Here is a 72,089-nt window from a genome sequence, read left to right on the forward strand (position 1 = left end):
GTGGTGCACTCTCCCTCATTTTGGGGGTTTCAGAGGTGGAACCTGCACCTTTCTGACTTTGATGGCATATCCTAGCAATATGCCATCAAAGTCACAGATGAAAAAAAAACCTTTAACTTAAGCTAATATAAAGACATGACTTCCTCCCACAAGATCATCCTGCGCTTCTCCTGCTGCGGACATCATGACCATCGCCCCAGGGTGTTTTATCCAGACCCAGATCCAGTGAGATAAGTGGATCCTGATGAAACATGGCTTAAAACATCAGTGCAAACCAGAAGGTAAATAAGAAACCCAATATTCTTTTATTTATTCACATGTGGATTGATCTGTGCATGTTGCATAGTTGTTCCCATATACAAAAAGTCATGCAAAAGGCTCATTACCCGTCTGTATCTGTGCAATGATATATGGAAGATGCAGGTGAATGGACAAACGTCATGGGATGGGTTGACCTTGAGCACCATATAAATGAATTGTAGCCTGTCAAGTTTTTAAAAAAATATCTGTTACTGAGACAGCTGGGTGACAACTATAGGCAGCATTAAGGCTTCCACTGTGGTTGTCACCCAGCTCATCCAGACCCCAAAAGTCCCATAGCAGTGACTGGAGAGAGCCTCACACGCGCGGCCTTCTTTATGTTCCCAAACAGCGCATGGCGGGACTCCATTCTTGAAATAGAAGTGGGTCTCCGAGATGGGACCCACACCGGCTGGAAATTTATCTCATATCCTGTGGATATGCCATGAATGTCCAGATGGGACAACCCCTTTAACAGAAGAGTGTGACTTGCGATACAATAAGCTCTGCTATATGTACAGACTAGGAACAACACGTCCTCTCTATTGATACTATAATGCCATTTTGGAATGATTAAACCTACATTGTAATATTTCTTCTGACATAAATACATGTTATAAAATAGCTTAATACTTAAAAATCTTAGATTTTCTGTCTTAGGTTTTAATGCGGTCTACTGGCACCTCAAGTCCTTTTAAAGTATGGAATTACTTTAAATTGAAGGCTCTTTTAGCCTCCCTGTAACCACGAGACGCGTTCATCTCCCTTTCCTTCTGTTGACTGATCTGGGAGCGATCTTTTTTATATGGTTCTTTGAGTTTAGGTTTCTTGAAGGCAGCTTTTCCCTTGAACTTGACGACACTTTCTCCTTCTTTAACTGGAAATTAAGCTGAAGATTTAAAAGAAAGATAAGTCAAGCACACAACGTGACATAGAACAAACTAAATGGACCATTTTTGGTCATTTTTCCACCGCACAATTTTCTTGAGATGTCCCATATACTTAGTAAGATCTATAGAATTTGGTGGGATACTTTCTTTCAAAATAATCTCAACATCTACCAATCTACCCCACTATAATGAACGAATGCTTGTTGATGGTGCTGAGGCTCATAAATCTGGTCAAATATGGTTCCATGAAAATCTAATATCCATATCTATCTTTGCTTCCACAGTATTGTCTATATACTGTACTTATCTCACCAGTAAAGAACTGTTTAATCAGTGAATATTTTGGGTGTGTTATATCAGTTTGACCTCTTACTAGCAGAAGAATAAAGCTTCAACTTGAACATTTTGACCTACATGAAGACTTTCATGTCTATCAAAGGAATTACAAAATGTAACAATCAGTGGGTGTGGAACCACTGTGTAAAACAACCAGTTTGAATTTGGGCTAAACCTGAGGCCATTAACTTGGTAGTCCCCTGGTATTCACCCTTTAACCATTATACAGGGATCTGGACTTCACTGTAGGTGTGCTAGAGAGCCATGTAAGCACTGTATATGGCCATATGGAGGTGACAGACTCCATTTAAACTGTTTAATACTGTGTACCTGCATTTTATATGTTGTGATATATATCCTGTTCATTATCACTGTAATTAAATGGCTCTGTGGAAAGGGTTAATGAATACTGAGAGACTGTTAGAACTTTGATTGAAAAGCTGGTAATTTTCCACAGCTGCCATAGGGTTTAAAGAATACCATATTTTGGAGGGTGTGGGGATTCGCTCTGGTAGTTAGGACTAGCGGATGCAGTATAGAGGCAAAGTACACAGTTCTTGAATCAAACAGAGGTGTTTATTCACCCATTGGTGTATAGCAAAATGCAGATAAGGTGTATCACAAAACAAAGGTGGCTTGGTGTTTGTTCACACACAAGAAAAGTCCATAAACAATGAAAAGTCACCTTTTCTCCTGGGTGTTAATTTACACCCTGTTAGCAGTTCAACCTCATCAAGTCCATAGGCGGTCTATTCGCCTTTAGAGGGGCCTGAGTCCTCCAGCCCGGCTCAAATCTCAAATCCCAGCACAGCCCTCAGTACACAGCACACAGTCTGCTGAGCTCCACTGTCAGAGGGAGGTAAATCCACCACACCTGGCAGTGCTGGCTGGTTTTTATGCCTGGCAAAACCTGGCCTGGAACATGGGGAGTAGTCACCCACCCAGCAGTCAAACTACTCCCAGTAAGAGCCGTCCCGGATAAGCTATGACAGCTAAACTAAACAGCAAGGTGTCAAACAGCAATTGCTGCTGACACATGAAAACTGGCTCTTACTCCACCGAGGCCAGGAACCTCGGTGTCACGGATTAGAGTGGGGGTAACTCTAATCCGTGTGATGTTAACGTAAGTGGAAGCTGCTTGACCAGGACAACAGAATTAGGGAGCAGGTCACCTCCTAGCGCATCCCTAATCTGACCCTGACTCCTAGCTGTATGAGCCGACCCTGGTGGTAGGAGGGCTCATACTCAGGAACCTCGCTTCCCTACTAGCCCTGGACAGATCCCTGAGCTAGGAGCTGGGTAAGACTCCCTGTTTCTCCTGATACGGACGGACAGGAGTCTAAACTGGACAAGCTGCAAGGGAAGAGAAACATCAACAGCCTATGGATATGGCAGGAGAGTGAAAGACTTCCACCCCTACCTGCCACAGACACACTGACTGGATCCCGTGCTCAACTGCTGATGTCCACACCCAACATAAAAGGACATAGCACACACACATAAACACACAGGAACCCAGATCCATAGCTGCAGTAATAACAGACACCACATAAACATAAAATAACATCATGTAACATAAACTTATGACCACAAGGGTGGCCCTCACTGGAAGATGGTATTAGAGACCAGTAGGATGCCTCCAGCTTACTACAAGGCTGGAGTACCCCTCAGCTTCAGGTCTCCACAGAGGCTTTATAGCCCAAAGTGGCCACACCCACACACAGACACACCCAGTGTTCACACACTAAGAAGGGAGTTAACCCTTCCTACACCAGGCAAGGGAAGAAAGCCACTTAAAGGGGAAGTGCACACATAACTAAAACCCCGTGCACACCAGACATAGAAAGTGCATACATACACACACACATAGCCAGAGGCAACCACACGCATCAACAGTGAGATGCCTAGCAACCAGCTCAGGCTGCTACACTGTCAACAAACACCTGTTGTCCGCGGCAACCACACTTGAGGCAAACTACTAACAGCCCCCAGCTGCGGTTGACAAAACACCCAGACCGCGGGCAACTGCATGCGGCTCCCAAGGAGTCACTACCATAAACATGGGCATGACACTCGGTGACACATACCTGCCATCAACGACGGTCCCTTGCGCCTTCCTACATACCTCCCCCCTTTGTTCAACCCTGAGGGGGTGAACACTTGCCAGACAGTGTACCCGGGACAGGGCATCCGCGTTTCCCTGCATGCGGCCTGCCCTGTGTTCCACTGAGAACTTGAAGTTCTGTAATGACAAGAACCATCTGGTGACCCGAGCATTCCTCTCTTTAGCCTGGCTCATCCACTTGAGAGGGGAGTGGTCAGTCACCAGACGGAACTTTCTCCCCAACAGATTATAGAGACTCGAATGCCCACTTGATGGCCAGGCACTATCTCTCCGCTATACTGTACCTGGTCTCGGCTGGGGTGAGTTTGCGGCTCAGGAAAGAATGGGATGTTACTCCCCATTGATTTGCTGAGAGAGTACAGCTCTGAGGCCTACTTCAGAGGCATTGGTCTGTACCACGAACTCCCTCTTGAAGTTGGGCGTCACCAAAACCGGTAACCCGCACGGGACTGACTTCAACGCGGAAAAAGCCTCTTCCGCCTGGTCATTCCAGCGGACCATCACAGACTTCCGTCCCTTCAAGAGCCTTGTCAACAGAACTGCTAAAGTGGCAAAATGGGGAAGGAACCTCATATAATAGACCACCATTCCCAGGAACGACTTTACTTGCCTTGTAGTGACAGGTCGGGGCAAATTCCAAATCGCCTCTATATTATTCACTTTGGGTTTGATAACTCCACGTCCAACGACGTACCCCAGGTACTTAGTCTCCTCAAACCCTATCGCACATTTGTTTGGGTTAGCGGTCAGTCCAGCCTTCCTAAGGGAGACCACTACAGCCTGCACTTTTGGTAGATGACTTTACCAGTCGGTACTGTGGATGACAATATCGTCCAGGTAAGCCGAAGCGTACCGACGATGTGGACGCAGCACAATGTCCATGAGCCGTTGAAAAGTGGCGGGGGCTTTATGCAGACCAAAGGGTAACACCTTATTATAGTACAGCCCCTCTGGTGTGATGAAGGCAGTTTTCTTTTTGGCAGCCTCCGTCAAGAGTACCTGCCAGTACCCTTTGGTGAGGTCCAAAACAGAAAAATACCGGGCTTGGCCTAACCTCTCAATAAGCTCATCCACCCGAGGCATGAAATATATCTTAGAGATCTCGTTTAGTTTTCAGGAATTGTTACAAAACCAGAGTGTCCCGTCTGGCTTGGGTGTTAGCACTATAGGACTAGCCCACTCACTTTTAGATTTCTCAATGACATTTAGCCTCAGCATCATCTGCACTTCCGCTGAGATGGCTTGTCGCCGAGCCTTGGGTACCCGGTATGGTTTTAGCCGGACTATCGCCTGAGGCTCAGTGACAATGTCATGCCGAATTGTAGAAGTGCGTCCAGGGAGATCCGAAAACACATCCGTGTTCCGGCTAATCAACTCCCTGGCCTCCTGAGCTTGCTTAGAGGAGAGGGGCTGAAACCGCTTCCTCTAGAAAACACGGCCACGGGCTGTCTTCAGTACAGGTTTCCCTATCTGCTCAGGTTTAGTGCCTTTTTTTTTTTTTGTGTAAAAAAGAAATCAGTTAGTGCTAGCTAGATATATATATATATATATATATATATATATATATATAAAAAACTGAAAATATGTCATATTCTAGGTTCTTCAAAGTAGCCACCTTTTGCTTTGATTACTGCTTTGCACACTCTTGGCATTCTCTTGATGAACTTCAAGAGGTAGTCCCCTGAAATGGTTTTCACTTCACAGGTGTGCCCTGTCAGGTTTAATAAGTGGGATTTCTTGCCTTATAAATGGGGTTGGGACCATCAGTTGCGTTGAGGAGAAGTCAGGTGGATACACAGCTGATAGTCCTACTGAATAGACTGTTAGAATTTGTATTATGGCAAGAAAAAAGCAGCTAAGTAAAGAAAAACGAGTGGCCATCATTACTTTAAGAAATGAAGGTCAGTCAGTCAGCCGAAAAATTGGGAAAACTTTGAAAGTAAGGGCTATTTGACCATGAAGAAGAGTGATGGGGTGCTGCGCCAGATGACATGGCCTCCACAGTCACCGGACCTGAACCCAATCGAGATGGTTTGGAGTGAGCTGGACCGCAGAGTGAAGGCAAAAGGGCCAACAAGTGCTAAGCATCTCTGGGAACTCCTTCAACACTGTTGGAAGACCATTTCAGGGCACTACCTCTTGAAGCTCATCAAGATAATGCCAAGAGCGTGCAAAGCAGTAATCAAAGCAAAAAGTGGCTACTTTGAAGAACCTAGAATATGACATATTTTCAGTTGTTTAACACTTGTTTGTTATGTATATAATTCCACATGTGTTAATTCATAGTTTTGATGCCTTCATAGTCATGAAAATAAAGAAAACTCTGTATATAGTACAGACCAAAAGTTTGGACACACCTTCTCATTCAAAGAGTTTTCTTTATTTTCATGATTATGAAAGGATCAAAACTATGAATTAACACATGTGGAATTATATACATAACAAACAAGTGTGAAACAACTGAAAATATGTCATATTCTAGGTTCTTCAAAGTAGCCACCTTTTGCTTTGATTACTGCTTTGCACACTCTTGGCATTCTCTTGATGAGCTTCAAGAGGTAGTCCCCTGAAATGGTCTTCCAACAGTCTTAAAGGAGTTCCCAGAGATGCTTAGCACTTGTTGGCCCTTTTGCCTTCACTCTGCGGTCCAGCTCACCCCAAACCATCTCGATTGGGTTCATGTCTGGTGACTGTGGAGGCCAGGTCATCTGGCGCAGCACCCCATCACTCTCCTTCATGGTCAAATAGCCCTTACTTTCAAAGTTTTCCCATTTTTTCGGCTGACTGACTGACCTTCATTTCTTAAAGTAATGATGGCCACTCGTTTTTCTTTACTTAGCTGCTTTTTTCTTGCCATAATACAAATTCTAACAGTCTATTCAGTAGGACTATCAGCTGTGTATCCACCTGACTTCTCCTCAACGCAACTGATGGTCCCAACCCCATTTATAAGGCAAGAAATCCCACTTATTAAACCTGACAGGGCACACCTGAGAAGCGAAAACCATTTTAGGGGACCACCTCTTGAAGCTCATCAAGAGAATGCCAAGAGTGTGCAAACCAGTAATCAAAGCAAAAGGTGGCTACTTTGAAGAACCTAGAATATGACATATTTTCAGTTGTTTCACACTTGTTTGTTATGTATATAATTCCACATGTGTCAATTTATAGTTTTGATGCCTTCAGTGTGAATCTACAATTTTCATAGTCATGAAAATAAAGAAAACTCTTTGAATGAGAAGGTGTATCCAAACTTTTGGTCTGTACTGTATATATGTTAATTTTAGTTAGTACTAGTTTAGATTTTTGAACCTGCGTGGGTCCTGAACCTGCTGAGCGCCGGTCAGTACTGTCAATTACTGACTGCGTCTGCTCAGGTTTAGTGCCTTTTTTATTTATATATATATATATATATATATATATATACACACTGCTCAAAAAAATAAAGGGAACACTTAAACAACACAATGTAACTCCAAGTCAATCACACTTCTGTGAAATCAAACTGTCCACTTAGGAAGCAACACTGAGTGACAATCAATTTCACATGCTGTTGTGCAAATGGGATAGACAACAGGTGGAAATTAGAGGCAATTAGCAAGACACCCCCAATAAAGGAGTGGTTCTGCAGGTGGTGACCACAGACCATTTCTCAGTTCCTATGATTCCTGGCTGATGTTTTGGTCACTTTTGAATGCTGGCGGTGCTTTCACTCTAGTGGTAGCATGAGACGGAGTCTACAACCCACACAAGTGGCTCAGGTAGTGCAGCTTATCCAGGATGGCACATCAATGCAAGCTGTGGCAAGAAGGTTTGCTGTTTCTGTCAGAGTAGTGTCCAGAGCATGGAGGCGCTACCAGGAGACAGGCCAGTACATCAGGAGACGTGGAGGAGGCCGTAAGAGGGCAACAACCCAGCAGCAGGACCGCTACCTCCGCCTTTATGCAAGGAGGAACAGGAGGAGCACTGCCAGAGCCCTGCAAAATGACCTCCAGCAGGCCACAAATGTGCATGTGTCTGCTCAAACGGTCAGAAACAGACTCCATGAGGGTGATATGAGGGCCCGTTACAGCCCAACACCGTGCAGGACGTTTGGCATTTGCCAGAAAACACCAAGATTGGCAAATTCGCCTCTGGCGCCCTGTGCTCTTCACAGATGAAAGCAGGTTCACACTGAGCACATGTGACAGACGTGACAGAGTCTGGAGACACCGTGGAGAACGTTCTGCTGCCTGCAACATCCTCCAGCATGAACGGTTTGGCATTGGGTCGGTAATGGTGTGGGGTCGCATTTCTTTGGAGGGCCGCACAGCCCTTCATGTGCTCGCCAGAGGTAGCCTGACTGCCATTAGGTACCGAGATGAGATCCTCAGACCCCTTGTGAGACCATATGCTGGTGAGGTTGGCCCTGGGTTCCTCCTAATGCAAGACAATGCTAGACCTCATGTGGCTGGAGTGTGTCAGCAGTTCCTGCAAGACGAAGGCATTGATGCTATGGACTGGCCCGCCCGTTCCCCAGACCTGAATCCAATTGAGCACATCTGGGACATCACGTCTCGCTCTATCCACCAACGTCACGTTGCACCACAGACTGTCCAGGAGTTGGCAGATGCTTTAGTCCAGGTCTGGGAGGAGATCCCCCAGGAGACCGTCCGCCACCTCATCAGGAGCATGCACAGGCGTTGTAGGGAGGTCATACAGGCACGTGGAGGCCACACACACTACTGAGCCTCATTTTGACTTGTTTTAAGGACATTACATCAAAGTTGGATCAGCCTGTAGTGTGTTTTTCCACTTTAATTTTGAGGGTGACTCCAAATCCAGACCTCCATGGGTTAAAAAATTTGATTTCCATTTTTTTTTTTTGTGTGATTTTGTTGTCGGCACATTCAACTATGTAAAGAACAAAGTATTTCAGAGGAATATTTAATTAATTCAGATCTAGGATGTGTTATTTTTGTGTTCCCTTTATTTTTTTGAGCAGTGTGTATATATATATATATATATATATTTAGCCTTTTTTTCTAAATTTTTATCTAATTCTTTCACTTATCTTTTTCTCTTTTCTTTCTTTCTCTTTTTTTCTTTATCATACATTTTATTTTAATTAATTCTTTACAATACCCCTCACGTGTTAAATCACTACATACACCCCCCTAACACTTTTCACTTTACATACACCAATAATAAAATAAAAATGTCCAATTCATCTCAGAGAATGTACTCCGCTGAAGAGGCATACGCCATCCTTGCCTCTGAAACGGAGTCTGCAAGTGAGGGAGAAGAGGATGCCACATTACTCTATTTCCCTGGTGAAGTCCCACAAACAGCAAAGAGGGGAAAGACCCAAAAAAGATGTCGGGTTTGTTACAAAAGGGGAATACGAAAGGACACCATTTATCAGTGTGACACCTGCCCTGATAAACCTGGCCTCTGCATGCAAGAATGCTTCCGAACCTACCACTCATCCATTAATTTTTAATTTCATTCTTTTATGCTCCCTGTAATATTTCCATATCTCTGATTTAGTCCAGCTCACTTGCATACCCACTTTTCAACAACCACTATATAATCTTTTCTGTGAGACACCTGTTTGGTAAAAAGTACCCTTTACACCACTTAAAATGTCCGTACGGGGGTGCTCTTTCCAAAATGGGGTTTTTCATTTCTGGGGACCTCTGGAAATTTTTAAAATGCGACATGGCAGCTAAAATCCATGTCTGCCAATTCAGGCCTGCAAATTGTACTTTGCCTGTAGCGGCCTGCTGTGCGCAAAGTTGGGTCTGCTAGTACTTTTTCATTTTTACAAATGTGTGCTTTGAAATCCTCTCTCTAGTATTTCTGCCTTCTGTGAGATACCGGTTTGGTAAAAAGTACCCTTTCCACCACTTAAAATGTTCGTACGGGGGTGCTCTTTCTGAAATGGGGTCACTTTTGGGGATTTTTCATTTCTGGGGACCAAAATCCATATTTAGCTGTTTTACTCTAGAACCCTGCCATGCGTCCATAAATCATTTTATTAGCACATATTGGGTGTTGGCGTATTCGGGGGGGAAATGGGGAACAAAATGTGGGGTGCATTTTGTCCTGCTACCCCTTGTGAAAGTGAAAAATGTGGGTGTAAAGCAACTTTTTCTGAAAAAAAATGTAATTTTTTATTTTCACAGCCAAGCGTTTCCTAATTCTGTGAAATGCCCGATGGGTCTAAGTGCTCACTACACACCTTGAAATATTCCTTGAGGGGTGTAGTTTCCCGAATGGGGTCACTTTTTGGGGATTTCCACTCTAGGGGTACCTCAGGGTGTCTTTATATCCGACATAGTTCCCAAAAGCCAATCCTGCTAAATCTGTCCTCCAAAAGCCCTATGGCGCTACTTCCTTTTGGACCCTGCTATGCACCCATACATCATTTTATGAGCACATATTGGGTGTTGGCGTATTCGGGGGGGAAATGGGGAACAAAATGTGGGGTGCATTTTGTCCTGTTACCCCTTGTGAAAGTGAAAAATGTGGGTGTAAAGCAACTTTTTATGGAAAATATTGTAATTTTTCATTTTCATAGCCAAGCGTTTCCTAATTCTGTGAAACGCCCGATGGGTCAAAGTGCTCACTACACACCTTGAAATATTCCTTGAGGGGTGTAGTTTCCAGAATGGGGGGACTTTTTGGGGGTTTCCACTGTAGGGCCACCTCAGAGTGTCTTCACATGCGACATAGCTCCCAATTACCATTCCAGCTAAATCCGCTCTCCAAAAGTCATATGATGCTCCTTCCACTATGAAGCCTGCTGTGCGCACATACATCAGTTTTTGAGCACACATGGGGTGTTTCTGTAAATCCCAGATTCAGGGTAATAGATTTTGAGTTTTGTTTGGCTGTTAACCCTTGCTTTGCTACTGGAACAAATGGATTAAAATGAAAAATCTGCCAAAAAAGTTAAATTCTGAAAATTCATCTCCATTTGCCATTCACTCTTGTGGAACACCTAAAGGGTTAACAAAGTTTGTAAAATCAGTTTTGAATACCTTGAGGGGTGTAGTTTCTAAAATGGGGTAATTTATGGGTGGTTTCTAGTATGTAAGCCCCAGAAAGTGACTTCATAACTGAACTGATCCTGAAAAATTTGGGTTTTGGAAATATTGTTAAAAATGTTAAGATTTGCTTCTAAGCCTGCTAACGTCCCAAAAATATAAAATGTAATTTTCAAAATGATTCAAACATGAAGTAGACATATGGGGAATGTAAAGTAATTACTATTTTTGGAGGTATTACTATCTATTATAAAAGTAGAGAAATAGAAATTGGAAAATTAGCTAATTTTTCAAAATTTTTGGTAAATTTTGTATTTTTTTATAAATAAAAAATAATTTTTTTGACTCCATTTCACCAGTGTCATAAAGTACGATATGTGGCGAGAAAACAGTCTCAGAATGCCCTGTATAAGTAAAAGCGTTTTAAAGTTATTTCCCCATATGTTGTCACACATGTCAGATTTTCAAAAACTGGCCTGGGCAGGAAGGTGAAAACAGGCCAGGGGTTGAAGGGGTTAAAGATCACACATGTAAATATTTACCAACGTTTTCATAGTAAATTCAGGGCATTTAATCCCTGCCCTCCAGAATCCACAAGCCTGCCAAGAACACCCATTTCTGGGCAGGATTTACGTAAGCCCCACCAATTTTTGGCCAAGAACAGGTCAAGTTTGATGACATTGTTTCTAAAAATAAGAAAGAGTGCCCGCAAAGTCGAGAACGTTGGTAATGATGATAAATTCCCAATACAAAATCTGTACCATGCCCCACCTACCACGTGTCATTTATAATATTGGTGTTTTCCAAAGAGAGACCTCTAGGCCACCAGGACCTGCTCTACGTCCCTTATGACTGCTCCCCTGTTGAAACTTACCACAATGGCCTCATCTGGTCCAACTACTACAGTTGCGGTCTTGGCATAGTACCCATCTGCTGACACTGTTACTGTGTACGTGTCCGGTAATAACAGGCGGAAATAATCTCCTCCCTCACCTATAGGAATAACAGAGGTACATGTCAATTCCATTAGAAATTATGTTTTGGAGAAGGTATAAAGTCTGAACCTGGACTTACCTGAAAAGATGTTATGGTTTATGCCTGCAACTGAGACGACCGCATTGGCTATACCATTATTATTCTCATCTGTCACCACCCCTTTAATTCCTTTGTGAATCTAGGAAAACATAACAATAAAGTCCATAAAGTCAATAAAGTCTTTTTTTCTTTACAGTCACTTTAGCTGGGTGACCACAACACCATAGGGTGGGGTACTCCTGTACATTTTGTAAAGGTCCTCATACATGGGTCCGGGTCACAAAAAAACATAAAGAAGGATAACACCAGTAGCATGTTGTGCAGCAAGTTTTGATTTATTTATTTATTTTACAATAAATCATACCTCTAATCCCACCTAATATCCTTTCTGCTAACCACGCAGTAATAGTGCCCCCTTAGTCCCTCCCCACAATGATCCCCTTAGTACCCACCACACAGAATGATCCCTTAAATGCCACCAGAACAAAGTCATGTCCTGTAAATTCACACAGTATGATGTCCCCTTTTATGATTGCCTCACAGGGTGGCTCTCTTAAGTGGCCTCCTCCTAGTATGATGTCCCCTTAAGTGCCCCCCACACAGTAAGATGTCCCCTTAAGTGCCCCCCACACAGTATAATGTCAACTTAAGTGCCCCCCCATCCCCCCACAGTATGGTGTCCCCTCAAGGCCTCATGCACACGACCGTATGTATTTTGCGTCCACAAAAAACGGATCTGCAAAAAATACGGGTGACATCTGTGTGCATTCCGTATTTTGTGAATGGAACAGCTGGCTCCTAAAAGAACAGTACCATCATTGTCTGTAATGCGGACAATAATAGGACATGTTCTATCTTTTTGCGGAACGGAAATACGGAAATGGAATGAACACCGAGTACCTTCCGTTTTTTTGGGCGGACCAATTGAAATGAATGGTCCCGGATACAGTCAGCAAAAAATAAAGGAACGGACACGAAAAGAAAATAACGTTCGTGTGCATGAGGCCTAAGTGTCCCCGAATACAGTATGATGCTCCCTTAAGTGTCCCCACACAGAGTGATACCCTCTGATGCCCCCTCATAGATTATGCCCCCTTAGATGGCTCCTCACACAGTGATGCCTTCCTCATAGGTTATGCCCCCTCAGATAGCCCACCTCATAGTTATGCTGTCTTAAATGGCCCCTTCACAGAGTTATGCCCCCCTCAGATGCCCCTCACACACAGTCATACCCCCTAGACAGGCTCCCTCAGAGAGTTATGCCCCCTTAGATGTCCCCCTCAATTTATACCCTGTTAGATGCCCTCCACATAGGGTTATCCCTCCAGTTTTCCCACATTCCCTCAACCACATGGTGAGCATGGTGACGTCATCGCTGGTCCTTTGGCAGGTCCGGCTGAATCAAGATAGAAGAAACTGCGGCAGCGTGATCAAGTGGATCAGGTGAGTTGCTTTGTTTGTTTGTTTTTTTACCCCTAAATTGCCATACTCTTAAGAATGCTATTATTTTTCGCTATAGCCATCTTATAATGGAAAATAATAAAGTGAAGTTCAGGTCCCCATTGACTACAATGGGGTCCAGGGTCAAGTTCGGGTCCCGAATCCGAACTTTGACCTGAAGTTCGGCTGAACCCAAACTTCCACGGGTTTACTCATCCCTAACAGGGTGCTGATGGCTCCCTGCTTCACAATTGTGTTGAAATGTATCTGCGTCCTGAACAGGTTGAGTACCTCTGCCTTAGTGTATACATTCTCAGACTAAATTATCTGGGGGTCAGGGGGTCCAAGTTCAACACCCCTGCCTATCAGCTGTTCTGCAGTAGCTCCAGAGCTAGAACTCCACAGCTCCCTCCATCGTATAGTGGACATAGCTGGTCACTGCAACCCTGCTCCCATTGAAGTGAATACTGCAGTAACCCAGCTGCATTCACTACAAAATGGAAGAGCTCTGTAGTTCCAGCGCTGGAAGATTAGATGTCTAGTATCTAAATAGCTTCAAAATTCTGTGCTAATTCATGTAATAATAAATCTGCAGAGGGATTGAAGATCCATTAATACAGCCCTAAAATTCAATAGTAATAATCTACAGCCATTTCTAGATAGAGCTTACTGTATACAACCCCTCACTAAACACAACAGTATATCTGCATGCAGTAAACACCTAATCTAATGCGGATTGAAGCCATGTTAGACATTTCCTGCAATTCACCTTTTCCACTTTGCTGTGCAGACTGAGGCAGAGTCGGCAGAGTCACTTATCTAATTTACATTAGAGAGTTGGTGATTTAGTGACATCTCTGTCACCCTGCTGGAGGCCTAGATAAGGCAGGATAGCAACACTATACAATTGCAATAAAAAGTATATGAACCCTTTGGAATGATATTGATTTCTGCACAAATTGGTCATAAAATTTGATCTGATCTTCATCTAAGTCACAACAATAGACAATCACAGTCTGCTTAAACTAATAACACACAAAGAATTTTACCATGTTACCATGTTTTTATTGAACACACCATGTAAACATTCACAGTGCAGGTGGAAAAAGTATGTGAAACCCTAGACTAATGACATCTCCAAGAGCTAATTGGAGTGAGGTGTCAGTCAACTGGAGTCCAATCAATGAGATGAGATTGGAGGTGTTGGTTACAGCTGCCCTGCCCTATAAAAAACACACACCAGTTCTGGGTTTGCTTTTCACAAGAAGCATTGCCTGATGTGAATGATGCCTCGCACAAAAGAGCTCTCAGAAAACCTACGATGGAAGTATCTCCAAAAGCCTTGCTGTTTATCAGTCCACGGTAAGACAAATTGTCTATAAATGGAGAAAGTTCAGCACTGCTGCTACTCTCCCTAGGAGTGGCCGTCCTGTAAAGATGACTGCAAGAGCACAGCGCAGACTGCTCAATGAGGTGAAGAAGAATCCTAGAGTGTCAGCTAAAGACTTACAAAAGTCTCTGGCATATTCTAACATCCCTGTTAGCGAATCTACGATATGTAAAACACTGAACAAGAATGGATTTCATGGTAGGATACCACAGAGGAAGCCACTGCTGTCCAAAAAAACATTGCTGCACATTTACAGTTTGCACAAGAGCACCTGGATGTTCCACAGCAGTACTGGCAAAATATTCTGTGGACAGATGAAACCAAAGTTGAGCTGTTTGGAAGAAACACACAACACTATGTGTGGAGAAAAAGAGGCACAGCACACCATCATGGTCACTTTATGGGGGGCATCATGGTTTGGGGCTGCTTTGCTGCATCAGGGCCTGGACGGATTGCTATCATCGAAGGAAAAATTAATTCCAAGTTTATCAAGACATTTTGCAGGAGATCTTAAGGCCATCTGTCCACCAGCTGTAGCTCAACAGAAGATGGGTGTTGCAACAGGACAACGACCCAAAGCATAGAAGTAAATCAACAACAGAATGGCTTAAACAGAAGAAAATACGCCTTCTGGAGTGGCCCAGTCAGAGTCCTGACCTCAACCCGATGGAGATGCTGTGGCATGACCTCAAGAAAGCGATTCACACCAGACATCCCAAGAATATTGCTGAACTGAAACAGTTCTGTAAAGAGGAATGGTCAAGAATTACTCCTGACCATTGTGCACGTCTGATCTGCAACTATAGGAAACGTTTGGGTGAAGTTATTGCTGCCAAAGGAGGTTCAATCAGTTATTAAATCCAAGGGTTCACATACTTTTTCCACCTGCACTGTGAATGAAGTTTAGGCAGACTGTGATTGTCTATTGTTGTGACTTAGATGAAGATCAGATCACATTTTATGACCAATTTGTGCAGAAATCCATATCATTCCAAGGGGTTCTCATACTTTTTCTTGCAACTGTATATTATACACACAGATAATGATATGTATGCTACTCTGGTGTCTGGGGGGACGGGAAGTACTCCGTCACTTCCTGGAGAATAAAAAGAAAAAGGTTTGGTACCTACCATGTTTGAGGTTATAAGGCAAGTTTTCCAGACTCTGAGGTCCCTTCTTTAGGCCTCAGAGTCTCGAAAGCTTGCCTTGTAACATAATTTCTTTTAGTTAGCCATTAAAAGATATCACATTACAATGTTTTATATTGTTTCTCTTTTGGAGAGTGTCAAGGCTTCCTGGAGAATGTGTTTTTCTGTTCTGCTGACTCTTTTCTATCTATTATCTTCTTTTGATTGCTGCTGTCATAAAGTAGATATACATCACTCAGACATCATATAGTACATGATAATAGCTTCCTAAGAAAGCTAGAACCAGTCCTGTACCTCACATGGATCCAAGAGATCTCCTCATTCATTGCTCCAATTGCTCTGCTAAATTTATTTTAAGCGGGAAGTGCGGGGGGGGGGGGGGGGGGGGCTTTTCTGCTGCAGCTCTCCCTATCGCAGCTAAGGGACCATGTCCTTTCTGCTGAAACTCTCTATTACCACTCAGAGTGTGTCCTTTCTGCTGCAGCTCTTCCTATTACAGCTCAGTGATGTGTGTCCTTTCTGAGAGGTGTGGCCCTTCTGCTGCAGCTCTTTTTCTATCACAGCTCAGGAAGTGTATATTTTCTGCTGCAGCTCTATCCCTATCACAGCTCAGGGGATGTGTCCTTTCTGCTGCAGCTCTTTTTCTATCACAGCTCAGAAAGTGTATATTTTCTGCTGCAGCTCTATCACAGCTCAGGGGATGTGTCCATTCTGCTGCAGCTCTATCCCTATCACAGCTCAGAGGTTGTTTCCTTTCTGCTGCAGCTCTATCCCTATCACAGCTCAGGGGATGTGTCCTCTCACTGCAGCTCTCTCCATATGACAGCTCAGGAAACATGACCATTCTGCTGCAGCTCTCTCTCAATCTCACAGCTCAGGGGATGTGTCCTTTCTGCAGCACTCTCCTTATCACAGCTCAGGGGCCACAGAACAGAATCCCTAACACTTGCTGTTATACTGCTATTACTCTTGTTTATTTCACAGCATCTAGCAAGACGCATTTCATCCCATCCCAAGCCTTTTGCAACTTCTATGAATCATGACATAATCATTAACTCACTTATCTAGTCACAGGATCACGACGTCCGATGTCTCGGAACTCTGGGTAACAGAAGTGTATTTTGTAAACAAAAATGTGAAGGGTCCATTCACACGTCCATAGTGTATTGCGGATCCGCAATACACCCGGCCGGAACCCCAATAGAACTGCCTATTCTTGTCCGCATTGACAAGAATAGGACATGTTCTATTTTTTTCCGGAGCTGCGGACCAGAAGATTGTGGGCGTGCTCCGGAAATGCGGATGCGGACAGCACACTGTGTGCTGTCTGCATCCATTCCTGCCCCATAGAGAATGAATGGGTTCGCACCTGTTCCGCAGAATTGCAGAACGGATGCGGACCTATTCTACGGACGTGTGAATAAGGCCTTAATCTACAATCATTACATAGTAACACAATGGCAGAGAGAACTATAGGACATAATATACCCAAAAGCTTTCCCACATCATATCAATAGCATCATATACTTATCATTTAATATCCTCTATTTAACCCTTTAGATTCTAGAGTATTTTATGCATGGATCCAATAGGCTAGTCATTTTTTTTATATCTCCCTCTCTTTTTGGCGACTGTACTTGTTGAATAATTTGGAACTTTAATTGTGAGATTGAATGATTCTCTTTATGGAAATGATAGGGTGGTGGCCACAATAAATATTTAGGGGGTCATGTATTAATAAGGCCCTGCGCTGGCGTTGGATCCGACGAAGTTATGTAGAGGCACTGGCCACCCACGCCCAATTTTTTTTAGACCAGACGAGAGAGGGGTAAGGTCACCGATGGGTGGTAGAATGAGTGCCCCCTGATTACATGTGAACACTGCATACATTGTAAACATGGGACTGTCCCATTCCTCCTAGTGGCTAACACTGCTTGTTATTCTTTCCCTTCATACTGCCCAAATCTGCCCTTACTATTTTGTCCCTGAAATTTGGAAATTTGGAAATCAATCGGTCGTGTGCATGAGGCTTTAACGTTTCAAATTATTGTACAAGTACAATCACAAAGAAGAGAGGGAGATATTTAAAAAAAATTACGAGCACGTAGGAAAGCCTACTGGGTCCATACATTAAATATTCTGACTAGAAGGGTTACATAGAGAATATGACATGATGCGTATATGAAGTCATAAGTAACTAAGGCTATTTTCACATCTGCGGCAGAGAACAATCTGCCGGAGTTCTCCAGATCTGGCATTGCCGGACACTGCCTCCTGGCCCCGTTGTCTATAGTGGGGTCCGGCAGAGATCAGGCTGATACCCGACAAATATGCCTACAATCGGCCGGAAAAAAACGGTGCAGGCATTCTCCGCTGGAACAGCCTGCCGGAGGCTCTGCCGCGGATGCGAAACTAGCCTAACAGTTTTTCCTTTCCCTTCCAGACACAACATTGAAAACAATGTGGGAAACATTTTGGATATATTATTTCCTATGATGTCCTATGGTTCTCTCTGATATAGCCATTCTGTTACTATGTAACGATTGTATATTTACTTTCAAATTACACCCGGACATCTGACGTTGTGATCATGGGATTGGATATGGGAGTTCATGATTATGTATATTTTATCTTAGTTGATGGAATGATTCAGGGCAATTGAAAAAGGCTTGGGACGGGCTGAAATGCGTCTCGTTACATGCTATGAAATAAAGAAGATTAATAGCAGTATAACAGCGAGTGTCGGAGATTCTGTTCTACTACATTGGCTTGTACCTGCCCACATGCGCTGTGCTTCTTTGGGACCACAAGTGCTGAGTATATATTACTTACCGAGGGGTGTGTCCTTTCTGCTGCAGCTCTCTCCCTATCACAGCTCAGGGGGTGAGTCCTTTCTCCTGCAGCTCTCACCCTATCACAGCTCAGGGGGTGAGTCCTTTCTGCTGCAGCTCTTTCTCTCTCACAGCTCAAGGGGCATGATCTTTCTGCTGCAGCTCTCTCTTTATCTATCACAGCTCAGGGGGCATGTTCTTTCTGCTGCATCTCTCTCTCTCTCTATCACAGCTCAAGGGGCATGTTCTTTCTGCTGCAGCTCTCTCTCTATCACAGCTCAGGGGGCATGTTCTTTCTGCTGCATCTCTCTCTCTCTCTATCACAGCTCAGGGGGCATGTTCTTTCTGCTGCAGCTCTCTCTCTCTCTCTCTCTCTCTCTATCACAGCTCAGGGGGCATGTTCTTTCTGCTGCAGCTCTCTCTCTCTCTATCACAGCTCAGGGGGCATGTTCTTTCTGCTGCAGCTCTCTCTCTCTCACAGCTCAAGGGGCATGATCTTTCTGCTGCAGCTCTCTCTCTCTCTCTCTCTCTCTCTCTCTCTCTCTCACAGCTCAGGAGGTGAGTCCTTTCTGCTGCAGCTTTCTCTCTATCATAGCTCAGGGGGCATGTTATTTCTGCTGCAGATCTCTCTCTCTCTTAACAGCTCAGGGGGCATGTTCTTTCTGCTGCAGCTCTCTCTTTATCTATCACAGCTCAGGGGGCATGCTCTTTCTGCTGCATCTCTCTCTCTCTCTCACAGCTCAGGAGGTGAGTCCTTTCTGCTGCAGCTCTCTCTCTCTCTCTCTCTCTATCACAGCTCAGGGGGCATGTTCTTTCTGCTGCAGCTCTCTCTCTCTCTATCACAGCTCAGAGGGCATGTTCTTTCCGCTGCAGCTCTCTCTCTCTCTCTCTCTCTCTCTCTCTCTATCACAGCTCAGGGGGCATGTTCTTTCTGCTGCAGCTCTCTCTCTCTCTATCACAGCTCAGGGGGCATGTTCTTTCTGCTGCAGCTCTCTCTCTCTCTCTCTCTCTCTCTCTATCACAGCTCAGGGGGCATGTTCTTTCTGCTGCAGCTCTCTCTCTCTCTCTCTCTCTCTCTCTATCACAGCTCAGGGGGCATGTTCTTTCTGCTGCAGCTCTCTCTCTCTCTATCACAGCTCAGGGGGCATGTTCTTTCTGCTGCAGCTCTCTCTCTCTCTCACAGCTCAAGGGGCATGATCTTTCTGCTGCAGCTCTCTCTCTCCCTCTCTCTCTCTCTCACAGCTCAGGAGGTGAGTCCTTTCTGCTGCAGCTTTCTCTCTATCACAGCTCAGGGGGCATGTTCTTTCTGCTGCAGATCTCTCTCTCTCTTAACAGCTCAGGGGGCATGTTCTTTCTGCTGCAGCTCTCTCTTTATCTATCACAGCTCAGGGGGCATGTTCTTTCTGCTGCATCTCTCTCTCTCTCTCTCTATCACAGCTCAGGGGGCATGCTCTTTCTGCTGCATCTCTCTCTCTCTCTCTCTCTCTCTCTCACAGCTCAGGAGGTGAGTCCTTTCTGCTGCAGCTCTCTCTCTCTCTCTCTATCACAGCTCAGGGGGCATGTTCTTTCTGCTGCAGCTCTCTCTCTCTCACAGCTCAGGAGGTGAGTCCTTTCTGCTGCAGCTCTCTCTCTCTCTCTCTCTCTCTCTCTCTATCACAGCTCAGGGGGCATGTTCTTTCTGCTGCAGCTCTCTCTCTCTCTCTCTATCACAGCTCAGGGGGCATGTTCTTTCTGCTGCAGCTCTCTCTCTCTCACAGCTCAGGGGGCATGTTCTTTCTGCTGCAGCTGCCTATAACTGTCAGCTTCTAATAGTATATACAGCTGGTGGCAGTTAACAATGGAGCTGAGCGCATGCAACCATGCTGATCCAGCTCAGTACTTGGACATGGACATTGGTGTACAGATTAAACACCAGGGGGCACCATAATATTAAAGAGAATATCTCACAACTGGAGCATTTTTGTAACAGAAAGTGAATTACAAAGATAATTAGTATTTCATACTGAATAATACTTAATGGTGGCACAGCCCCTTCAAATGATGAAGATATAAGACCAGGAGAGAATGAACTCCTGGTCAATGTACATACAGTAGTTTAGAGGAGGAAAGGACTTGGCCGGGGGCTCGTGGGGGAACGCTTCTCTTTACAATCCCACCCTTAGAGTAAATGATTTGCTAATCAAAGTGTCACATTTAATTATGTGCTCTTAAATAAGACATACAAACACATCGGCCAGCCCTTCACAAAGCGCTCTGTGTTTTTAAAGGCCCCAATTCCTACTTGGCCAAAGGAACACAGAGACAATTATTCCTCCACTATATGACTACTACCAGTAAGGGCGGTCGGGGTTCAGGGGCCTATAAAACAAAATGTATCACTGAGCGCGGTCTGTTCATATTAACCGTGACGCTGGACACCCAACAAAGTGCGTAGTGTATGCGGTTAATGCGGCCTCAGGCGAGTAGGGGCCATCATGTGTAGCCTTAGTGTTCTCTTCTTCCTCTTTCAATTTCCTCTCCCAGGTTACTTAAGTTTTGTTTTATAGGTATATCCTTAAGTGAAGGTCTGCTGATGAAGGCAGCTCATTTATAGGACGCACATAGCCATGACTTCCATCAGCCTCTGGATATGGTGACCTGCATAACCCCTACTTATACAGGAGCATTCACTGTCATGCAGTAGAGCATTTTCAATGCCCACACAGCCTCCTTGCACTGCCATACAGCCTCCTTGCACTGCCATACAGCCTCCTTGCACTGCCATACAGCCTTCGTGTACTGCCACACAGCCTCCGTGCACTGCCATACAGCCTCCGTGCACTGCCATACAGCCTCCGTGCACTGCCATACAGCCTCCGTGCACTGCCATACAGCCTCCGTGCACTGGCATACAGCCTCCGTGCACTGGCATACAGCCTCCGTGCACTGGCATACAGCCTCCGTGCACTGGCATACAGCCTCCGTGCACTGGCATACAGCCTCCGTGCACTGGCATACAGCCTCTGTGCACTGCCATACAGCCTCTGTGCACTGGCATACAGCCTCTGTGCACTGGCATACAGCCTCTGTGCACTGGCATACAGCCTCTGTGCACTGGCATACAGCCTCTGTGCACTGGCATACAGCCTCTGTGCATTGCCATAAAGTTACTGTTTACTGAGTAGATGATGGAGGTTGTAGTACAAACACAAGCAGTAGGCACAGTTCTGAGGTATATCACAAAGTAGGTGGTTCCCAAAGGCTGTATCTAACAGGTGGTAATGATGGTAGTAGCCCTCCCCAAGTCTCTTTCTAGAGACACTGTGCAATCTTCCTAAGTTGACCACAGGCATGCAATCACTCTCAATACTTATTTACATTCCCAATTGCAGGACTCAGTCCTATATTGGATGGCCAATACGTCTCAGCAGTGTGGTGGGAGCCAGAAGCAAGTATGAAAACCCCCCCTTTAATAGAGGGAGGTCCCCCCTTTAGGACGCACATCTATTACCCAAAGAGGAGAGCAGCTACAAAGAGAGTCTCTTTGGAGGACCTGTCATGTTCATGCATTGTACACAGACCTACCATTAATTTCAATGACAACTGTGTCCTGCCGAGTCGCTGCAGCAAAATTAAACAATTGCAGTTGGGTTCCTGTCACGGTAGGTGAGGGAAGGGAAGCAAACCAAATACAACAAAAGCAACAAAACACCAGGCTAGGCCCCAAAGCTAGGGAACAGGCAAAGGTCACCACCTGACAATCCCTGAGCCTTTCCCCGACTGCTGACAACATGAGCAAATCCTAAGGCCCCTTTCACACTGGCGAGTTTTCCGCGCGGATGCGATATGTGAGTTGAACGCATTGCCCCCGCACTGAATCCCGACCCATTCATTTCTATGGGGTTGTGCACATGAGCGGTGATTTTCACGCATCACTTGTGCGTTGCGTGAAAATCGCAGCATGCTCTATATTCTGCGTTTTTCACTCAACGCAGGCCCCATAGAAGTGAATGGGGTTGCGTGAAAATCGCAAGCATCCGTAAGCAAGTGCGGATGCGGTGCGATATTCACGCACGGTTGCTAGGAGACGATCAGGATGGAGACCTGATCATTATTATTTTCCCTTATAACATGGTTATAAAGGGAAAATAATAGCATTCTGAATACAGAGCATAGTACAATAAGGCTGGAGGGGTTAAAAAAATAATAATAATAATTTAACTCACCTTAATCCACTTGATCGCGCAGCCGGCATGTCCTTCTGTCTTCAACTTAGCTGTGTGCAGGAACAGGACCTGTGGTGACGTCACTCCGGTCATCACATGGTCCATCACATGATCCATCACCATGGTAAAAGATCATGTGATGGATCATGTGATGGATCATGTGATGGATCATGTGATGGATCATGTGATGGATCATGTGATGACCGGAGTGACGTCACCACAGGTCATGTTCCTGCACACAGCTAAGATGAAGACCGAAGGACATGCCGGGCTCCGCGATCAAGTGGATTAAGGCGAGTTAAATTATTTTTTATTTTTTTTAACTCCTCCAGCGCTGTTTTACTATGCATTCTGTATTCAGAATGCTATTATTTTCCCTTATAACCATGTTATAAGGGAAAATAATACAATCTACAGAACACCGATCCCAAGCCCGAACTTCTGTGAAGAAGTTCGGGTTTGGGTACCAAACATGCAGATTTTTCTCACGCGAGTTCAAAACGCATTACAATGTTTTGCACTCGCGCGGAAAAATTGCGCATGTTCCCACAACGCACCCGCACATTTTCCCGCAACGCCCGTGTGAAAGAGGCCTAAAGCTGGAAGTGCTCATGCGCTGGAACCTAAGCCTAGCTGAAACTGTAACAAACCCTCAGCTAGGGAGCTGGAGATAAGACGACCAGTTCCTAGCGCAAGGTGCAGGAACCAGCGTCTTCCTGACGCCTAGCCAGAACACACAACAAAAGAGAAGGAGTAGGACTTAGCTTAAGACGGACAGGGAGCACCAAACTCCAAATGAGACTCCAAATGAGAACTCCAGAAGCAAATATAAACCACAAGGGCTATAGTGAGAGGCGGGTATAAATAGCACCACTAAATAGCTAATGAGCAGAACCTGTGGGGAGGTGGGATCCTACCCAAAACCACAACAAAGAGAAACAGAACAATCTGTCAGATAGACTCACATGCAGCAAGTCTGTCAGATCTTCTCAGGCCTCTCACAGGGAAGGGCGTTACAGTTCCCCTACAGAATACATCAGATAACCTATGATCATAGAGTTGTCAGGGGCCTCCATAATGTCCCATGACTGAGTATGTTGAGTTGTATGAGCAAGAAACAGGCTCCAACTAAAGTAAAAGCCAAACATGCTAGGTCAGGGGTCAGCAACCTCCGGCACTCCAGGTGTTGTGAAACTACATCTCCCATCATGCACACTTGCTTGACTATTCTCTGAACTCCCACAGAAGTGAAAGGAGAATGCTGGGAGTTGTAGTTTCACAACAGCTGGAATGCTGAAGGTTGCTGATCCCTGTGCTAGGTGTATCCAGTTTACGACCATTTTAATGTGTTTTTTTCATGCAATTTTTATACTGTCGTTTTTTTTCCAAACTGCAGCAAATGTCAGAATTTCCAATGAGAAGAATTTTTACCTGTTCTATGAATGTGATGAGAGCCTCCCTGTTACCGAACCATTCCCTTTCCAGCTCCTCCTCACGCGGAAACTTGTTGCAGCTCAACTCCAGTGTAATTTCAAAGCAGTTCTTATAAAGGTAATTGAAGTCTTGCATACCTGTACATGACAACAACACCGCAAAAAGATCAGCCAAAAATGTTCTAGAAATGAGACTACACTCCCTGTATGTTGGGGGATTATTGAGGCGATGCATAACTTTGTGAATATATTGCATTACTAACAATTATAGTGCAACACATAGTCTAAAGCTGCATTCACACTTCAGAGCTGAAATCTCCTGGCATTCTGTCCTGTCCTGTCCTCTAAAGAATTCACAGAATTGCACTCTAGGAGGTGTCAGCTATATACCAGGCCCTGTTCCAAAGTCTAATGCAGAAAAAACTAACTAACTGTCCCACTGCATTTTAGGACATGGTATGTTTGCCAATGAGCTCGTTGGCTGTTTCCATTAGAAAGCAGATTCAGATTGTGTCTTGGACTCTATTACAGGCTGTAACTCGGGGTCAGTACAAGAGGAGTAATGTCATTTAGTTACAAAGTGACTCCGTTAGAAAGTTAGTTACAAAGTTAGTTGACTTTATGTAGAATGGGCACTTTTACCACTCCATTAGCCAGAAACCTTGACACATGCATTTAACAGATGACACCGTGTGGTATCCATTACCCACAGGCACCCATGCGAGAAAAATAATAATAATAAAACATACCGCATGACGCACATTTTTTCCTGGATTATAGTGTATTTCATGCAGTAAAAAATGGAAGCCCCTCCAAACAGAAGACAAAAAAACACTCTTTTGACCTCTGTTGATATAATGAGGGTTTTGGGTCTTATAAAAGAGTTCTTCCTGGTCCCGCAAACCCAAAATTAATTACACGGAGCATGACTGTCGGAGAAAGGTTGTAATATACTTACCGTTTCGAGGTTGCCTGGATCGGCCTCACAGGAAACTTGTCACATGATGCTCCTCTTCTGAAAATCCTGCCCTACACCAACATCACGTCCTGGCCTGGTCTATGGATGGGACATCACGTGTGGACAGGACCAGAACTGTACCTCTCTCCTGAATTCAGTTCATCGGTGCATGCCCCGTCCACATCCCATCAATATCCCAGGCAGGAAACCAGGTAAAGGACGTGACATCGGCAGAGGCTAGATTTGCAGAAGATGATTGTCATGTGAACGGGTTCCCAGGAGGACTAGCTCACTCTTGAGGAAGTGAGTGGAAGTTACATGTGCTCACTCCTCAGAGGACTAGGCTTTCATCCAGGGGTGCTCAATCAATGAGGCCAGTTGAGGCGATTGCCTCAGGCAGCACCAGGTAGAAGCAAGAGGTGGGGCAGCCGAAGGGCCATGGGCAGAAGGGAAGGGGTTAGGTTAAGAAATTGGCATTGGGGAGGGAAGGGGCGCTGTTTCAGTTTTCGCCACAGGCAGCAGAAAGGCTAGGTGCACCCCTGCCTTCATCCCAGAGAATCATCATGTCTGAGAGATCCACAGAGAGAAAGCCACCTCTTCTTCACAGTACTCCAGGAAAGAGAGAGAAAGGTAAGAACTAGAAGTTCCAGAATCTGCATGGCCGAGCATTGGAGTCAGTCCGTAATGTATTTACAAGCACTATAGCATCATGGTGGTGGTTTAATAGCAAAACTCTGGTAACAGGTCCCCTTTAAGAGAAAAGTTGGCGAGAGGTGCTGACCCACATTGCCCAGGGCCCCATATCAAGCCCCATGTCTCATGGTTGTATTCAATGTCTTGTTGCTGTTATTGTACTGTTTGCCTGGATTCTTCGTAAAGCCTCATCATTGAAGGTGACGCTGTCTGACAGATATCAGGTAATGTTGGTCGGTATAGTCAACCATAGCTATATTGTCACATGGGCCTCACACTTTAAACTAGATATTGGGTCAGAACACCCCCCCTCCCCCCCCATTCTGTACGTTCAAACCCCTTAGACTACAAAATGAACCTAATCCGTATGTGTTTGGATTGTGGAACGAAACCAGAGTTTTCAGAGGAGATCTAGGCATACATGGATATGTTGCCTTGGTTAAATTCAAAGCCATGGCCCTACCAGCCCCAAGAGCCTCGTTTGATCCTGCATGGCTCCTCAAGACATATGTATGGAGAGGTATGAATGTGGTTTTACCCAGAAGAATATTGAATGACAGTAGTAAAATAAAACCAATATGCCATAACAACTAACTATCCAAACGTGCTATCAATGACTCAAATGCGGCGAGCCTCCTAACAAAACAAAGATGTCTTTTGTACCATGTTTAGCCGAATAATTAAGACAGGACCTGGAATGTTGTGAGTTATGAGCACAGTGGTGCCGGCAGCCCAAGTGCAAGGAAAAATTTTCACCCCCAGAAATAATCTCATTAACTATTTTAGGCATTTGCTCAGTTTAGCCTTCAATGACCTCAAACAGTCAAGTTTCATGTGTTTTCACTATGAGGTTTCCAGGAAACTCAACCAAAATATAAATCACAAAAAAATTTACATTTCGACAATTTTTTGATTCACTGGAACAGATGTGGTTTCCTTTGTTTGAAGTCCGTTTATGTAATTTCAGCTGAAACATTGTGAAGCCTTCTGAGAACTAGGATGAGATACAATCAGAGGAGAATACAAACTAAGCACCATATTAGACGCTGAGATGGTTCTTACCTTTAGAAAGAGAATACCAAGAAGCTCCATTGGTGATTCCACTGGGGAAGTAGTCTCCACAGTTCCAGCCATGGTGCATCCAGCCATGGGAATACGAGTATGTCATTGCAAGCTGTGGAAAGATAGTTAAACTAAGTTCAACATCAACTAATCATTGCCCAAACCACATATAAACGTACATTACATTACAATGTAATACTTAGGTAAGCCTAGGACCCTTAAAAATTTCCTCTAGGACCTCTAGGTCAGGGGTAGGCAACATCCGGCACTCCAGCTGTTGATAAACTACAACTCCCAGCATGCATTATTGCTCTGCTGGTCTCAAAACTCCCATAGAAATGAATGGAGCATGCTGGGAATTGTAGTTTCATAACAGCTGGTATGCTGAAGGTTGCTGACCCCTGATCTAAGTAATAGTAAGGACCCAGCCAAAATTGGGTTTGGAGGGATTGTCCACTTTGGACCACAAAGTGTGCCCCTGCTCAGACCCCAGCAATCAGCTGTTATCTGTGGGGAAGACTGGCAACAAGTGTTCACTTTAAATGTAGCGCCACCACAGGGGAACTGAGGCATTACACAATGCCCATTCAAATCAAAGGGTTGACTGTCTAATGAAGGACAAGGCAAGCCTGCAAAGCAAGAGACCCTCATTGCAGCTACTCTCCACTCTGGGCATGTGATTAAGAATTTAAAGAGGATACCCCCTGGATTAACAAAAAAAATCACTAATGCAGTTTGTAAAAATGGGTCTTCTAAGCTGAACCAGCCCTTTATGTCTGTGTAGTTATTTGAGGTCTTGTTTTTTTTGGGACAAGTTGTATATTTTTCTATTTCCCCAAATTGAGGTAGGTTTAAGTACGCAATAAAAAATATATGATTTTTTTTTTATAATTGCAAAATATTGTCATTCTGTTTTGTTGTTTTATTTCATTATTGATAAAATAATTTTTTTTACAGGATTGTAGCATCAGCAAGCTTCATTCAATTACATTTTAAAAAATTTGTGTATTTTGAAAATTATATTTATTATTTTTTTATATTCATTTGTATTTCTTTTTACATTTTTAGTATCTGTAGATGCAATGGTTTTTTTTTAAACATATTTTTTTCAGTTGTCTTTTCATTAGGATAAAAACGGAATATAACAATGCCAGAGTTGTAATAAATTAAGGCTACAATTTCAAAAGGAGCAGTATATTAAAAGTATACCACATACTACCATACAATCCATATCCAGAAAGTTCAACCGCCATACATGTCCAGAAAGAACACTCACCATACGAGTCCAGAAAGATCAACCACCACACAATACGAGTCCAGAAAGATCAACCACCACACAATACGAGTCCAGAAAGATCAACCACCACACAATACGAGTCCAGAAAGATCAACCACCACACAATACGAGTCCAGAAAGATCAACCACCATACAATACGAGTCCAGAAAGATCAACCACCACACAATACGAGTCCAGAAAGATCAACCACCATACAATACGAGTCCAGAAAGATCAACCACCACACAATACGAGTCCAGAAAGATCAACCACCATACAATACGAGTCCAGAAAGATTAACCACCATACGACACGTCCAGAAAGATTAACCACCATAAAGTACATGTCCAGAAAGATCAACCACCATACGACATGTCCAGAAACAACAACAACCATTCAACATGTCTACAAAGATCAACCATAATACGACAGTTGCGGCTCAGAAAAATATCCAAAAACTTCATGTGCAGAGGTATCAGCCACTGCAAATGTGTCTACAAACACAAACCAGAACATAACAAATGTCCAAAGAAAACCACAAATGACTACAGAGGTGGCCGAAAAGAAATAGCAAAAGGACAATCATAGCACAGAATGTGTCCAGAAAAATAAACAATAGACAAGATTTGTCCTGGAGCCTCAGACACTACAAAACATACATATCCATCACAAAACACGCCCAAAAAGTCAAATCAAACAGCGCCCAGAAAGATATCTTGCACCTAAGGTGTGTGCCAAGACATCAGCCACTAAACAAGGGTTCAGCTAGTGTGAAGAGGGTATCCAGGGTATAATTTTTTTTCTAATGGCAAGGAATGCTTTAAAATAAAAAAAACTGCTCTCGCCTGTTATGCACACCACTGCCCCAATGTTCCCCAGCAGTCTCAGTTTACTTCCATGCAGCTGATCGTTGGCTTCCATGGCCCTGTGTCCTACATACTGGAGCAGCGGGGGAATAAAGAGGTGAATATACTGCAGTTTTTTTGTTTTGTTTTAAAGAGGACCTTTCACCGATCCTGACATTGTGAACTAAGTATCATGACATATACAGCGGCGCCCAGGGATCAAGTCCCCGGTATGTTCGGGGACTTGGTTATAGTAGGCGGAGACTTAGGGGACTTGGTTATAGTAGGCGGAGTCTGCCCTTGTTCTGCTGGGCGTCTCCTTCTCCTAGGCTCACATGCGATGCGATTGGCCAGCTCTACAGCCTAGGAGAAGGAGACGCCCAGCAGAACAAGGGCAGACTCCGCCTACTATAACCAAGTCCCCGAACATACCGGAGGACATAACGGGAGAACGGAGCGGCGCCCAGGGATAATAGTAAGTGCAGTGAGATCCCTGGGCGCCACTGTATATGTCATGATACTTAGTTCACAATGTCAGGATCGGTGAAAGGTTCTCTTTAAAGCATTCCCTGCCTTTAGACAAAAAAAACAAAACATTTCTATCATGGACAACCCCTTTAATATTTATAGGCTATGCCAAGAAGTGGAGGAAGCTGTGAACATGTGCTGCCACCTCTTCATCTTTTCTTTGCCTGAATGTTGCTGACATTTCATCAGACAGGACAGGGGTTGGGGGACCTCCATTCTCAACCTTGGTGCGGACACTTATGCCCTACCCACAGAATATGATATGGGAATGCTCCTTCAACAAGTGGAGGGAAACTGGCAGTGCGAGTGAATACTAGCGAGTGCATCCATTTATTTTATGTCTGATCTGAGGTCTAATGAGGAATGGGCATCTGATTTGGGGGTCTGATCTGAGGTCTGATGAGGAATAGGGTTCTGATATGAGGTCTGATGAGAAACAGGGGTCTCATATGAGGTCTTATGAAGATTGGGGGTCTGATCTGAGGTCTGATGAGGATTTGGGGTCTAATTTGGGGGTTTGATGATGACTGGGGTCTGATGAAGATTGCGGGTCTGATCTGAGGTCTAGGTCCTAGATGTATCTTATAGTCTGGTGTGTCTTATGGAACGAAAAATACGGTACATGTGACTTGAAAGATTAACCCATTTTCATTGTCTCTCCACATCTCAACGTCTTAACTATTTGTTAAAAAGAGCAATCATTACACATCAAATTTCCAGAAACCTTATCCACTACCTGACAATGAATTGTCCGGTCCCTAAATATGGCGCCCGCTATCTCGTGCAGTGGGCGCCTAAGCCTGCTATTTTGCCATTTTAAATAGCAGAGACCCGCGGCACATGTATGCGATCAGCCATAAGGCTGATCGCATACATCTTACCTTTCAGATGCCGTGGTCAAATATGACCACAGAATCTGCGCAGACCGGAACTGGAAGTAGCGCGCTTCCGGTCCGGTTAAAGCGCTCCCTAGCAGAGATCGGGGAGCCTGTTACCCTGAGCTAATTGACCAGAGCCTCAAGCAGGCTTCTGTGTCAATTAGATGTATATACCAATACAGGCCACCAGGTGGCAGGCTTGTATTGGTATAGTGCAGGCATGCTCAATCTGCAGCCCTCCAGCTGTTGCAAAACTACAACTCCCAGCATGCCCAAACAGCGTACAGCTATCAGCCTACAGCAGGGCATTGTGGGAGTTGTAGTTTTACAACAGCTGGAGGGCCGCAGGTTGAGCATGCCTGGCACTGCAAAAGAAGTCTTTACTGATGAGTATTTACCCATAAATAAAGACTAGGGCAATCAAATGATTGCCAGTTATTGTCACCCAAGGTGACTTTAAAAAAAGTTTAAAAAAAGTATTTACAAATATAAAAAAAAAAACATCATGGGCATCGCTGCATGTGAAAACGCCTATACTATTCAAATATAACAATATTAATGGCATACGGCAAATGGCGTAACGAAAAAACCCCCAAAGAAACTGGACTGTATTGTAGCTGACAAATTCTGGAGGGCATTGCCCCCACCCCTCCAGTGCTGGGTTGGCCAGACGTCTCCTACTAGTGCCCTGGAGATGGTGGACCTGGTCGAACGGTATGGGGCTACTGAGGTACTCCAGGGGGGAACTCTGGGGAAGGGTGTAACAAAATCCCCGCGCCAGACCCGGTGGCCTGAGCTGAGAAATTTGCTGGCGGTGTCTTGAGCCCGGCCATGTACGGGCCGACTGTCCCCACCTGGCCGAGCCCATGGACGTAAACTTTGGGTATCGACAGTCATGGTATGCAAGAAGGGTCGGTGCGTCAGACACTCCAGAAACTCTCAATAACGAACCTTTGTGTCAGGTGGAGGTGGGAGTCACTCCCGTGGTGGCTTTGCTGGACTCAGGGAGTTGGGTGACTCTTGTGAGGGCTTCCCTGGTGCAACCCACAGAGTTTACGGGCTGGAAAGTTGGGGTGCTCAGCATACATGGAGATTTAAGACACTGCTCTGGTGTCCCTAAGCACGTGTGCCAGCAGGCGGATCCATGAGGTGGCCTTAACCACCAGCATGCACTATAAAGTGATACTAGGAGGAGACTTTCCGTTCCCAGCCCTGTGGCCGGCCGTTGTACATACTGATCGCCGGGAGATAGGGAAAGCTCCAGTAGCGAGGCCTGGCCCAGTTGAGGTGTTAGAACACCAGAAACCCAAGGCGGAGGGGCCCACGGTAGGTCCGGTGGGTGAGGGGGAGACAATCCCACTGAATAGGATAGGTAGGGAGTATAGTAAGATTGACTTAAACACTGAACTTTTGGTTTACAAACTGGTTGGTGCCTCTATAATGCGTCCGCTTATCCCGTTTACCAGAGCGAATCCCCACAATGCCTTTAACAACTGGTCTTAAAAAATGTATGTTGACATGTGGTTTTGGGAATTCACGCCATCCCTGGCCAAAACGCATAGGGCTTATGTAAGCCCTGCCCAGAAATGGGAAGACCTGCATGGTTTGGGGGGGTTCCCGGGGCAGGGTCTATTAAAACCAACTGCAGTGTTGGTAAGCATGCTCATAGTGCTGTTTCCAGCATATTTGTAAAAAAAAAACTAGTGGCCGATCCCTTTATTTGTAAAAACTACTACTCGATCATCCAAAGAATCTGGTCATGAGATCTGTAAACAGCAACCACTACACAGCGAGCCACACTTACTAATGTGAGTGCACCTAGACATTAAAATGTGGCACAAATTGGCGCAATATGGCAAAACTTGGCATATTTATAGCACATCCACTTAAAAAAAAAAACACTGTGCCAAGCTCTCCGATTTAGTAGATACTCTCATTCCCTATTAAATCTGAAGCTTTTTTTCTTAACATCCTGTATTGTACAGTCCCTCTGTGATTCCTCCTGGAAATTTATGAATAAGGGCTCGTTCTCACGACCGTGTGAAGCCCGTGCTGTGGACCGCAAATTGCGTTCCGCAATGCACGGGCACTGACCGTGGCCCAGCCGCATGGGGATCGTGGACCCATTCACTTGAATGGGTCCGCGATCCCTCTGTTCCGCAAAAAGATAGAGCATGTTCTATCTTTTCGCGGTGCGGAGGCACGGAACGGAACCCCAGGAAGCACTCCGTAGTGCTTCCGTAGTGTTCCGTTCCGTGCTTCCGTTCCGCCTCTCCGGATTTGCGGACCCATTGAAGTGAATGGGTCCGCATCCGTGATGCAGAATGGACACGGAACGGTGCCCGTGTATTGCGGATCTGCAAATGCGGTCCGTGATACGGCAACGGGCAGTACACGTTCGTGTGATCCTGTCATTCCTTTTGTCAGTAGGGCATGTTCTCACGCAATCTAGCATTGTTCAGTCAGTGCTATCCGGGTAAAGACATTCCATATTGACACAGGGAAAGGTACCATTGTCTATTTATTCACAAATTTGCAGGAGGAATAAGAGAGGAACAGCACAATGCAGACTTGAACAAAATGATGATCCTCAATGATACATTTATGGAGAATACAAGTATTTACTAAACCAGACAAGATCCACCCCCCCCCCCCCCCCTCCAGTAGGGCATTCTGAGTTAATAGAGGTGGATGGGTTCCGCATTTGCACTGGTGCATGGCGAAGGCTTAGTTGCCCTTAGCAACCAATCAGAATCCATCTTGCATTTTTTCAGAGCTCCTTTGGAAAATGAAAGGATCAATCTGATTGGTTGCACAGTAATTACCCAACACAGAAAGTTGCTCTAGCATTGACAAATCATGAGGAATGGAAGTATTTCGTAAAACAGACATGACAAGAACTACAGGTACGTTTTATTGACAACTGTAAGTAATCTGCCTTGGAGTCCACCTTCTGGAAACCCCAGGAAATCAGCAGTGTTCATTTTAATTTAAAGAGTGATCAACTCTATTAAAGCAGGCATGTTACCTGGTAGAGTTGATCCTGCTGATTAAAATGATACCTGTCTTGTGAAAATCGGTTGCGGCGTTCCTGAGAAAAAAAGGTTTTTAATCTTTAAGCAAACGAGGGCTTCAGTGCATCAAGGGGCGTGGCCAGCGCTGGAAAGCTGGGGAGCACGGAGGGGACAGGCCCCTCCCCTTTGTGCACGGAAGCTCTCATTTTGCTTAAAGATTAAAAGTATTGTTTCTTCAGAACATAGCAACCGATTTTCACAAGACAGGTATCGTTTTAATCAGCAGTATCAACCCTAACAGGCAGCATGTCTACTCTAATGGGATTAATCCTTCTGATCGGTGGCCTTTAATGGGTGCCAGAACATCTCTCTGTTCTGCCTAATAGGTGACGAGTATGGGATGCTTCCTCCATGATGTCCATATGTAAGCATCTGAAAATGCAGAATCTGAAAGTCCAGCCTTATATATATTTATTACTAAATAATAGAGGAGCGCAGCCCATGTTGCTTTTATTACATGGCGGGATAAGAACTGCGCCTCATGTGATCCCAATGATTACAGAACATGTGTGAATTGCATGGGATTAATTACCGATTTAAACATCTTGTCATCAGGGGTGGCGGTATAGCTCGTCATGCGGCGGTAACCTCTGCTCCGAAAGTCCTTCGTTTTATCGAATGGATAGTTTGCGACAACAGCTCCTCCGTGAAGATTCGCTGAAAGGACAAAATTGTAACTGTCCATCCAGAGGATGGTGGCGAGCGTCTCCGGTTCCACCTGTACGGAAAGACAAAAAAATGCACATCCATTAATAACCACGGCAGGAAATCTGCACATCTCTATAGATACAATGCACAATAAATAGTTTCTCTATGTATCTTCCTCTACTCCCCCCTCCCCCAATAACATGCTCATTCTGATCAAAGGATCAGTTATTTCCACAGTGGAGATAAGCGGCTGTCCGAAAATGTTGATGCCGCTTATCTTCAAGGAAACAAAAAATAGAACAATGGAAATGTTAAGCTCAAGGCTCCTCTATATGAGACAATATTTCTGGATAGGTTATAAATGTCTGATTGTTGGTGGTCAATCACTAGAATGGGGGACCCGAGTCCCCCCATTTCTAATCAGTGCAGGACCGCAGGAAGGGGGTGTTTGAATGGAACTGCAGTCAACGTCAGTCCCATAGATTTTGGATGCAGCAGAAGGGCACAAGCTCGACCCCATCCCCCGCACTATCTAACCTCCTCCTTACTGGGGTCATGCAGTGAGGAGAAACAAGGGGCTCAGGACCCCCGTTCAAGGGATAGGTGGGGGTCCTAGTGGTCAGACATTTATGTCGTATCCTGCGGATAAGTGAGAAATTGTGGGACAAAATTGCTGAATCCCTAGAGTCTAGCTTGATAGTCTCCAGCCAGTACCGCTGGGGGTTGTAGTTCGCCTCAGCTGGATTGCCAAAGTTGTAGACCACTGGCCTTGATAAGGACTGTGTCTCGTCAAAAATGACCTGCCTCCTCCGTCTCCTCCATGCGCCGGAATGAGATCTACGCCAGTTTCTGGCATAACTGATGAGGAATTAGCCAGGGTCGGTTGCCCGCCCTTCCAACGCTCTGCCTCCACCCTTGCCATGCCCCTTTTCATAGACTTGGCTATGGCGGTGTAAAAATGCAGATTTAAAACTTTTCTTTGCCAAAAAGGGGCATAAGGGGAATGATAAATCCTCTCCTTAGTTTGATAAAATATTTTCGGTTTCATCCCTCATTTTTCCATTAAACTGTACAGATAATGACTGGTTTGGCCGGCAGCCTCTCTGGACTGATAAAGCCGGCAGACAACATGCAGGACGTGTCTCGTGACAGATCATATTATTACAATCATCTTCTTATATTCAGTCTTATTTTTGGTTCGTGGGCTGATAAAGGGATGGACAACCTGGACTGAATAGCGCAATTTTCATCTTGGACAGAGTTAAGGTTTGTATAAGTATTTCTTAAAACAGCGCCACTCTTGTCCTTTGGAAGAGTATGGTACTGCAGCTTAGTTTCATATCCCACTTACCTACTATGCCCTGTTCTACTTAGGACTGTCCCTATGTGCTATTTTCTCTGTGACAGGTGCCCCATTCTACTCCTGAGGGGTCTGCCACCTCTTACTGCTGGTTCCCAGAGTGCCCCCAGTTCTCAAAAGGCCAGTGGAAGAGAAAATATCCATTCGATCAACCAATGTTGAGTTGACCCATCCATTTGTCTATTTAGGTTCTTACATCCTGGTAAGATGTCATGTCGAACTGCATTCTTGACTTCTGATCCAGCATGTCCTTTGACCTTGCTTTCTGTCTGCTATTTGTCCTGACCTTCAGCCTGATTACTGTTCTGCCCAAATTCCACCTGCCTCAACCTCTGCCCGCTTTACTATGTCTGCTCCCTACTGATTTTGTACTGCTTTCTGGTAGCTACATAATTAACAAAATTTTTATTGCTAAATTTGTGCCATCCCTTGGCATAACACCCACCTCTGGGCAGGGTTTACATAAACCTCACCCATTTTTAGCCCAGGGTAAGCTGAATTTGATGGGATTTGTATCCCAGATTTAGCCCCAAGTCAAATCTGCTGCAAGGCAGTGGGTCCACACTGTGCCACTGAGCCTCATTTACTTGTGCCTCCATACCACACACCGCCACTGATAAGGGTGGGGCTGTTTACGGGGGGAAAAGACCCACGTCACAGACTTTTATCTGCTGAAAGTGAACAATGATTGAATAATTGCAGCAGAGATCTAGAAAACCACAAGAAGTTCATATAGAAAATATACCGTAAAATGTCATAACTTTTGATTATAGCAAAAAATAACACGTATTTTCTAAAACTGAGTGCCATGTATAATACTGGTTTCTAATGTGGTAGAGAGGTCATTGGGCCCCCTAAAGGTGTAACCTCTGCACCCCTGTAGTTACGTCCCTCGTAAGTGTGCAAAAACATAAACCTACCTGTTCCTTCCAGTTGTCAGGAAGAGGTAAGTGGTCACTAGGCCCTCCGTTCTTTTCATTGTAGTACATGACCATATTAAGGTCAGGGAAGTTCCGGTTCAGGTCAACGTCATTGAAGTTATTTCTCCCGGTCAAATATCCATTGGTGTCTGGCCCCTGCAGAGACGATGGATGTTTAATTGATGGGGTATCAATATATATATTTTTTTTCTAGTGGGGGAGGTTTTACATTCTTGGACCATTCATTCTGCTATTACATCATCTGGTATCTCAGCCTCTGCTGATTCCACTGCGAACAAGATATTAGAAGAACAGGAAGAGACCAGGAAGCGGTGAAGAGGAGATGAGTGAGGCTTCTATACATGGAATTAGAGAAGACGCCCCTATCATGAAAGAACAAGACCCTCAACACTAATTTACTGACGACCAGACATTCCCAAAGAAAATGACCTATTTGGGTCGGATTATGAAGGATTTTCCTTTGTGGTCTTTTTTTAGCCTTTTTGGCTCTTATGGTATTTTTTTTTTCCCCAAACACATGTCTTGCTCTAGATCTGGCAATGCATACTGTGCACAGAGGAGAAGGGGCCCCATAGAAAAGCTCACTGGGCCCCCATCATGGTTCCACATATTGTCACCAAGGAAACTTGGGCCAATTCTTTGTCCCCCTTATTTGCTTACAATGCACTTTCTTATTGGGGAGGGAGGAGTTCTGCACAGGTTCTCTGTACCCATAAAGAAAGGGGACGAGACCAACCAGGGATGGGCCCCATCTCTCCAAGGGCCACATGGCCACTGTACATGGTCTGCCTCTATGTTATACATGTCCTTGTTCTCGAGCTGAGGCAGGTTATGGGGTATTTTTGAATAGAACCTAAATTGTAACAGAAATTGCAACAGCGTTACAACTTATTGAGAAGTTTTTATAGCATTCTAAAAAAAAAATGGAATATGTCAGCAGGAAATGACCTATTTTGAATCAAGTTTTTACCTTAAAAATTATTTTAGAACTTTGGTGTTTTTTTTCTATTTTCCATGCTACTGTCTATATTTTAAAAAGCTGGTCTTCATGCAGGTTATTAGGTTTAAAGGCGATGTACTCCTTCGGAGGATTTTTTTTTTATGATTGCATTTTACTCAGTTTGGGCTATAAGTCATTTTTTCAACTGATCGTTCTTAAAAATATTGAGCCATTCTGTCACAAATGGTTAACTGTTAGTCTGTCTAGCTGTGTGAATGTAATTTCACTTTGTGCTGGTCATCTAATAACCCTTATCTCTAAACTACTGAGAGGTCATAAACACTTATTTAAGCCACATTCTTATCAGTAAGATAAGAACTGAGCTATAGGGAGTGTTTACAATATCAGAGATAAGGAGCCGTCAGCTGAGATGCCTGATGGAAAAGAGAGATACTAGAGCATCTTGGCTCTGTACAGAAAAAAGGGCTCCATATTTTTAATATAGACCAGTTTAAAAATGATTTTAGCTTAAAATGAGTACAATGCAATAATTAAAAAAATTGTCTCCAAATGTGTGCATAGACTTTAAAGGGGTTGTCTCTCACATAAGCAAATGGCATTTATCATGTAGAGAAAGTTAATACAAGGCACTTACTAATGTATTGTGATTCATTTTTCCATCACATTATACACTGCTCATATACAGGTGTTATGACCATTCTGTAATCCAGCAGAGGTGGATGTGCTTACACACTATAAGTGGCCGAGACTGTGGAAGTGCACATAGGCTGGCGCTTTTTGCTATAATGTGCAAACACGGCCACCGCTGCTGGATTGCAGGGTGGTCATAGCCAGGGCCGCTGATAGAAATCATGGGGCCCCGTACAGCATACATGACGGGGCCCCCTTCAGCTCCACCCCCTGATCCCTCCTTCAGCCACACCCCTGGCCCCGCCCTTGGCCCCTCCCCAGACACCGCCTTGAAACAACATGCAGATTTGTCTACAAGTGATATTTATGGCGCTGGGGGGTCGTCTGTGAATGGCGCTGTTATGGAGGGGATCTGTGAATGGCACTGTTATGGAGGGGATCTGTGAATGGCACTTTTATGGAGGGGATCTGTGAATGGCGCTGTTATGGAGGGGATCTGTGAATGGCACTGTTATGGAGGGGATCTGTGAATGGCACTGTTATGGAGGGGATCTGTGAATGGCACTTTTATGGAGGGGATCTGTGGATGGCACTGTTATGGAGGGGATCTGTGGATGGCACTGTTATGGGGGGATCTGTGGATGGCACTGTTATGGGGGGATCTGTGGATGGCACTGTTATGGAGAGGATCTGTGGATGGCGCTGTTATGGGGGGATCTGTGGATGGCACTGTTATGGGGGGATCTGTGGATGGCACTGTTATAGAGGGGGATCTGTGGATGACACATACCGTATATAGAATCTTATGCTATGTGTCATCCACAGATACCCCTCCATAACAGTGCCATTCACAGATACCCTCCATAACAGTGCCATCCACAGATCCCCCCCATAACAGTCATCCACAGATCCCCCCATAACAGTGTCATCCACAGATCCCCCCCATAACAGTGTCATCCACAGATCCCCCTCCATAATGGTGCCATCCACAGATCCCCCCCATAAGTGTCATCCACAGACCCCCCGGCCCCCCCCATAAGTGTCATCCACATGACAGACCCACCCCCCCCCATAACAGTGCCATCCACGGATCCCCCGCCCTCCCTATAACAGTGCCATCATGACGTCATCCATATAGATCCCCCCCCGCCACTCACAGTAGTATACATTAATAAATCGGTGCAGCCGTGCAGGCTGCAGACAGTAACTTTAATTTTAGCACAGGCACAGCGCTCATCTCTTTACTAAAATACTACCTTACATTCAGCTCCTGCCTCCTCCCTCCACCCTCCAGCCTCCAGTAACAAGTGCGGGCGGCAGCGCTCACTCACTGACGTCACGCGCCTGCGCCGCCTAGTGGGAGGAGCAGGCGTGTGACGTCAGTGAGTGAGCGCCGCCCCCACACTGCCTGCTGTTACTGGAGCCAGCCCACTGACAGCAAAAAAATTAAAATGGCTCGGGAGTCGGCAGCCCGGGCCCCCCTGCCAGCCGGGCCCGGTACAACTGGGCCAGCTGTACTGGCCTATCAGCGGCCCTGGTCATAGCCCCTGGAAACGAGCAGGGTATAATGTGATGCAAAAAGTGAATCCAGCCAGAAAAGGAGGCAATATGGAAAATCACAATACATTAGTAAGTGCCTTGTATTAACTTTCTCTACATGATAAATGTCATTTGCTGATGTGACACAACCCCTTTAACTATATGTTGAGACATCCTGTTCTGTAGAGATCACTTTTCAGCAGTCAATTTATTATCATCATCACAGGCAGGATTACAGTGACAGATACCACCTATCACAGAGCATGCCTGGAAAACACTCCCAAAAAAGTCACTTCCAGTCTACTGTGTCTAGGGCCCATGGTGGCTGCCTGTCAACAGCAGCTCAGGAAAGATGGCTACCTCCATAATTATGTCTAGGAATTAGACAAGTAGTAAGGCTGAAGCTCAGCCTGCGTTTGTGGGAGGGGCGAAGGAGGCCTATTTAGCGCGGCCCCACGCTCCCATCATGGACGCTGCGCTCTCACCCCTCCCTCCCGTCCCCTTTTTCACCTCTCTCACCATCAGGCGTGCCCCTCATTTAGCTCGCCCTCATTTAGCTCGCACCCGGCCATGGCTTCCCGCACACCCCAGCCATCTATAGTTGCCAGTCATGTCATCCCCTTCCCCTCCGTTCTTCTTCACGGTCTCCCACCGTAGCCAGGACCACAATCAGAAAATAAAAACTGATTAGGAGAAACAGAATATGTGTCACTATCTGGGTTTTAATCGGCAGAAAGAATTATAGGTGACACCTTCCCTCTAAGTGTATGAATGTGGCCTAATATGGCATCAATAGGACCTGATACAATGATATCTATCTTATATTATCTATCTATCTATATTATATTGTCTATCTATCTTTATCTTCTTTCTATTTATCTATCTTATATTATCTATCTATCTCTCTATCTATCTAATATCCATCTATCTTCTATCTATCTTTCTATCTATCTATCATAGGAATGTGCAAGAATATCAGAGATTCTGGATTATCTGCTTTTCCCATAATAACCCAATTCTGTGTTGAAATTCAGTTTACAGGACTTTCTGGATTATCAATTGCTAGATTAAAGGAATTTCACTGTAATTTTTCACGCTGACCTGGAGTCACTTCTAGCGTTAGCCAGTAAATGATTTCATCCCGTGGAAAACTAGAAAACTAGAGCGAAGCGTCTGGTAGTAGAGAAATACATTAGTAAGTCTTCAGCCAATGGAAACTCCACATTAAGTCCAAATCCGTTCCTCATGCTGCGCACACGATGAGGCCGTATATGGAAAGAGAGACGTCAGATTTTGAGGCATTTTGTTGTAAACATGGAATGGTTTCTTCCTCCGCTAAGATGTTCTCCTTCTCAGAATGGAAACTTATCTTAACAATATTCTCAGTGACAATAAGGCAAACGCCCAGAATCTTGGTTGTCCAAGATTTTTAGAAAATGGGGCCAGAGCTGGAAAACTTGCAAAATAAAGACAATACTATTACTTAGGCTACTTTAACACCAGCGTTTTTGCTGGATCCGTCATGGATCAGCAAAAACGCTTCTGTCACGATAATACAACCGTCTGCATCCGTTATTAACGGATCCGGTTGTATTATCTTTAAAATAGGCAAGACGGATCCGTCATGGACTCCACTGAAAGTCAATGGGGGACGGATCGGTTTTCTATTGTGTCAGAGAAAACAGATTCGTCCCCATTGACTTACATTGTGTGTCCGGGGGTCTTGCTCCGCAGCACATCGCGGACAGAAAAGCGCTGCTTCCAGTGTTATTCTGTTCGCAATGGGGACGCAGCCAATCGGAACGGGATGCATTCTGGTGCACTCCGTTCCCTTTCATTGTTAATGGAGACAAAATGGAAGAGTTTTCCCCCGATCCTATGACGGATCTCAATAGCGGAAAGGAAAAGCGCAGATGTGAAAGTAGCCTAACCCTTTAAATGTCCCACCATTCAAGTCCTGCAGGAGTAGCAGAGATCGGAAGGACATTTAGGCCCCTTTCACATGGGCGAGAATTCCATGTGGGTGCAATGCGTGAGGTGAACGCATTGCACCCGCACTGAATCCGGACCCATTCACTTTAATGGGGCTGTCCAGATGAGCGGCGATTTTCACGCATCACTTGTGCGTTGCGTGAAAATCGCTGCATGCTCTATATTGTGTGTTTTTCACGCAACGCAGGCCCCATAGAAGTTAATGGAGCTACGTGAAAGTCACAAGCAAGTGCGGATGCGGTACGATTTTCACGCACGGTTGCTAGGTGACGATCGGGATGGGGACCCGATCTTTATTATTTTCCCTTATAGCATGGTCATAAGGGAAAATAATAGCATTCTTAATACAGAATGCTAAGTAAATCAGTGATGGAGGGGTTAAAAAATAAAAAAATAAAATTGAACTCACCTCATCCACTTGTTCGCGCAGCCCGGCTTGTCTTCTTTCTTCTTCTTTGAGGAACTGGGAGGAAAAGGACCTTTGGCGACGTCACTGCGCTCATCACATGGTCCATCACCATGGTGATGTACCATGTGATGGACTATGTGATGAGCGCAGTGACGTCACCAAAGGTCCTTTTCCTCCCAGGTCCTCAAAGAAGAAGAAAGAAGACAAGCTGGGCAGCGCGAACAAGAGGATGAGGTGAGTTCAATTATTTTTCTTTCTTTTTTAACCCCTCCATCCCTAATTTACTTAGCATTCTGTATTAAGAATGCTATTATTTTCCTTTATAACCATATTATAAGGGAAAATAATAAAATTTACACAACACCAATCCCAAACCCGAACTTCTGTGAAGAAGTCCCGGTTCGGGTCTGGGTACCAAACATGCCGATTTTTCTCACGCGCGTGCAAAACGCATTAAAACGCAACGCACCCGCATCTTTTCCCGCAACGCCCATGTGAAACCAGCCTTAAAGGGTGACTAATACTTTTTTCTTTATTTTACACAGTCCCATTTTTAAAAAAAATGCAACTCCTTTAAAGTAACACTCTGAGAAAAACAGATACATTGTGTTGCGTCTAGTGCAGGGGGTGGAGCTTGACACAGGGATTCTCCCCCTGGTGTTGTGTCATGCTCATCCTCCTCACTCCCTGCACTAACCACAACACAAGGCAAGACGTTGCTCAGATGTCATTGCTGACAGTCTGTGACCAATCATTAGACTGAAGTGGGCGTGTGCTCCCGTTAAAGGGTAACATTTTTAATTTTCTGTAAAATGAAGGGAGGTGCATCATTTTGCTTTGTAATGGTCCACATAACATTAAGGCCCCATTCACACGACCGTATTTTTGCTCAGCATCCGATCCACAATTTTTGCAGTCCAGCAAAAAAGATAGAAGATGTCCTATTCTTGTCTGTTTTGTGGAAAAGAATAGGCATTGTTACAATGGGTCCCAAAAAATAAACGGATGCAACATGAACGTCACACATATTTTTTGCGGATCTGTGTTTTGCGGACCTAAAAATACATATGGTCTTGTGAATGTACCCTAAACGGGTTGTCCCACCAAAAATATTCTACAGTTTTCAAACCAGCTTCTGGATCTGAAAACTTTTGCAATTGCATGTAATTAAAAAATGTATTATAGCTGCTGAGTTGTTCACTAAAATCTATCTGTATAGCGCCACCTGCTGTTTGCCCTTTTTGTAATTTCTCTGTCCTGTTCCCTGAGATGGAAGCTCATGCTCAGTTCCATCCTTCAACTGCCACTAGCTGCAGCAGAAAGGGCACACCCTTGAGAAATCTAGCAGAACAATTGGAGCAATGAATGGGGAGATCTCTGGATCCATGTGAAGTACAGGGCTGGTTCTAGCTTTGTTAGAAGGAAGTTGTCAGGAAAATGTATTATTAAATTTTTTTTTTTAATTATTCATGGGATAACCCCTTTAGGCCCCATTCACACGTCCGTAGCGTGTTTTGCGGATCCATGGATCCGCAAAACACGGACACGGACGTGTGAATGGGGCCTTAAAGGGGTTTTCTCATCTCAGACAATGAGGGCATATCGCTATGATGTCTTATATGTGCTAGTCCCGCTGGGACCCGCACCTATATCGAGAACGGAGCCCCGAAAGTGAAGGAGAGCGCACTTGCGCATGCGCAGCCGCCCTCCATTCATTTCCATGGGGCCGCTGAAAATAGCCGAGCGCTGGCTCAGCTATTGCCGTCTGCCCCATAGAAATGAATGGGAGCATAGGCCGCGCATGAGCGGCACGCTCCCATTCACTTCTATGGGAGAGGCGGGGACTAGCGCTTGGTGGTGGACGGACCCCGGGAAATCTGGGGTCCTCCAGCCACTGCGCTCCCCGCTCCGTTCTCGATATAGGTGCGGGTCCCAACTTGCATGACCACACCACCAAATTCTGTACAGAGTACAAGGTAGGTACCTGGTAGTTGTGTGGTCTTCCAATGCTGGCACGGGTTTTCTCCAATTTCCATTGACTCTTTAAAAACAAATCGATCCCTATAACCAACCCCCCCGACATGAGTGTCCTAGAACAGAACTGCAGAACACAAGCACTCTCCATAGGGGTCGGCACATGAGGGTAAGGAATAATGGAACACCTGGAGGACACCTTGACTTCTGACTGATGACTTGTGCTGACACATTGTGCAGATGTTACGTCCGCTGCTCCTTTGAAGCGTTTTCTAACCAGATTTATCAACGTGTTTCACAATGCCCAACAGGATCAAAGCGAAAGGTACGTTCTGTCATGGATGAGAAGTGCAGAGCTTTATCTCCTACCTGGTCAGCTGCTACTTCGTACCCATCTGGATTCATAGAAGGCATGATGTGTATCCTGGTGTTTTGGATTAGGCTGATGATCCGCTGATTGCCGTTTCGATACTCCTCGCACAGAAACTCGGAAAGTTGAATGAGCAGCTCCCTCCCCAGGATCTCATTGCCGTGCATGTTTGCAATATACTTAAATTCCGGCTCCACTAAGAAGGAAATGGAAGATATTTCTGTTGAGATATTTGTAGCTCTCACAAATGGAGATAACATGATTTGTTATATCTAACCAAAGGTCACACTAAATGCTTTATGAGCATGAAAATGAACCGGTCCAGGCGTAATCCTGACTTGTGCACATAGATATAATATACATAAAATGCTGGGTCACGTGAATACATTGTTTTTCTTATCCTGTACTGATCCTGAGTTACATCCTGTATTATACTCCAGAGCTGCACTCACTATTCTGCTGGTGCAGTCACTGTATACATACATTACATTACTTATCCTGTACTGATCCTGAGTTACATCCTGTATTATACTCCAGAGCTGCACTCACTATACTGCTAGTGCAGTCACTGTGTACATACATTACATTACTTATCCTGTACTGATCCTTAGTTACATCCTGTATTATACTCCAGAGCTGCACTCACTATTCTGCTGGTGCAGTCACTGTGTACATACATTACATTACTTATCCTGTACTGATCCTGAGTTACATCCTGTATTATACTCCAGAGCTGCACTCACTATTCTGCTAGTGCAGTCACTGTGTACATACATTACATTACTTATCCTGTACTGATCCTGAGTTACATCCTGTATTATACTCCAGAGCTGCACTCACTATTCTGCTGGCGGAGTCACTGTGTACATACATTGTATTACTTATCCTGTACTGATCCTGAGTACCATCCTGTATTATGCTCCAGAGCTGCACTCACTATTCTGCTGGTGGGGGGTCTAACTGTGTACATACATTACTTGTCTTGTACTGATTCAGTTATATCCTGTATTATACTCCAGAGCTGCACTCACTATTCTGCTGGTGCAGTCACTGTGTACATACATTACATTACTTATCCTGTACTGATCCTGAGTTACATCCTGTATTATACTCCAGAGCTGCACTCACTATTCTGCTGATGGAGTTACTGTGTAAAGTACTGTGCAAATGTTTTAATCATAGAAGTGTTAATAGTTTATTTTTACCAATTAACAAAATGCAAAGTGAATGAACAAAAGAGAAATCTAAATCCAATCAGTATTTAGTGTGACCGCCCTTTACCTTCAGAACAACATCAGTTCTTCTAGGTCAGGAATCAGCAACCTTCAGCACTCCAGCTGTTCAGAAACTACAACTCCCAGAATGCTTCATTCACTTCTGTGGGAGTTAGATGAACAGCTGAGCATGTTTGCATGCTGGGAGTTGTAGTTTCACAGCAGCTGGAGTGCCAAAGGTTGCTGATCCCTGTTCTAGGTAGACATGCATTTAGTCTTTGAAGGAATTCAGCAGCATGGTTGTTGCAGACATCTTGGAGAACCACAGATCTTCTGTGGATGTAGGCTTGCTCAAATCCTTCTGTCTCTTCATGTAATCCCCGACAGTCTGGATGATGCTGAGATCAGGGCTCTGTGGGAGCCATATCATCACCTGCAGGACTCGCTGTTATTTTTTATGCTGAAGATAGTTCTTGATGGCATTGACTGTATGTTTGGGGCTGTTTTCCTGCTGGAGAATAAATATGGAGCCAACCAGACGCCTCCCTGATGGTATTTCATGATGGATACATATCTGCCTATAGTTCTCAGCATGGAGGACACTATTAGTGACGACCAAATCCCTGATCCCACACGTGGTGCCTTAAAGGGGTTATCCAACCTCTATAATACCCGCTTTAATGGCTGGGCCCCACATACAGGTTACACTAAGGCCCCTTTCACGCGAGCGAGTTTTCCGCGCGGGTGCGATGTGTGACGTGAACGCACAGCACTCGCACTGAATCCGGACCCATACATTTCAATGGGTCTGTGTACATGAGCGCTTTTTTTCACGCATCATAACGCAGCATTTTCCATATTCTGCGTTTTTCACGCAGCCCTGGCCCCATAGAAGTGAATGGGTCTTCAGTGAAAAACGCATCGCATCCGGAAGCAAGTGCGTTTTTCACTGATGGTTGCTAAGAGATGTTGTTTGTTGTAAACCTTCAGTTTTTTTATCACGAGCGTGAAAAACGCATCAAAACGCATTGCACCCGCGCGTAAAAAACTGAACAACTGAACGCAATCGCAGACAAAACTGACTGAACTTGCAAAATGGTGCGAGTTTCCCTGAACGCATCCGGACCTAATCTGTCACGCTCGTGTGAACTCAGCCTTACCCCGCTCCCTGGCACCCGCGTCCCTCCTGATGCCTGCACGGCCGCTGCTGCATCACCCTGTCGTGCGGATCAAAACATCCGACCGTGTTGGGGGGCGGGGGTATCAGCCAATAGCAGGCTGCGATGGGAATGAACCTCCCAAGCATCACTCGCTAGGCTTGTCCCCATCGCGGCCTGCTATTGGCTGCCTCCCCCGTCTCTGGATGTTTTGACGGGGAGATGCAGCGGTGGCCGTGTGGGCATCAGGAGCGACGCGGGTGGCGGGGAGTGGGGTAAGTACAATCTGTGTGAGGGGCCCAGGCATTACAGGGGGCATTATAGGGGTTGGATAACCCCTTTAACCTGGAGACAAACAGCTCCGCAGGATGCAGCTACCTTCCCTAGCTTATTCTGGCAGTGTAATTAGGGCATTGCACGAATCATAAGGGGAAGGGGCAGCTGTGGGATTCATAAAATGTTAGAAATGAATGTATAGATACAATGTAACGCGTTTAGCACATGTGATATAAGCAGAGGTGTTGTTCCTATGAAACCTTTTACTGAGCCCCTGCTGATCCACATGACGCAGGCACAATAAAACAGCTGGGGGGAGAAGCCTCTGGCCAGTCCTAGATACCATAGTACCAATTAAATAGGGCAATTGTCCACATAGGAATGCAAACAATTCCCACTGCAGAGCCATGGATGTAGAGGGGCCACACGCCAGCACCCTGCTGAGAACATAAAGAGATAGAAGACCTATCGGCCATGTAGTAGGTGACATGTCAGGTGGGGGCTCCTGCTGTCATTCTACATTATTAGGCCACTTTCACACTTGCGTTGTTAATTCCGGTATTCAGATCCGGCAGAGGATCTCAGTACGGGTATTACACGGATCCGTTTAGATTTTCCACATCAGGATGAATCTTTTCTGTTAGGATGCGGTTGTGTGAAATCAAAACGGAAAAAAAAACGGATCCGTCACTAAATTGAAAGTCAATGGGTGATAAATCCAGTATTTTAGGCTTCAAAAAAAATGGATCCGTCACCTTTGACTTACATTGTTTTCAGTGCCGGATCCGTTTTTTCCCCATTTTTTTATGACTGGACAAAAAAACGCAGCTTGCAGCGGACACAAAATGGAATTCTGCCGGAACGGAAGACATCCTGAACGGATTTCTTTCCATTTAGAATGCTTGAGAATTAAACGGAAATTATTATTTTTTTCCCAAAATTTAGATCCTCTGCCGGAACTCAATACCGGAAAACAACAACGCAAATGTGAAAGTAGCCATAGAGTCTATAGACGGCAGGAACAGGGCGGATTACTCCGTTAGGAGGTATGAATATTACGAATCTGCTGACTATACAGTCTTCTACTATGTTTGCTAAACCGCTTACATGGGGAAAACTTATCCAAACTATTATTCAGGGCGTCCGGTATCACAGGCTCATAGACTGGTCCAATAAATAATGTGATGATATAAGACATAAGAGGGACTGATAGAAGAGATAGATAGATAGATAGATAGATAGATAGATAGATAGATAGATAGATAGATATGAGATAGATAGATAGATAGATAGACATTAGATAGATAATGATAGATATTAGATAAATAGATAGATAGATAGATAGATATTAGATAGATAGATAGATAGAATATGTAGCCACCTGATGATTACACCTGATGATTACACCTGATGATTACACCTGCAGTTGGAATCCTATTTGCAACTCTAAAAGCCTTGACACTCCTGCTACAAGTGCACATCTGTAATGGCCCCCCCTACACGACAAGGTGCTCCCCCTATTCTTATGATCCAGTAGACAGATATGAAATAGATCTAGAATGACTGATCAGTGGATATAGATAGATAACAGACGGATTATGTATAATAATATATTGCCCATCACATTGCCCCTCTCAGCAGAGGTCTCAGTGCCCTCATACTCACACAGCTCATGGATGCCAGGGTGGTCACTGAACTCGATGACATAGAGATGCCTCCCTTGGTGGCTCCTGCCAATGCTGTAGATCCTGGTGATGTAGGGGCAGGCATTGTGGACGTTGTACAGAGCCTGGATCAGCTCGGTGTAGCGGTGGTAACGGAAGCTGATGGGCACTGCCACCTTCCACAGGAGGGCAAGGAGCAGGAGGGTGCACAGCTTCACACTCATTCTTCCAGCTCTCCTCAGCCCTCCTGCACCCAGCCTGCTCCAGTTACAGAGAAGAGTGCCAGCCCACTGGTGAGCTCTGTGAGGTGGACGGAGGGGAGAAGAAAGTGACTTTTGCAGAACTCCTCCCTGCACAGCAGCATCCTACAGGGGGACTTACAGCATGTGTTTGAGGAAGCCCCCCTCCCCTTCCCCTCTGCCCTCTCCCTCCTCCCTCAGCCCCCACCAGGTAAAGCACCCTGACCTCAGCTCATTCATTAACCAGGGGGGCTAAGGGATCAACCCTTCCCAGACAGTAGTGGCTGACATTATGTATCTGATTGTATCTGTATCTGATAATTATGTATGTGCTTGTATTATGTATCTGTTTGTATCTGATTCTATCATCATGTATCTGATTGTATAATTAAGTGTCTGGTTGTATCATTATTCCTCTGATTGTATCTGCTTGTATCATTATGTATCTGATTGTATTATGTATCTGCTTGTATCATTATGTATCTGATTGTATTATGTACCTGCTTGTTGCTACTTTGTATCTGTCTATCACATGGTTGTATTATGTTCACACTGCTGTGGATATTTCCTCACCTTTATGGGCTGTTTTTCACCTACTGATTTTCATAGGGAACAAATGCAGCATAAAGGTCACTGAAAGGTACATATTTACCTAGAACTTACTCTTTTTGGGTGAAACTAACGTTTGCGATTGCTGCAAAACTGTGTTGTAACAAGCATTTTCCTACGGCTTCCAGATGTGGTAATTGTGCAACCCAGGCCAAGTGCCCTACTGTAATATAAATATTTGGTGTAGCTATAAGGGGGCAGAAATACAGTCCTGCCAGTTCCTAATACCCAAAAAGGCGCCTTTGCTACATTAGAGGCCTGTGGTGCTATATACAGTAATAACAGACGGGCAGCGGGGCCACACTAGATTCAAGCTGTTAGTGAATACCTATATCTTATCAACTGATAGCCGAGTCCTAGGAACTAAATCCTATTCCAGCAAAGTACAAAAACCCTTAAAAACAATATTCTTTATTATAATTGGTTAACAAACCTTTACCCTATAGTGTAGATCAGGCATGCTCAACCTGCGGCCCTCCAGCTGTTGCAAAACTACAACTCCCATCATTCCCAGACAGCCTATAGCTATCAACCTACAGAAGGGCATGGTGGGAGGTGTAGTTTTACAACAGCAGGAGGGCCGCAGGTTGAGCATCCCTAGTGTAGATGATGATAAATGATCAGTTCATCCGACAATACAAAATAATATAACTAATACGCTGTCCCCTGCAAAAAGATGCATGACTACATAAAACAAACAACCAGATATAATATCACTGTAGGGCGAGGAGATCTTTCCCTAAAGATCACCCTACGATATACCTCAGCCCAGAGACGACCCCTAATGGTGGGCACTCTCTGTCCTCGTGCCTGGGCTATAACACCCTAACTGGCCCTCAACGGGTCCTAGCACCCCCGACGCGTTTCCCCCAAAACACTGGGTTCCTCAGGGGGTCAGTGTAAAGGGTGAACAAACTAGATGCTTGTAGGTAACCAATACATACGTAGACACATGGATCACAAAAAGGACACAGATAAACAAACCTATATACAAACGAAACTCCCTAATGAGTACAGCAATAAAGTGTGCTGCCTGTATTTGGGAGCGGACAAATCCCCTTTTACCAGACTGAGCGGGCTCTTAGATGCCCCACCATAAAGAAAGAGATACCACAAAAAGGACACAGTCTGATAGATCTTGACAGGTACCTAGAACAATGTACTCATGTACCCCCTGAGGAACCCAGTGTTTTGGGGGAAATGCGTCGGGGTGCTAGGACCCGTTGAGGGCCAGTTAGGGTGTTATAGCCCAGGCACAAGGACAGAGAGTGCCCACCATTAGGGGTCGTCTCTGGGCGGAGGTATATCATAGGGTGATCTTTAGGGAAAGATCTCCTCGCCCTACAGTGATATTATATCTGGTTGTTTGTTTTATGCAGTCATGCATCTTTTTGCAGGGGACAGCGCATTAGTTATATTATTTTGTATTGTCGGATGAACTGATCACTTATCATCATCTACACTACAGGGTAAAGGTTTGTTAACCAATTATAATAAAGAATATTGTTTTTAAGGGTTTTTGTACTTTGCTGTTAGTGAATGCAAACCTTCTTGTTTACATCCAAAGACTGAAATACCTGTGCAGATTGTCACTGCTGAGAGGAAGATGGGGTCGTGTGCGGTACAGGCCATCCTCTTCAACGCAGCAGGGATCTATTTCCGGACCTGATCGTTAGTTTGCAACAATGTATCAGAGCAGGCGAATATAACAGTTTAGCTTGCAGAGGGTTGTCTAGACTGGAAGCAATGTATCTACTTGAAAGCTGACATTCAACAGAGATCTTGAAAGTAGTAAGGCTCCATTCACACGTCCGCAAAATGGGTCCGCATCCTTTCTGCAATTTTGCGGAATGGGTGCGAACCCATTCATTCTCTATGGGGACGGAATGGATGCGGACAGCACACAGTGTGCTGTCTGCAGCCGCAATTGCGGAGTGCGGCCCTGATTTTGGGTCCGCAGCTCCGCAAAAAGATAGAGCATGTCCTATTCTTGTCCGCAGCTTGCGGACAAGAATAGGCATTTCTATGGGGGTGACGGGCTGGTGTGTGGTGGATCCGCAATTTGCGGGTCCGCAACACACCACGGACGTGTGAATGTAGCCTAAGACATCTGAACACAAAGTATATTGTAAGGCCTCCTGCACACGACTGTATGGCTTTTTCAGTGTTTTGCGGTCCGTTTTTCACGGATCCGTTGTTCCATTTTTTGTTTCCGTTGTGTGTCCGTTTCTGTTCCGTTTTTCCGGTCCGTTTTTCCGTATGGCATATAGAGTATACAGTAATTACATAGATAAAATTGGGCTGGGCATAACATTTTCAATAGATGGTTCCGCAAAAAACGGAACGGAAACGGAAGACATATGGATGCATTTCTGTATGTGTTCCGTTTTTTTGCGGACCCATTGACTTGAATGGGGCCACGGAACGTGATTTGCGGGCAATAATAGGACATGTTCTATCTTTAAACGGAACGGAAATACGGAAATGGAATGCATACGGAGTACATTCCGGTTTTTTTGCGGAACCATTGAAATGACCGTATACGGAACGCAAAAAACGGCTAGTAAACGGGGGAAAAAAAAGTTGTGTGCAAGAGGCCTAAAGCTGTAAAACTTTCACTGTGCAATGATTAAAGGGTGATTGGTGGGGGGTCCTACTCTCACTGATAAGGGACCCCAGCAAGTCCCCTATGAGGAGGAGTTGCATCTGTTTCTTAAAGGCCCCGGGACAGGTCGTCAATATCTGATCGGTGGGGGTCCGACTCTTGGCACCCCAGCCGTTCAGCTGTTTGAATAGGCTGCAGTGCTCTATTGAGCCCTGCAGCCTTCTCGCAGCATACCAAGCACAGCGCCGTACATTGTATAGTGGTTGTGTTTGGTATTGCAGTCCAGGCCCATTCACTTGAGTGGGACTGAGCTGCACATAGGCCACGTGACCATTGAACGTGATGTCAGTAGCCTAGAAAGAGGCCGCCGGATTCTCCGGAGCGCAGTGGCCTCTTCAAACAGCTGGGGTTGCCAGGGGTGGGACCACTAATGATCAGATATTGATAACGTATCCTGAGGATATATGAATCCAGGGGGAAAAAAACTTGAATTTGTTTATAAGAACTAGCACATTGTGAGGGGTTGCATGATATTAGGAAAACATGGGTTGTGCCTAGTATTGCTGCACATCCCCATCAGTTGTATTAGACACAGTCCATAGCCAAGAGTGGTGCTGTTTCTGGAAGAAAGCAGCCATGTTTTTCTCTTCTCATACAAGCCCTTTTACAGGGGATATTCACACGCTGCAGATTTGTTATACATTTTTGCACGTCCCATACACCTGAAAAGGGGCTGACAGGACATCCGTGCACTTGCAGCAGAAACAATCTTATTAACACCAGGCATGCTCAACCTGCGGCCCTCCAGCTGTTGCAAAACTACAACTCCCAGCATGCCCGAACAGTCTACAGCTATCAGCCTACAGCAGGGCATTGTGGGAGTTGTAGTTTTACAACAGCTGGAAGGCCGAAGGTTGAGCATGCCTGCATTCAATTTAACACATATAAAATGGATTTTTCAGCTGCAGAAAATTCTGCAAAAAATCTGCCACATGTGAACAGATCTTTTCAGCATCAGGTCAGAAGATGTTAAGGAGATGGGCAGCACGGTGGCTCAGTGGTTAGCACTGGTGCCTCGCAGCGCTGGGGTTTGAATCCGACCAAGGGCAACATCTGCATGGAGTTTGTATGTTCTCCGGTTTCCTCCCACACTCCAAAGACATACTAATAGGGACCTTATATTGTGAGCCCCATTGGGGACTGCATGATGCAAAATGTCCGTAAAGCGCTGTGGAATATGTCAGCGCTATATAAGTGAGTAAAATAAATAATGATATATGTACCCTTTAACCCCTTAAGGACACAGCCTTTTTACACCTTAGGACCAGGCCATTTTTTGAAAATCTGACCAGAGTCCCTTTAAGTGCTGATAACTTTAAAACGGTTTGACTTATCCAGGCCGTTCTGAGATTGTTTTTTCGTCACATATTGTACTTCATGACACTGGTAAAATGGAGTCAAAAAAAAAATTTGCAAATTTCAAAGTTTCAGTTTCTCTACTTCTGTAATACATAGTAATACCCCCAAAAATTGTGATGACTTTACATTCCCCATATGTCTACTTCATGTTTGAATTGTTTTGGGAATGATATTTTATTTTTTGGGGATGTTATAAGGCTTAGAAGTTTAGAAGCAAATCTTGAAATTTTTCCGAAATTTACAAAAACTCAATTTCTAGGGACCAGTTCAGGTCTCAAGTCACTTTGCGAGGCTTACATTATAGAAACCACCCAAAAATGACCCCATCTAAGAAACTACACCCCTCAAGGTATTCAAAACTGATTTTGCATACGTTGTTAACCCTTTAGGTGTTGCACAAGAGTTATTGGCAAATAGGGAGGAAATTTGAGAATTTCATTTTTTTGTCTAATTTTTCATTTTAACCCATTTTTTCCACTAACAAACCAAGGGTTAACAGCCAAACAAGACTGTATCTTTATTGCCCTGACTCTGCCATTTACAGAAACACCCAATATGTGGCCGTAAACTACTGTACGGCCACACAGCGGGGCGTAGAGTGAAAGGTGCGCCGTTTGGTTTTTGGAAGGCTGATTTTTATGGACTGGTTTATTTACACCATGTCCCATTTGAAGCCCCCTGATGCACCCCTAGAGGAGAAACTCCCTAAAAGTGACCCCATCTAAGAAACTACACCCCTCAAGGTATTCAAAACTGATTTTACATACGTCGTTAACCCTTTAGGTGTTGCACAAGAGTTATTGGCAAATGGCGATGAAATTTGAGAATTTCATTTCTTTGCCTAATTTTCCATTTTAACCCATTTTTTACACTAACAAAGCAAGGGTTAACAGCCAAACAAGACTGTATCTTTATTGCCCTGACTCTGCTGTTTACAGAAACACCCCATATGTGGCCGTAAACTACTGTACGGGCACACAGCGGGGCGTAGAGTGAAAGGTGCGCCGTTTGGTTTTTGGAGGGCTGATTTTGCTGGACTGTTTTTTTGGCACCATGTCCCATTTGAAGCCCCCCTGATGCACCCCTAGATTATAAACTCCATAAAAGTGACCCCATCTAAGAAACTACACCCCTCAAGGTATTCAAAACTGATTTTACAAACTTTGTTAACCCTTTAGGTGTTGCACAAGATTTAATGGAAAATAGAGATACAATTTCAAAATTTCACTTTTTTGGCAGATTTTCCATTTTAATATTTTTTTTCCAGTTACAAAGCAAGGGTTAACAGCCAAACAAAACTCATTATTTATGGCCCTAATTCTGTAGTTTACAGAAACACCCCATATGTGGTCGTAAACAGCTGTACGGGCACACGGCAGGGCGCAGAAGGAAAGGAACACCATATGGTTTTTGGAAGGCATATTTTGCTGGACTGGTTTTTTTGACACCATGTCCCATTTGAAGCCCCCCTGATGCACCCCTAGAGTAGAAACTCCAAAAAAGTGACCCCATTTTAGAAACTACGGGATAGGGTGGCAGTTTTGTTGGTACTAGTTTAGGGTACATATGATTTTTGGTTGCTCTATATTACACTTTTTGTGCGGCAAGGTAACAAGAAATAGCTTTTTTGGCACAGTTTTTTTTTTTGTTATTTACAACATTCATCTGACAGGTTAGATCATGTGGTAATTTTATAGAGCAGGTTGTCACGGACGCGGCGATACCTAATATGTATACAATTTTTTTTATTTATGTAAGTTTTACACAATGATTTCATTTTTAAAACCAAAAAAATGTTTTAGTGTCTCCATAGTCTAAGAGCCATAGTTTTTTCAGTTTTTGGGCGATTATCTTAAGTAGGGTCTCATTTTTTGCGGGATGAGATGACGGTTTGATTGGCATCTATTTTGGGGTGCATATGACTTTTTGATTGCTTGCTATTACACTTTTTGTGACGTAAGATGACAAAAAATGGCTTTTTTTACACCGTTTTTATTTTTATTTTTTTACGGTGGTCATCTGAGGGGTTAGATCATGTGATATTTTTATAGAGCCGGGCGATACGGACGCGGCGATACCTAATATGTATACTTTTTTTTTATTTATGTAAGTTTTACACAATGATTTTATTTTTGAAACAAAAAAAAATCATGTTTTAGTGTTTCCATAGTCTAAGAGCCATAGTTTTTTCAGTTTTTGGGTGATTATCTTGGGTAGTGTAGGATTTTTGCGGGATGAGATGACGGTTTGATTGTTACAATTTTGGCGTACATGCGACTTTTTTGATCACTTTTATTACCTTTTTTGGGAAGTAAGGTGGGCAAAATTTCAATTTCATCATAGTTTTTTATTTTTTATTTTTATGGTGTTCACCGTTCGGGTAAAGTAACATGACCGTTTTATAGATCAGGTCGTTACGGACGCGGCGATACCAAACATGTGTAGGGAATTTTATTTTTTTCATTTTTTATCAGTGATAAATGTGTTTTTTGATTTTTACTTTTTTTTCACTTTTATTCACTTTTTTTTTAACCCAGACCCACTTGGTTCTTGAAGATCCAGTGGGTCTGATGTCTGAATAATACAGTACAATATATATTGTTCTGTACTGTATTTGTCTTACACTGAACAGATCTATGCCTTTCAGCACAGATCTGTTCAGCACCATGGACAGCAGGACGCCTGAGAGGCGTCCTGTTGCCATGGGAACCTTCCCCGTCTGCTCAGAACTTCGCAGACGGGGAAGGGTAAGGAGGGGATCTCTCGGGGGGCTCTCTGGGGGCTCTCTCCCTCCCCATCGGGGGGCTGCAAAGGCACAGCAGCCCCCCGATGGGAGAGGGAGGGAGCTCCCTGCGCTGTTAACCTTTTCCATACAGCGGTCCGTACGGACCGCTGTATGGAAAGGGTTAAACGGCTGACATCGCATCGCAGATGTCAGCCGTTTATACCAGGGTGCCAGCAATGTGCTGGCACCCTGGTATCCCCACTAGACACCAACGATTATACAAGGGGAGGCGGGCGGGGGATCGCGATCCCGCCTGCCGCACCGCCCGCCTCCCGCACCGCCCACACCCCTCCCCCTGCACCTCCCGCCACCATAAAAATCATTCGGGGGTGCAGGGAGGGGTGAATAAAACTTTTTTTTTAGGCATATAAAGTTTCTGATCCCCGCGGTCAGGGACTGCGGGGACCAGAAACTTCAGAAATCGCAGCAAACCGCAGGTCTGAATTGACCTGCGGTTTGCCGCGATCGCCGACATGGGGGGGTCACGGGACCCCCCCGCGCATTTAGCCTAGGTGCCTGCTCAATGATTTGAGCAGGCACCGGGTTCCGATCACTGCCAGCCGCACGGCAGTGATCGAAAATACACAGGGCGTACATGTACGCCCTGTGTCCTTAAGTACCAGGGCACAAGGGCGTACCTGTACGCCCTATGTCCTTAAGAGGTTAAAGGGTTTCTATCACTTCGTATCACATATTTAGCTGTCAGACACTAGCGATCCGCTAGTGTCTGCTCTAACAAACCATCCTAATATGATAGGCTTTGGGGCAGCCGTTTCGCTAAAATAAGAACTTATATCTATATGCTAATGAGCCTCTAGGTGCTATGGGGGCGTCATTAGCACCTAGAGGCTCCGTCTACCTTCATAAACTGTCGCCGCCCAGCGCGTCCCTCCAGCCCGCCCATCTCCTGCTGAATGCGATCCTCTCCGTGCGCGTCTCTGTTCGCCGCATGCGCAGTAAATGTCTGGCCGCTTCCCTGCACAGACATCTCCACTGCGCCTGTTCCTCGGAGCACTATGATGTCATCGGCGCAGGCACAGTGGAGATGTCTGAGCAGGGAAGCGGTCAGACATTCACTGCGCATGCGCCGAACAGAGACGCGCACGGAGAGGATCGCATTCAGCAGGAGATGGGCGGGCTGGAGGGACGCGCTGGGCGGCGACAGTTTATGAAGGTAGACGGAGCCTCTAGGTGCTAATGACGCCCCCATAGCACCTAGAGGCTCAATAGCATATAGATATAAGTTCTTATTTTAGCGAAACGGCTGCCCCAAAACCTATCATATTAGGATGGTTTGTTAGAGCAGACACTAGCGGATCGCTAGTGTCTGACAGCTAAATATGTGATACGAAGTGATAGAAACCCTTTAAAGGACATATCCAGCTTTACTTACAGCATTTGTCCCACTATTAAATATCATATGCATTGTGTAGATCATAAAAATGAAACATATTTCCCATTTTTATGATTTAAAAAAATGAACAGTTGGAGAGTTATTATGTTTTTTTTTGCATAGTATGGCGCCACCTGGTGTTCAGAATAGCAATGTGCATATCCAACTACTGAGCTGACTGCTGGCGGACACACATGCTGCGTTACCCGCTCCACAGTCAGATCTCTGCACAGTGATCCTCAGCTCCTTGCAGCCGATAGAAATAACTTTCTGCTCTGCTTGTCAGGAAGGATCAGAGCCTCTGCAGTAGCATGGCGGTATAGCTGAGAAGATTTCTCCTGTAGACAGTGGCGACTCTAGGAACAATATATAGGGGGGCACAGTCAAAAATGGGGGGGCACTAATAATTTTCATCACTTAATCATACTACTGAAAAAAACTAAATAAGTATATATAAATAAAATTACTAAATACGAGAGTATTGCGGTATGCAGGGATACCTTTTTATTGTACTAACCTAATACTTAACTCCTTAAGGACACAGCCGTATTTCACCTTAAGGACCAGGCCATTTTTTGCAAATCTGACCAGTGTCACTTTAAGTGGTGATAACTTTAAAATGCTTTGAATTATCCAGGCCATTCTGAGACAGTTTTTTCGTCACATATTGTACTTCATGACAGTGGTAAAATGGAGTAAAAATTAAAAAAACTTTTTATTTATAAAAAAATACCAAATTTGCCAAAAATTTTGAAAAATTTGCAAATTTCTAAGTTTCAATTTCTCTACTTCTATAATACATAGTAATACCTACAAAAATAGTTATTACTTTACATTTCCCATATGTCTACTTCATGTTAGGATCATTTTGGGAATGACATTTTATTTTTGGGGGACGTTACAAGGCTTAGAACTTTAGAAGTAAATCTTGAAATTTCTCAGAAATTTTCAAAAACCAACTTTTTAAAGACCAGTTCAGGTCTGAAGTCACTTTGTGAGGCTTACATAATAGAAACCACCCAAAAATGACCCCATTCTAGAAACTACACCCCTCAAGGTATTCAAAACTGATTTTACAAACGTTGTTAACCCTTTAGGTGTTCCACAAGAATTAATGGAAAATAGAGATCCAATTTCAAAATTTCACTTTTTTGGCAGATTTTCCATTTTAATATTTTTTAACAACCAAGGGTTAACAGCCAAACAAAACTCAATATTTATGGCCCTGATTTTGTAGTTTACAGAAACACCCCATATGTGGTCGTAAACTGCTGTACGGGCACACGGCAGGGCGCAGAAGGAAATAAATGCCATACGGTTTTTGGACGGCAGATTTTGCTGGACTGTTTTTTTTGACACCATGTCCCATTTGAAGCCCCCCTGATGCACCCCTAGAGTAAAAACTCCAAAAAAGTGACCCCATTTTATAAACTACGGGATAGGGTGGAAGTTTTGTTGGTACTAGTTTAGGGTACATATGATTTTTGGCTGCTCTATATTACACTTTTTGTGAGGCAAGGTAACAAGAAATAGCTGTTTTGGCACCATTTTTTTTTGTTGTTATTTACAATTAGTTATTTTCATCTGACAGGTTAGATCATTGGGTATTTTTATAGAGCAGGTTGTGACGGACGCGGCGATACCTAATATGTATACAATTTTTTTATGTATGTAAGTTTTACACAATGATTTCATTTTTGAAAAAAAAAAAATCATGTTTTAGTGTCTCCATAGTCTGAGAGCCATAGTTTTTTCAGTTTTTGGGCGATTATCTTAGGTAGGGTCTCATTTTTTGTAGGATGAGATGACGGTTTGATTGGCACTATTTTGGGGTGCATATGACTTTTTGATCGCTTGCTATTACACTTTTTGTGATGTAAGATGACAAAAAATTGCTTTTTTTACACAGTTTTTATTTTTATTTTTTTACGGTGTTCATCTGAGGGGTTAGGTCATGTGAAATTTTTATAGAGCAACTTATTACGGACGCGGCGATACCTAATATGTATACTTTTTTTTTATTTATGTAAGTTTTACACAATGATATCATTTTTGAAACAAAAAAAATCATGTTTTAGTGCTTCCATAGTCTCAGATCCATAGTTTTTTCAGTTTTTGGGCGATTATCTTGGGTAGGGTATAATTTTTGCGGGATGAGATGACGGTTTGATTGGCACTATTTTGGGGTGCATATGACTTTTTGATCGCTTGCTATTACACTTTTTGTGATGTAAGGTGACAAAAAATTGTTTATTTTGCACAGTTTTTAATTTTTATTTTTTACTGTGTTCATCTGAGGGGTTAGGACATGTGATATTTTTATAGAGCCGGTCGATACGGACGCGGCAATACCTAATATATATACTTTTTTTTTATTTATGTAAGTTTTACACAATAGTATTGTGACAAACTCCCCTCTTTTGAGGTTGCCACGAGTGCTTGGAGAGGACTACTTGCCAGCCTCTTACCATGCGATTATGGCCCCATGTTGTATGCACCGGTTTTGTGCAGAAAAGCCATGAGTACAGCCAGGCCAAAGAGACTTGTACTAACATTTGAATTCCTGGTCTAATTCATGCCATTTTGGGATGTGTTAATTGTCTATGTGTATTGTAAAGGGTGGGACATTGTATGTTTGAGTAAGTGATGTCTGTTCCATTGTCTCTCTGTGTGTATTGGCGATTGTCCTCTGTCCTGGAGACAACCGAGTTGCAATTCGATTGTCTCTCAGGACAGAGGGCAATGTGTATTCTCCTGCCTCTGTTGATTATGTTAACCATGGTGTCTATGTGGGTTGTAACCTTTGTGTTATGGGTTAATGTATGTTTGTTGTGGGTGTCTCCCTTGCATGGGAGCAGGGGATAAAAGCAATTGTATTTTTCAATGTGAGGCCTTCCAGAAGTTCCAGTAAAGTATTTCTAGCATTCAGCTTGGGCTAATGTATAGACTTATTTGGCGATACCGGCGATACCAGCGATACCGGCGATAATAGCGATTTATTGCTCTGTGGATTACTTGGCTGTGCTATTTCAAGGGGAGAAGGGAATACTAGACGGTGACACGGATGATACCGTCACAAATATAATTTTTGAAACCCAAAAAAAAAATCATGTTTTAGTGTCTCCATATTCTGAGAGCCATAGTTTTTTCCGTTTTTGGGCCATTATCTTGGGTAGGGTCTCATTTTTTGCAGGATGAGATGACGGTTTTATTGGCACTATTTTGGGGTGCATATGACTTTTTGATCGCTTGCTATTACACTTTTTGTGATGTAAGGTGACAAATAATGGTTTATTTAGCACATTTTTTTTTTTTTTTTTTTTACGGTGTTCATCTGAGGAGTTAGGTCATGTGATATTTTTATAGAGCCGGTCGATACGGATGCGGCAATACCTAATATGTATTTTTTTATTTATTTATGTAAGTTTTACACAATAACAGCTTTTTTTTTTTTTTAAATGATGTTTTAGTGTCTCCATATTCTGAGCCATAGTTTTTTTATTTTTTGGGCGATTGTCTCAGATAGGGGCTAATTTTTTGCGGGATGAGGTGACAGTTAGATTGGTACTATTTTGGTGGGCGTACGCCTTTTTGATCGCTTGCTGTTGTACTTTTTGTGATGTAAGGTGACAAAAAAATGGTTTATTTAGCACAGTTTTTATTTTTTACGGTGTTCATCTGAGGGGTTAGGTCATGTGATGTGTTTATAGAGCCGGTCGATACGCACGCGGCGATACCTAATATGTCAATCTTTTTTTCCCCCTATTTTTTACCAATTTGTTTTAACTTTATTTGGGGAAAATTACGTTTTTGTTTATTCTTACTTGAAACTTTTAATTTTTTGGGGGAAAACTTTATTTTTTCAATTTTTTTTTTTACATTATTTTTTGTCCCACTTCAGGACTTCAACTTTTGGGGGTCTAATCCTTCACAACTTCTGTATTGGAATGCATTGGCTGTATGAGTAATACTGTGTGTATTACTCATACAGCTTCCGGCCTGTGAGATCCAGGGGGCTGGATCTCACAGGCTCATCACCGGAAGGCAGCGCGATGCCTTCCATGCCATCGGCTCCCCCCTACAGCTTCATGGGGACCCGATGGCCGCCGCCCGCAACATGAAAAGCCGCAAGCCGAGGTGCCTGCTCAATGATTTGAGCAGGCACCTTGTTCCGATCACCGCCCGCCACGCGGTGGTGATCAGAAATACACAGGGTGTACAGGTACGCTTTGTGTCCCTAAGTACCAGGACATCAGTGCGTACCGGTACGCCCTGTGTCCTAAAGAGGTTAAAAGACAAGCTTTCAAGAGTTTTGCTTCAGACCTGAGAAAGTGAGAAACACTCTCGAAAACTTTTCTTTATAGTTTAAAGCAGTTTCAGCAAACACCTGTGTAAATAATCCCATATGTTAAACATATCACTAAAGAAGACCAATGAACAGACGCTCACAGGCTGTGGCCTCATGCACACAACCGTTGTTGGGTTCCGTGTCCGATGTTCCGTTTTTCGGGATTTTCTGCGGACCCATTGACTTTCAATGGGTCCGTTAAAAACTCGGAAAATGCACCGTTTGTCATCCGCGTCCGTGATCCGTGTTTCCAGTCCGTGAAAAAAATATGACCTGTCCTATTTTTTTCACGGACAACGGTTCGCAGACCCATTCAAGTCAATGGGTCCGTGAAAAAACACGGAGGCACACAAGATTGTCATCCGCGTCCGTGATCCGTGTCAGTTTTTTTCCTATCATTTTCAAGGCAAACTTGACTTAGATTTTTTTTTCACTTTTCATGTCTGGTGATCCTCCAAAAATCAAGGAAGACACACGGGAAAAAAAACGGAAACGGATCACGGAACAACGGAACCCCGTTTTGCGGACCGTGAAAAAATACTGTCGTGTGCATGAGGCCTTATTCACAAAAGGGTGAAGAGTTTGGAGAAGGGAACAATCTTTGGGCAGACTAGATGGGCCAAATGGTTCTTATCTGCCGACACATTCTATGTTAATCTAGGACAGGCATGCTCAACCTGAAGCCCTCCAGCTGTTGTGAAACTACAACTCCCACAATGCGCTGCTGTAGGCTGATAGCTGAAGGCTGTTCGGGCATGCTGGGAGTTGTAGTTTTGCAACAGCTGGAGGGCCGCAGGTTGAGCATGCCTGATCTAGGACAAGATAACTGAATAGGAAAGTGAGCTGAATTGGAGAATTTTTTTCAAATCAGCTTTGTTGACCTATATTGTTCACTTCTCCAAATTCTTGACCCTTTTGTGAAACAACCCTGTGGGTGTGTGCAACTAATACTACTTATTCTGCTTGCAACGCAGAATGCGGCCGTCAGGGGTGCGTGCAACTCAGGGTACGCTGGCCAGGAGTGCTTGTAACGCAAGGTGCGCTAGTCAGGGGTGCATGTAACGCAGGGGGCGCTGGTCAGGGGTGCATGTAACACAGGGCGCGCTGATCACGGGTGCAATGTAACACATGGGGCGCTGGTCATGGGTGCATTGCAGATAGAAAAGGTACTTACAGTTCTGATGTCCTTGTGACTTCTTCCTCTAGGCATGGTGGCAGGTGGAGGGGCGCGCAACGATGTTTCCTGATGTTAAATCCCCAAGCCGCATTCTTTTCTGCCTCTGCAGGCCCTGCTAGGCTGAAATACACAGGCAGCCAATAGCAATGCTGCCCTCTCCCTCCCAGCCAATAGCAGCTGAGGTGGGCGGGGGAAGATTAACTTGGCTGCCGACTGCTGAGGAACCCGTAGTGAAGAGGGTGGGCAGCATGGGCAGTACTTTCAGTTGGACAAAACTGACAGATCCAGGGTTGTCTTTAATATTGATTGGACCCTGGGCAAGAATTTACTTGGGCCCCCTGGATCCCGCCTTCCCACACCCTAGCATTTAATCACGCCCTCCACCACAACACACACATAAAAAAGAATCCACATACCTCGTAGAGTAGTAAACTTTAATAATGATAAATGGCCACTAGACGTGTTCCTTGGCAGTAATGTAAATACTCCCTTTTTTTCTGAAAAGTCAGTGTTTACATTATAACGCTTGCAGAGACATGCTACAGACACCAGAACTACTATGTTAAGCTGTTGTGGTTCTGGTGACTATAGTGTCCCTTAATATACAGGAAAAAAAAGATTCAGCACAAAAGTATCAAATAAAATGGCTGTATCAATATTCTAAAAATTAAAAGATATAGTATTTTGCAGATTACTTTTTTTTTTTTTTTACAATGTGCAGATAGTACTGTACTACTAACCCCTCCATCCACCCCTACATACAGGGTAATACAGCGCCACATACCTCTTACATCCAGTGACGTTTCTTTGATGTAGATGTTCTCTTTCCTCATCTTCTCCTTTCAGACCTTCAGACCAGACCACCATTTTTCAGCCATTTCTCGTCTCTGCAGTTTGACAAAAAAATAAATCTTAGTTTACTACTTTTCCATCATCCTCCCATCTTCTGGACAAATCATCCTACCACCCCCAATACTGTGCCGCTGTGCTCCCCAATATTACACTGCAGAAACAGGTAAACCCCCTAATAATAGTAGCACCATGCAGATAGTGCCCTTCAATGACTATTGGCACACAGTGTCCTAAAATAACTGCGCCCAGCAAATAGTGCCCCTGACACTAATAGTGTAAACATAACATCCCCCGATGTCCGTCGACGCCATATTCTTTTACATTGTGAAGAACTTTGACCCATGACACATCCATCAGGTGGTACAGGACAGCCAATTGAGAAGTTTCAGCCCATGGACACACCCCCTACCTTATAAATAGACCTGATCTGGCCGCCATTTTACATTCAGTGTTTTGCCAGTGTAGGGAGAGGTTGGTTTGTGGAGCAGGGACAGGCTGTTAGGGACACCAAACGCTAGCTAATAGGGCCACAAAAGTCCTTTTAAGGACTGGTATAGGTGTGCTATCGATAGGTGTGACACACTGAGGGGTGCGATATACTTATAATATACTTTCTAACATAGAAAGTATATTATAGGGCATTTGTATTGTGCAGCAATTGTGTGCGGTTCTGCTGCGTTACCGCAGCTACATACAGTGACAAACGCTATTGGAACAAATTATTTCTACCGGTGTGATATGCCAGTTACCCCCCCAAAAAAACTAATTGAAACAGGGGTGTGATGTACCTGCTTCCACAAATACTGCTCTTCTAGAGGGACTTTTGTCACAGGGTCATTTTGAAAATGACAGGCAGAGGAAGAGGCAGGCCGTTCCACAGGGGTGGTAGGGGTAGGAGCACCAGGCCGGAGCCTAAGTGGGAAGTTGGAGAAGGTGCGTGCGATTACATCAAAGGACGCATCAGACTTGGTTGAGTGGCTCAGTCAGCCTTCCGCTTCTGCACCCTCCTCATCCTATCTATATGCACCCTCTTCACTCTCTGCTGTGTGCACCCCAAAGACACCACCACCACCATATCCCCTCCGCTCGAGTCAGAGGAACTATTTTCCCATCCATTCCAAGACATTTCCGATGCACAGCCATTCTTGGCATCGGATCAGGAAGAGGAGGTATCAACGGCCGCTACCCAGCGGTCTAACGACAGTACCCAGGTCAGCCCAAGGAGGGTGGTCCCCGCTGTTGCTGCCTACTCCGAGATCTCTAATGTCAGTGGTGGTGAAGGTGACGATGATGACGTGTGATGGACGTTACGTGGGTGCCCACAAGAAAGGAAGAGGAGGGGAGTTCAGAGGGAGAGACGGAGCAGCAGATAGGGAGGAAAAGTGCACAGGAGGCAAAAAGCAGACTGCTTATATATCTGGAACGAGCCATCCACCATGTGCGGTTACATCTGGCACTCCCAGGACGCCGGCACATGGCTCCGCAGTGTGGGCTTTTTTTAACGTGTCCGCTGCTGACAATAGTGTTGCCATCTGCAGCCTGTGCTGTCAACGCATAAGTCGCAGTAAGCCCAGCACTCACCTAGGGATGACAGCCTTAAGAAGGCACCTGGCCCCCCATCACCGAGCCCAGTGGGAGCAACACCGTCAGAAGCCACAAAGCCACACTCCCGGCGCTCCACGTCCTGCCTCTTCTCCTTCTCCTCTTACCTCCAATTTGTCCTCCACTCCACCTTCCACCGTGCCATCGTCGCGTTAATCTGTTAAAAGGCAGGCTTCCGTGGCCCAAATGTTCGAGTGTAAAATGATGATGACACCGGATAACACTCTTGCCCAACAGCTGACCGCTAGCCCGCTAACTACTGCCATATAAACTGGTGGACTCGGAGGCCTTTAGAAAATTTGTGGCCATTGGCACACCGCAATGGAAGGTCCCTGGAAGGAAATATTTCTTCCAGAAGGGCATCCCGGAGCTATATGGCCACGTTCAGCGCCAAGTGAATGTATCTCTGGCACACAGTGTCGGTGCCAAGATACATCTGACCACAGATACATGGTCTAGCAAACACGGGCAGGGAAGGTACATAACTTTTACTGCCCACTGGGTGAACCTTCTGACGGCCGTCAAGCATGCAACCCATGGCACCCGTGTGGATTTGGTGTTACCACCAAGGATTGCATGCAGGCCTGCCTCTTCTTCTCCTCCTCTTACTCCATCCTCCGTCTCCTCCTCGGCTGACTCCTCCTTTTCCACTGCTACTGCCTCTTCCGCTGCGCCCCCCAGAACCTATTCAACGTGCCAGGTGAGATGTTGCAATGCTGTGCTGCGGCTGTTGTGCCTGGAAGCCAAGAGCCACACTGGTCCTGCACTGCTTTCAGCTCTGCGTTCACAGGCTGATCAGTGGCTAACTCTGCTCAATTTGACAGTTGGTAAAGTGGTGTGCGACAACGGTGCCAATCTGCTGAGCGCGCTGAAACAGGGCAAAACGACACACGTGCCTTGCATGGCAGACGTCCTGAACTTAGTCGTGCAGCGATTCGTTGCCAAATACCCCGGGGTCCAGGACGTCTTGCGGCAGGCCAGGAAAATCTCTGGCCATTTTGGATCTTACACAGCCATGGCTCGCCTTGCTGACATTCAGCGGCGACACCACCTGCCCGTCAGACGTCTGATTTGTTACTGCCCGACGCGATGGAACTCCACCTTGTATATGCTTGATAGGCTGTTCCAGCAGAAACGTGCAGTTAACGACTACCTGTACGATCTCTGCGACAGGACAGGTTCTGGGAGCTTGTTTTTTTTTTCACCGTGCCAGTGGCTGCTTATGCGCGACGCTGTCACGGATGATGTTGCAGATAGCTGGAAGTTATGGATAAACATCCGACTGGCTTGATCCCAAACTAAGGAGCATAAAGGTGACCCCTATAAAACTCTAAGGCCCCTTTCACACGAGCGAGTTTTCCGCGCGGATGCGTTGCGGGAGGTGAACGCATTGCATCCGCACGGAATCCTGACCCATTCATTTCTATGGGTCTGTTCACATGAGCGGTGATTTTCACGCATCACTTGTGCGTTGCGTGAAAATCGCAGCATGCTCCTCTTTGTGTGTTTTTCACATAACGCAAGCCCCATAGAAATGAATGGGGTTGCGTGAAAATCGCAAGCATCCGCAAGCAAGTGCGGATGCGGTGCGATTTTCACGCATGGTTGCTAGGAGACGATCGGGATGGAGACCCGATCATTATTATTTTCCCTTATAACATGGTTATAAGGGAAAATAATAGCATTCTGAATACAGAATGCAAAGTAAAACAGCGCTGGAGGGGTTAAAAATAAATAAAAAATCATTTAACTCACCTTAATCCACTTGATCGCGATGTCGGCATCTCCTTCTGTCCCCTTTACTGAATAGGACCTGTGGTGAGCATTAATTATAGGATCAAGGACCTTTGATGACGTCACCCCGGTCATCACATGGTACGTCACATGATCTTTTACCATGGTGAATCACCATGGTAAAAGATCATGTGACGTACCATGTGATGACCGGAATGACGTCACCACAGGTCCTGTTGCTGCACAGAGATCAGATGAAGCCAGAAGGAGATGCCGGGCCGCGAACAAGTGGACTAAGGTGAGTTAACCCCGATCCCAAGCCTGAACTTCTGTGAAGAAGTTCGGGTTTGGGTACCAAACACGCGCAATTTTTCTCACGCAAGTGCAAAACGCATTACAATGTTTTGCACTCGCGCGGAAAAATCGTGGGTGTTCCCGCAACGCACCCGCACATTTTCCCGCAACGCCCGTGTGAAAGAGGCCTAAGAGCTCACCCTGACTGCTATGCCCATGCAAAGGTCTTTATGGTAGACGATGGCATGCCCCTGTACCTTACTATGTGACACCTGAAAACCCTATAATAGTGAGGGGACACGACCACCGGCTCCCTGCACTTAATACGGACGGAATCAGGGTCACCTACAATCAAGCCAGCCAGGAAACACAAATAAAGGAAACAGACTTCTTCCTGGATAGTTGTTCATTGCTGGATGCTGCTTCTCCTGATTCCTCAGATAAGTCTGTTTCCTTTATTTGTGTTTCCTGGCTGGCTTGATTGTAGGTGACCCTGATTCCGTCCGTATTAAGTGCAGGGAGCCGGTGGTCGTGTCCCCTCACTATTATAGGGTTTTCAGGTGTCACATAGTAAGGTACAGGGGCATGCCATCGTCTACCATAAAGACCTTTGCATGGGCATAGCAGTCAGGGTGAGCTCTTAGGGTTTTATAGGGGTCACCTTTATGCTCCTTAGTTTGGGATCAAGCCAGTCGGATGTTTATCCATAATTTCCAGCTATCTGCAACACCATCCATGACATTATAAACCGCCCATATAAGGAGGCCTGAGGTCACACCCACCACACCTAGCAAACACAATTTAACCCCGTGCACACCAAACGGAGAAAGTGCACACATACAAACACACGTTGCCAGAGGCAACCGCATGCATTGACAGCAAGCCACCCAGCAACAAGCTCAGGCTGCTACACTGCCAACAACACCATGTTGCCAGCGGCAACCGCACGTGAGGCTCCCAACTAACAGCCCTCAACCGCGGTAAACCACCAAACCTGGCCACTGGCAACTGCATGCGGCTCTAAGAGTCACGACCATGACCATAGTCGTGACAGACGCATGCAGACTTCTGCGGCCATTTGATGATCTCACCAAACTGGTCAGTCGCAGCCAGGGCGCCATCCATGACATCGTACCTTACGCCTTCTTTCTGGAGCATGCATTGCGTCGTGTCATTGATCAAGCCGTTGAGGAGATGGAGGACGAGGAAGTCGCAATTCTGGATGAATTCCCAGGGGGGACTACTCCATCTGAGACAAGTCAACAGGTGTCACGGCTGAGGATGGGGGAAATCCTCAGCCGTGTGCAGCCCGGTGATGTTTCGGCTGCTTGGCCATGTAGACAGGAGTAGGGAGCAGGTCACCTCCTAAGGCATCCCTAACCTGACCCTAGCTCCTAGTTACATGGGCCAACCTTGATGGTAGGAGGGCCCATGCTCCGGAACCTAAAAGTCCCTGCTAGCCATCAAGATGACCCTCACCTAGGAGCTGAGTAAGACAAGCCCACTCCTCCTAGACACGGAGGAGCAGGAGTCTCAACGGCCAAGCTGCAGGAAAAGGGGAGACATAAACAGCTCTATGGATATGGCAGGTGAACAAAGAGTTCCACCTACCTGCCACAGCCTTGCTGACTGGATCCCTGTGTTAGCAGGGTGCAGATCACAAGCGCATCCCTACACAGGGACCCAGATCCATAGCTGCACAAAATCACATATAAAACATCACACGGACATCACACATAACTGGAAATAACTAAAGCACAATATGGTTATGACATTAAGGTTTATGACCACAGGGGTGGCTCTTACTGGCAGGTAATAAATACATGAGGCTGCTCTCAGCTAAGCATGGCTGAAGCAACCTGAAGGCCTGCAAAAGCAGTGAGGCTTTATAGGCCAAGAAGCCACACCCCACAGTCGGACACACCCAGTGATCACACACACTAGGAAGGGGATTAACCCTTCCAACACCAGGGAAGGGAAAACACCACTTAAAGGGAACGTGCACACAATAACATAAAACACAGTGCACACATCCACACATCACACACAAAACCGCATGCGCAGCGTAGCGAGCTGCATGGCACAGCTCAGCCTGCTACGCTGCCACATACATACTGTTGCCAGCGGCAACCACAGGTGAGGCCAATACCACAGCCCTCACCTGTGATTGAACACCAATGAAAACCGCTGACAACCACATGCGGTTCAGGAGTCACGGTCATAGCCATGGCCGTGACACTCCCACCCCTCAAAGCCCCCCCACCAAAAAAAGACACGTGAGGGACTCAGACAAGGGGATAGGAGAAGGGGGCGTCCACTCTCAGTGCCGGTTCTAAAAAGGGGTCGCTGTCAGCTGCATCCTCTCCCGGCTCACACTAGCCAGTCCAACGAGGACTGCAGCCCGCACCAGCAACAAAGAGAAAAGAACCACTGAGAGATGGACGAGGGGACTCTCCACTCACGTCCCCACTCCAGTCGCTGCCAGCAGACACTCCTAACCAGCAAGCAGCCGGACCACCTACGGAGTGCTGCCAGCAAACGACCAGAGATGGGAACATGGAGAGGGACGAGGGATCCCCAACACGGACATGGAAGGAAAGGTGGCGGGGAATACGCCACCAACCGTGCCGTTAACGGAGAACCCCCAGGAACGCTCTCCCTCCGGAGAACGCGCATGCAGGCCACATGGATATGGCACTGCATGCTGCACCCTCTTTCGAAGGTGTGCAACTCGCACACCAAACAAACACCCTAGTGCTATAAAATCAGGGGGACGCCAAACGAGGCAACGGTGAAGGGATGGCGGGGAAACGCCACTCACCGCGCCGTCAGAGGCAAAACCCCCAGAACGCTCTCCCTCCGAAGAGCGCGCATGTACCCCTTCCACAGACGGCGGTACATGCTTCACCCTCTTTCGAGGGAAGCATACTCCCACCCCTCAAAGCCCCTCCCAACAACAAAAGGGGAAAGTTGGTGAGGCATAAGAAACAATGGGAGGGGGGGGGGGGAGGGGAAAGACAAACAAAAAGGGGACACCAACACGGACAACGGTGAGCTGGGAATGGCGGGGAATGCCACTCACCGCGCCGTAAATGGTGAGCCCCATAACGCTCTCCCTCCGAAGAACGCGCATGCACCCCATCCGTAGACAGCAGTGCATGCTTTACCCTCTTTCGAGGGAGCGCCACGTAAGAAGCGACTGTGGTCATACTGTCACGGCTGAGGATGGGGGAAATCCTCAGCCGTGTGCAGCCCGGTGATGTTTCGGCTGCTTGGCCATGAAGACAGGATTAGGGAGCAGGTCACCTCCTAAACGCATCCCTAACCTGACCCTGGCTCCTAGCTACATGAGCCAACCTTGATGGTAGGAGGGCCCATGCTCCGGAACCTAAAAGTCCCTGCTAGCCCTCAAGATGACCCTCACCTAGGAGCTGAGTAAGACAAGCCCACTCCTCCTAGACACGGAGGAGCAGGAGTCTCAACGGCCAAGCTGCAGGAAAAGGGGAGACATAAACAGCTCTATGGATATGGCAGGTGAACAAAGAGTTCCACCTACCTGCCACAGCCTTGCTGACTGGATCCCTGTGTTAGCAGGGTGCAGATCACAAGCGCATCCCTACACAGGGACCCAGATCCATAGCTGCACAAAATCACATATAAAACATCACACGGACATCACACATAAATGGAAATAACTAAAGCACAATATGGTTATGACATTAAGGTTTATGACCACAGGGGTGGCTCTTACTGGCAGGTAATAAATACATGAGGCTGCTCTCAGCTAAGCATGGCTGAAGCAACCTGAAGGCCTGCAAAAGCAGTGAGGCTTTATAGGCCAAGAAGCCACACCCCACAGTCGGACACACCCAGTGATCACACACACTAGGAAGGGGATTAACCCTTCCAACACCAGGGAAGGGAAAACACCACTTAAAGGGAACGTGCACACAATAACATAAAACACAGTGCACACATCCACACATCACACACAAAACCGCATGCGCAGCGTAGCGAGCTGCATGGCACAGCTCAGCCTGCTACGCTGCCACATACATACTGTTGCCAGCGGCAACCACAGGTGAGGCCAATACCACAGCCCTCACCTGTGATTGAACACCAATGAAAACCGCTGACAACCACATGCGGTTCAGGAGTCACGGTCATAGCCATGGCCGTGACAACAGGAGTCTGAAGAGGAGTCAGAGGAGGATGGTGCCGGGGTGGAGGAGGAGGAAGAGCAAGAAGAGCATGCTTTAAACTTTTATGGGATCCCTGGCGTTGTCCGTGGCTGGGGGGAGGAGACCGAGGACGACATTATCCTGGACGATGAGCAGGAGCCAGGCCACTCCACCGCTTCCAGTTTAGTGCAAATGGGGGCCTTCATGCTCCAGTGTTTGAAGAGAGACCCCCGTATA

General features: G+C 45.2%; 1 protein-coding gene across 1 annotated transcript; it reads right to left on the reverse strand.

Moving 5' to 3' along the window:
- Nucleotides 1-282: 282 nt before the first annotated feature.
- Nucleotides 283-48,937, reverse strand: CPN1 (carboxypeptidase N subunit 1). The gene is made up of 9 exons (XM_040435090.1): nucleotides 48,616-48,937; nucleotides 44,303-44,499; nucleotides 36,408-36,563; nucleotides 34,012-34,197; nucleotides 26,878-26,989; nucleotides 24,163-24,302; nucleotides 11,757-11,856; nucleotides 11,557-11,675; nucleotides 283-1,189 (listed from the first exon to the last, which is right to left on the reverse strand). Exons 1-9 carry the CDS (start codon nucleotides 48,836-48,838, stop codon nucleotides 1,058-1,060), a joined length of 1,365 nt encoding a protein of 454 aa, XP_040291024.1. The 5' UTR covers nucleotides 48,839-48,937; the 3' UTR covers nucleotides 283-1,057.
- Nucleotides 48,938-72,089: the final 23,152 nt, after the last annotated feature.

This window comes from Bufo bufo, chromosome 6 (assembly GCF_905171765.1).
Source record: "Bufo bufo chromosome 6, aBufBuf1.1, whole genome shotgun sequence".
NCBI lineage: Eukaryota > Metazoa > Chordata > Amphibia > Anura > Bufonidae > Bufo > Bufo bufo.

Bases quoted from the DNA above. Each gene is read 5' to 3' on its own strand.
- CPN1 (XM_040435090.1), bottom strand. From the start codon at position 48,838: ATGAGTGTGAAGCTGTGCACCCTCCTGCTCCTTGCCCTCCTGTGGAAG. The intron at 26,990-34,011 runs GTAATTAATCCC...ATCTTTCCACAG, and splicing joins ATGACAAGATGTTTAAATCG to CTTGCAATGACATACTCGTA. The intron at 11,676-11,756 runs GTAAGTCCAGGT...TTATTCCTATAG, and splicing joins AAACCATAACATCTTTTCAG to GTGAGGGAGGAGATTATTTC.